Source organism: Talpa occidentalis, unplaced genomic scaffold (assembly GCF_014898055.3).
Source record: "Talpa occidentalis isolate TD23 unplaced genomic scaffold, MPIMG_talOcc4v2.1 talOcc4.84, whole genome shotgun sequence".
In the NCBI taxonomy this organism is placed as follows: Eukaryota; Metazoa; Chordata; class Mammalia; order Eulipotyphla; family Talpidae; genus Talpa; species Talpa occidentalis.
Window position 1 is genome coordinate 1 of NW_023605239.1, and position 51,436 is coordinate 51,436.

The 51,436-nt window shown below is 45.8% G+C and overlaps 2 protein-coding genes and 1 long non-coding RNA gene across 8 annotated transcripts; 2 read left to right on the forward strand and 1 right to left on the reverse strand.

Moving 5' to 3' along the window:
• The first annotated feature begins 5,256 nt into the window (after window positions 1-5,256).
• Window positions 5,257-16,536, forward strand: LOC119235045 (adenosylhomocysteinase-like). Its single transcript, XM_037498083.2, has 9 exons — window positions 5,257-5,466; window positions 6,808-6,883; window positions 8,199-8,348; window positions 9,211-9,323; window positions 9,772-9,979; window positions 10,070-10,157; window positions 10,258-10,375; window positions 12,802-12,996; window positions 15,458-16,536. The coding sequence occupies exons 1-9, from the start codon at window positions 5,332-5,334 to the stop codon at window positions 15,587-15,589; spliced, it is 1,215 nt and encodes a 404-aa protein (XP_037353980.1). The 5' UTR covers window positions 5,257-5,331; the 3' UTR covers window positions 15,590-16,536.
• A 2,799-nt stretch (window positions 16,537-19,335) lies between these two features.
• On the forward strand, window positions 19,336-34,639 carry LOC119235047 (uncharacterized). 2 transcript variants are annotated; one of them, XR_008550136.1, is made up of 4 exons: window positions 19,336-19,399; window positions 22,579-22,707; window positions 28,124-28,227; window positions 34,425-34,639. It is a non-coding gene; the product is annotated as an uncharacterized LOC119235047 (long non-coding RNA). The 2 variants fall into 2 exon arrangements; XR_005122776.1 differs by lacking the exon at window positions 28,124-28,227.
• LOC119235046 (agouti-signaling protein-like) lies at window positions 23,020-47,538 on the reverse strand. Of its 5 annotated transcripts, XM_037498086.2 has the most exons (8): window positions 47,491-47,538; window positions 38,427-38,499; window positions 35,192-35,301; window positions 34,336-34,636; window positions 33,552-33,620; window positions 28,049-28,200; window positions 26,638-26,696; window positions 23,020-23,196 (listed from the first exon to the last, which is right to left on the reverse strand). In XM_037498086.2, the coding sequence occupies exons 6-8, from the start codon at window positions 28,197-28,199 to the stop codon at window positions 23,020-23,022; spliced, it is 387 nt and encodes a 128-aa protein (XP_037353983.1). In that variant the 5' UTR covers window position 28,200; window positions 33,552-33,620; window positions 34,336-34,636; window positions 35,192-35,301; window positions 38,427-38,499; window positions 47,491-47,538. The 5 variants fall into 5 exon arrangements, with proteins under 5 accessions (XP_037353983.1, XP_054546765.1, XP_037353982.1 ...); XM_054690790.1 differs by lacking the exon at window positions 33,552-33,620; XM_037498085.2 differs by lacking the exons at window positions 33,552-33,620; window positions 35,192-35,301; window positions 38,427-38,499; window positions 47,491-47,538 and having other exon boundaries at window positions 34,336-34,651.
• Window positions 47,539-51,436: the final 3,898 nt, after the last annotated feature.

A 51,436-nucleotide genomic window follows, 5' to 3' on the forward strand; every position in this document is an offset into this window, starting at 1 on the left:
GGTAAGGTTGGAGAAAGGAAGGCCCTATCCAAGAGGCCATACTGTGTGCCAGACCTTCCATATGGCATCTTTCTTTAAATCTTTCAGGGCTCATAGGAAGGTTAAGGATGATTATGCCCATTATTCAGATGAAAAAACTAAGGCTCAGGCTATTCCTAGGACAGGTGTTCAGTAATAGCTGCAAGTCCTCAGTTTCCCTTGGCACCAAAGCTCCAGAGCTCTGAACACTGAACTCTCTTTTGCCCTTGGAGTTGAGGAACCCATGGAAAACTCTGGGGCTGACACAGCTGTCATGAGGGCAGTGTAGGAGTTATTTTTAGCTAGAAGGACAAGTAGTGGTGGAGGGAGTGAAGTTTAGCAGGATAGGACAGAGCCTATTGTCCACTACTGCTGGGTCCCTCCTAGGAGCACTGGAAGAGACTCTGATTCTAGCCCCATCTTCTATCAGCCCCACCTCTGCCATTGACTCTGGCACCTGGGGCAGATCCTTCTATGGATCCTTCTTTGTTGGCAAATTCAGGAAACTGGACTAAGTTCAGATTGGTTTAGCATCTTTATCACTACTGCCCCACACCAGCCTTTTCATTCAGTCCTAACAGCAGATATGGACGGTAAACATTTGCTGACTCTTTCTCTGTGCCAAGCCTTGGTGAGCACTGGAGATACAAATATGGCTCAAGGATTAGTGTGGAACAGGCATACATGCAGGTAATGTAAAATGTCTCCATTTTATGAATGAGCTCTACTCCTCTTGTACCCTGGCCACCAACTCAGCAACTCAGTTCTGACTCTCCCCACAGATCTCCTTGGATTTCTTGCTCTACGAATACATACAGCAGCCAAAGGGGTCTTTTGGAAACACAAATGTGGTCATGATACTCCTCTTAAAACTCTGTAGGTTTCTCAACTCACTGGCAATAAAATAATGACGCATCTCACTCCCTCTAGTTGGGGTACTCTGGTACATTCTGTTTCTTCAGGAAGTTAAGTTTTTTTCTGTGTCTGGGTTTTTGTTGAGCACCTCCTGTGTGCCAGATACTGTGTCAGGTGCTTGGAGAGGAGCCTTTCAGGCTCAGAACTGCTTGGGTTAAACTGAGGTAGGCATGAGCTTAGTTTACAGTCTGAAGATAGTAAGATCCTTGCGGTGGCAGAGCTAGCAGGTAGGAGAGGAAGGAGAGGTGAGGGAGTAGTGTGGGCATTCACATTGATAAGGGCCTAGAAGCCAGGTGAGGAGTTAGTATTTTATTCATCAATAAGAGAAGGTTGGTTTGTTTTTACAAGAGTGGAGTGATACAACTTAAATTTTTTTTTTACTTTTTTTTTTTTTTTAAGATTTATTTATTTATTATACAAGCACTGGGTAGAGTCAGAAGCGCAGGAGGGTGAGAGAATTCACCAGAGCCAGAGCGGGGAGCAGAGCAGGCAGAAGGACTGAAGTACACTGCTGAGGGGAGCAGCAGGTTGCAGGAGAGGTGTGCGCGCCATGTGGGACCCTCCTCTGGTGGCCGGGGAGCAGCCGAAGATCAAACCGGCGCTGCAGAGGCAGCAGGCAGCTTCGCAACCAGCGTTCAACTGCTGCGCCACTGGGGAGGCCCTAAATTTTTTTAAAAAGCTCTTTCCTCTGACATCTGTGGGAAACATAGTATGTGTGAGTGGGAGATGAGTGAGGTATGGCTGCTTCAATAATCCAGCTGAGTAGTGGTGGCTTAGATTAGGTGGTATGATGCATTTGGAGTGTTGAACCAACAACATGCTGAACTTACCTGGTGGCACAAGGGGTTAAGACGCAACCTATGAAGCTATCCGCAGCCACTGCAGCATGAGTTCGATCCCCAGCCAGGGAGCTACCCACGTGGCGTGGCAGACCTCTCCTGACTTTCCTGCTGCTCCTCTCAGCAGTGGATTTCAGTCGATCTGCCTGTTCTATTCCCCACTCTGTCTCTGGTGAATCCTCTCACCTCCCACTCCTGGCCTCTACCCCAGTTCTTGTATGCATAAATAAATAAATCTTTAAAAAAAAAAACATGTTGATGAGCTGAAAGGAATAAGAAGACTCAAGAACTATTATAAGTTTTTGGTGACAGCTACTGGTTGAATTGTAATTTCATTTCCTAAAATGAAAATACTATTTTTTTAAAGATCTATTTATTTATGCATACAAGAGCTGGGGTACAGGCCAGAGATGCAGGGGGTGAGAGGATTCACCAGAGACAGAGCGGGGAACAGAACAGGCAGATTGACTGAAGTACACTGCTGAGGGGAGCAGTGGGCGAGACAGGAGAGGTCTGCTGTGCCATGTGGGCTGCTCCCTGGCTGGCTGGGTATTGAACTCAGACTGCAGAGGCTGTGGGTTACTTTATAGTGTGGTGCTTAACCCCTTGTGCCACCAGGGAGGCCCCTCCTAAAATGAAATAATATGGGAGTAACAAGTTGGGGTGGGGGAGACAGGGAATCACAAGAGCTCAAATTTACCATATAAAAGATCCAGCTTGGCTTCCAAGTGGAGATGCTGAGTAGACAGTTTATGAGTCTCAAGTTCATGAAAGAAGCTTGGACTGGAGATAATATGTGGAAGTCATTGCTGTAGAGAATGTAGTTAAAGCCAGAAGACAGCTCATCTGGCAAGAGTTGGCTTAGAGGGAGATGATGGAGCCAAATATTAGAGCCTGTTAGAAGAAGAAAGCCAGGAAAGTGGGAGGAAAACCACAGACGTTCAGGCAGAGAAGCCAAGTAAAGAAGAAAGGGAGATTAGTGTTGCTGATCACAAAGAATTGAACATAGATCTGAAGGTCAGGCTGGGGACCTTGAGGAGAGCAGTTTCAGTGGAGTAGTGAAGTTCTCAAAGAGGTGAGAAGACATGGAATTAGCCCCCTTGGAGCAGAAACAGCTAATCTATTATGCCCAGTTCCTGTAGCTACAGTTAAGGACTAGTGGACCCCATGGGAGAAAAGTGGTATAGTTCTGAATTCTTTTTTTTTTTAAGATTTATTTATTTATGCATACAAGAACTGGGGTAGAGGCCAGAGATGGGGGGATGGTGAGAGGATTCACCAGAGACAGAGCGGGGAACAGAACAGGCAGATTGACTGAAATACACTGCTGAGGGGAGCGGAGGGTGAGGCAGGAGAGGTCTGCTGTGCCATGTGGGTAGCTCTCTGGCTAGGGATCGAACTCGTGCTGCAGTGGCTGCGGATAGCTTCACAGGTTGTGTCTTAACCCCTTGCGCCACTAGGGAGGCCCAGTTCTGAATTCTTTTCAGTGAATTTTCAAGTGAGGTTGATAGTTGGTGAGGAAAGATGTTGGAAACTTGGAGAAAGTAGAGAAGAATATGTTTACTAAGAAAATGTAATAAAAGGATTGCTGGAATCCTTTGAGATTTGTGGTCTTAATACATGAGATCTTGTGGTGTGTTTATCCTTCTGCTTGGTTCTATGACCTGGGTACACTGGACAATTTGGTTTAACCAGGGTAGGAGTTTTGCCAAGCGGGACCTTATAGGAAAAGAGGGGACAGTGCAATCTTAAACTGTGGAAGGAAGAAGTTGAGAACATTAAGTGGGTACAAAGTGGGACCCTAGAAACTGGTAGGATTAATGGACAGAGATGCTGACCTGACATGTCTTGGCCTTATGGAGTCAGGATTCTACCGGCAGAGGATTGAAAGGTGGGAACATGCGCAGAGTAAGTTGCTTGAAATCAAGATTTTCAAGAGCCAGTATCGTTGGTGGTGACCTGCTAAGAGGGTGGGGTGGGCTTGATGCAGGAGGAGGGGATATGTGTTTCCGTACAGTGGGCGTAGTTCCTCCCATGGGAGGAGGAATATTTCAGCTCTAAAATTATTTTAATGTAGAATATTAAATTCTCTTAAGTCTCTTTCCCGCCCACCCACCACCTCCTTGGGTGAGTGGCAGGATTTATATTTCCTTAAAGTTGAAAATCACCAGGAGTCCCAGCCTTGTCTTAGACCAATTGAATCTGACTTTCCAGGAAGATTTATAACTAGAGCAGATGACTGATGAGAAGTTTGTCAGTGACCTAAGGGCTGACCTAGTGTGGTGGTGGTGGAATTATTAGAGAGAAGACTTAAATAATAAGAGGGCTGATAAAACTATCATCCTTTCTTGCTTGTGAATTTGGATAGATTTGAGGCATTTGGGGTGGCAGATAGATATAACTTTGTATATAACTATAACTTCTATTACTAATAACATAGTCAAGAGTATGTAGATTAGTGTCCTGCTAACTGAACTCCAAAACAGTTAACAAGTTACATGCAAGGCGGACCTAGGTAGGTCTCTGTGAAAGAGCAGAGAACACCTGATTCCTACAGGCAGACCACTGCTTGCTTGCAAAATAAGGGAGAACTGCACTCGCCAAGTTTACTAATCAGACAAATCACTCCACCTTTCCTGGGGCAGAGAGGCCAAGAGTGTTAGTTATACGAGTAAGCTCCCTGTAAGGAGAAATATCTGGGATGGGGAAGAGAAGTATTTTCTTTTTTTTTTTTTTTTATAGAGGCATGTTTTATTTGGTTTTTTTTGTTGTTGTTTGTTTATACATGCACTGGGTACAGTCAGAAGCGTGGGAGGGTGAAAGAATTCACCAGAGCCAGAGCGGGAGCAGAGCAGGCAGAAGGACCGAAGTACACTGCTGAGGGGAGCAGCGGGCGGCAGGAGAGGTCTGCGCGCCATGTGGGACCCTCCTCCGGTGGCCGGGGAGCAGCCGGGGTTCGAACAGGCGCCGCAGAGGCCGCGGGCAGCTTCGCAACCCAGCGCTCAACCGCTGCGCCACCGGGGAGGCCCGAGAAGTATTTTCTTATCTTCAAGATCAAAGAGCTTATCAAGTCCCAAAATGTGTTAGATTATATCAGTTATGACTGTTGAAGGCACAGAGGGATGACTTGGAAGGTGGAGGGCCAGGTGCTAAAATCTTTGGAGGAAGAGGAGGGAGGGTGGTAGGCGCAGTAGAAGGGTAGTGGGGAGGGGGGTGTCTCAGTAGTTGGATAGCTGTTTTTCAAAGGGGCATTTATCTGTTATAATTCTCGCATACCTGTATGATTCTTTGATTAAACGTGTTCTCCCACGAGGCTGTAAGCTGCAGTTAGGCAGGGACCATGCCTTTTTTGACTGTCCTGCTTCCATAAATCCTTGTCGAATCAGCGAGGGAGTGGAGTGGCCAGGCTGTTGAGTCCACGAGTGGTGAGTGAAGAGCAGCGGTGCTTCGTGGTCGCTGGGCCGCGGTAGCTCACGGAACTCACACCCGTCCTGCCCCCGCAGCTGACATCAGCCTGGCCTCCTGGGGCCGCAAGGCGCTGGACATCGCGGAGAACGAGATGCCCGGCCTGATGCGCATGCGGGAGATGTACTCGGCCTCCAAGCCCCTGAAGGGCGCCCGCATCGCCGGCTGCCTGCACATGACGGTGGAGACCGCGGTCCTCATCGAGACCCTCGTAGCCCTGGGCGCGGAGGTGAGGCGGGCAGGGAAGGCCCACGCGGTGCCCGCACAGGCCCGTGAGGCGGGGACTCTGGACTTGTCAGCCTGCCCTCACCCTTTTTGGTGACTGGCCTCCACATTTTCTCCCTGACTGGGAAAATAGCTCCTGGCTGACTGCGCTCCGTTTGCCTCCTGAGCTATGGGGGGGTGGGGGGTGGGGGGGAATTGAATTCAAAGCCCTGCGGTCTTCCCGCAACTGACTCCCGTTGGCCGCCCAGGGTCATGTGCCTGTGTGAGGCCACGCCTGCTGCGGAAGGATGGCTGCTCTGATTGGCTCAGCCTGGGTCATGTGTGCAATGATTGACAGCTCCTTCAAGCGCTGGGAAACCAGGAGCAAGAGACTTGCACCGGCAGTTCTTTGCCTTGTGGACTTATGTCTAAGCAGGTGTTTCTTTTATTCCCTCTTTTTCTTAATAAACCTGTCTTTTAAAAAATTTTTTTTTAAAGTTTCTCAAAGAGGAGGCAGGGCAGAGCAGCCACAAGCAACAGTATTCTAGGGCCCACTCCTTGGACCTCCTCTTTTTAAGTATTTACACTCTTGGTGACCTTTTCATGACTTTACTGTCTGTATGGTGATGACTCCCAAATAGAGTGCCTGGATTTCTCCCTGGAACTCCTGATTTATATGTCCAGCTGCTGGTGTATTACCTCTGCTTGGTCATCTAATACATATCTCTACCTCAACTCGTCCTATCTCCCTGGTTTTTCCACACACACCCCTCCCACCCCTTCCTGCAGTCTTCCCCACTTAAGCAAATAGAAACTCCAGCCTGTGGGTTCTCTCAGTTCGAGAGCCTGGGGTCATGCCTGACTTACACCAGTAACAACTTATCTTTCAGCAATTCCTGCGAGCTCAGCCTTCAAAAGAGACCCACCATCACCTCCACTGCTGCTGCTGCTGCATTTCTTTTCTTTTTTCTTTTTTTTTTTTTGTGGGACCCTCGCTGGCGGCCAGGGAATGAACCCGCGCTGCAGAGGCTGTGGGCAGCCTCGCAGCCCCGCGCTCAACTGCTGTGCCACAAGGGGAGGCCCGCTGCTGCATTTCTTGTCTGAACTTGTAACCTCTCCTTCACTCTTTTCCCTTTTCCCTCCACATGGCACCAGAGTGATATCTTAAATCACACATCGGCTCTTGTCACTGTCCTGGCTCCTGCCCGTCCATCCACTCGGGTCCCCAGCTTATGTTAGCACAGCCAGCTGGGCACAGATCCCGAGCCTTTCACCCCGACCTCCAGGGCTTTCCCCTGTCCCTGTCCAGTGACCCTGGTGCATTTGAGTTGTCCATGACCAGCAGCTCTGTGGCTGCCTCTTCCAGGTGCAGTGGTCCAGCTGCAACATCTTCTCTACCCAGGACCATGCAGCAGCTGCTATCGCCAAGGCAGGTATTCCAGGTGAGTGCTGCTTGCTGCTGGAGAAGGTGGGAATGCATGAGGAGGCTCTGTTGCTCTCTCTATGAGCTTTACCAGCTCCTGTGGTGACAGATTTCCCCGTGGCAGGTTTGAGGACTTATGGCCACAGAACCCAAACCTAGTGATCCATAGGAAAGAGCTGTTTTGTCCCACTGTCGTCCAATAGATTTTAGTGCTTATTGGCTCAACTCAAATCAGGTGACCAGGGAGGTTGGGATCTTATGATTGGAAATCACATGCTGTAGAGGAGGCGAAGTTTTCCTTAAAGAGTCTGTTTCCAAAAGAACTGGGGAGGGATACTGAGCAGAGAAGGAGCTCCGTGTCTAGGGGACTGGCAGAGGACTGGACCTAATGAAAAGGAACTTTGTCAAGCTGCTGGGAAAATGGACACATTTTGCCTCAAGTTGGTGAGGGGAGTGGTTATTCTGGTGGTGATTAAATAAAACGTTCCTGATTCCTTCTAAATAGCCACAGGTGGAAAGGACAGAGGAGGACCCTTCCAGAAACTGATCAGGCCTGGACAGCCATGTCTCTAACTCCTCAGCATTGGTTGGGCTCCTTGGCCCTTTCTGGGAAAGCCTGGTTTTCCAGACTGTTGTCTGCTCTGGTTGGGGGAGGAGCAGCTGGTTATGTCCTTGCCCCACACTTGTGTCCAGGCATAACGTATGGGATTCTGTGAGGGAAGATGAGTTGGGGCATGAAGCAGAGCAACGTTTGGCACGGAGAAAGTACTTCATACATAGTAGCTGCTATTAGTAATTTTTTGGCCAGACTTTGTCTGGGCCCACTTACCACAAGATTGCTGGGTTCTCAAGTGCTTTCGGAGCAGAAGGAACCTTGAATCTTGCCTTGTGGGCCCACCTGAGTGTAGCTGCTGCCCTGCAGCACCCCCTTGTCAACAGTAGATACTGTGAAGAGGAACTGTGCTCACTGTGGGCTGATGTACTTGGGACAGACAGAGGGGCTGGGAATAGAAATAACTTTTCAGATACCTCTATCTGGGGGGCTGTACATGGCCTTCATCTCATTTAATCTGAACCCCCACTTATAGAAGAAACCGAGGCTTACTGAGGTGAAATGATTTCCCAGTCACATAGCCGTAGAGGACAGAGCGAGGATTTGAACTCAGACCTACCTGGCCCTCGGTTGTGTTCTTAGCACTGTGGAGTCTTCATAGGGGCTGGAGGTGGCTGGGGATGGGAATTAGGAAGGAGATAGTATTGGCTCTGTCCAGGTAGGTCCCTGGAGCAAGTGCCAGTGAAGTGGACAAGGCCCTAATATGCCACTCACCCTCCAGTGTATGCCTGGAAGGGTGAAACAGACGAGGAGTACCTGTGGTGCATTGAACAGACACTGTACTTCAAGGATGGACCCCTCAACATGATTCTGGATGATGGTGGTGACCTTACCAATCTCATTCATACCAAGTATCCACAACTTCTCTCAGGTGAGCAGAGTGTGTGGGTGGACTGGGTGATGGCAGTCTGTGTGAAGGCAGCAGGCCTGGCTTGCCAGGACATATGGTGGCTTAGGCAGAAGGTTCTGTGGAAGATGGGAGGACAACAGGCTGCTGTAGGCATGCTTGGGCCTGGTCTTTTTACTTCTGATGGTGTGGTACTAGGGTGAATGGGGAGGCCCGGCTTTAGTGGTCCAAGGGCAAGCATAAGGTAACAGCTGGGAATAGCAGAGTGGTGGGGAAGAATGTTATGAGGATAATAAGTGCAAAGGCCCTGAGGCAGGAAAGCCTGGACTACTTAGGAAACAGAAGAAACCAGGGCACTTTCCACTATAGGACAGTATTATGGGATAATGGCTGGAACTTTAGTGAAGGCCAGATGTATGAGGACATGGTAAGTCAAATAAAAAGAGTTTAACTTGATCCTGGAAGTAAAGGGAATTAATTAATTGGAGCATTTTGAAAAGATTTCTCTGAAAATATGTATGTTAAAAATGGCTGCTGGAACATGGGTTGTGGCTGAGATGTCAGGTAAGAGAGGATGGTGGCCGGCACTGGGAGTGGTGGTAGAAATGGAGAGGTCAGGAGTTGTGGGCAGATGGAACCATTAGACCTGGTAATGGCAGTGATTCCCTCATTTTGGCCTGGTGATCGGGTGGACTTTGTTATCAGACACAGAGATGGGAACCTGGGAGAAGTAGCTTTAGGGGGCAAAAGTGAAGAATTTGGCCAATGGGTGTGGGTCCTTGGAGGCTCCTGGGGCCTAATCCCAGGTCCCCCAGCCCCTACCTCATCCTACATCCATTGTGCAGCTCCTTCCTGGCCTGAGCTTCATCCCCTCCCTCTTGTTCAGGTATCCGAGGCATCTCTGAGGAGACCACGACTGGGGTCCACAACCTGTACAAGATGATGGCCAATGGGATCCTGAAGGTGCCTGCCATCAACGTCAATGACTCCGTCACCAAGGTGAGCCCATGGGCAGAGACCGCTCTAGCTGTTGGCTCCCAGCGCAGCTCAGGGTAGGCCCCTGGAAAAGGCCTGAAGGAAGGCTCCAGGCTAGGGACACCTGCAAGGGGGAGGGAGGATATAGATTGAGGATAATGAGGGCGTTAAAGGGGGGAAGAGTTACACAGTGAGGCTCAGAGCTGGGCATCAAGAGCTTTAAAGTGAAGCAGGTTTTTGACCAGGTAATTTCTCCTAGTAATTGATCCTTGAAAAGCCTGGACTGGCAGAGGAAGGCGAGAGAGAAGGGCTGAGGGCTGATCAGGGCAACGGCCATATGAGTACACTGGCTGGTGGGGAGAAGTCACAGGAGGTGATCATCCCAATGCCCACCAGGCCAAGATGCTGAGAGTGGGTCCAAGGCCCCAGGACTTTGCCTGTACATGTCACCCCTTGTTGCCTCTCCTTTCAGAGCAAATTTGATAACCTCTATGGCTGCCGGGAATCCCTCATAGATGGCATCAAGCGAGCCACAGACGTGATGATTGCAGGCAAGGTGGCAGTGGTAGCAGGCTACGGAGATGTGGGCAAAGGCTGTGCGCAGGCCCTGAGGGGTTTTGGGGCTCGTGTTATCATCACTGAGATCGACCCTATCAACGCACTGCAGGCTGCCATGGAGGGTAAGATAGGGTGAGGGTTGGCTCTCTGCCACTGGGACCAGGGAAAGGCAAGCCCACCCCGGATGACCCATGATTCCTGTCTCTGCACAGGCTATGAGGTGACGACCATGGATGAGGCTTGTAAGGAGGGCAACATCTTTGTCACCACGACCGGCTGCGTTGACATCATCCTTGGCCGGTAAGTGCCAGCTTGGGGGTCTTGGGAAGTCAGGGGTGAGGCAGGCTTGGGTGGCTGTCTTTTGTCCTAACAGTCTCCCATGGGCTCTGGCTCCCTGCAGACACTTTGAGCAGATGAAGGATGATGCCATCGTGTGCAACATCGGACACTTTGACGTGGAGATTGATGTCAAATGGCTCAATGAGAACGCTGTGGAGAAAGTGAACATCAAGCCCCAGGTGAGTAGCCTCAGCCCTGTCAGCTGGGTGGCACGTGGAGGGTGGAGGCACCATGCTTTGGACTGGCCACCAAGGCAGGCAGGTGAGAAGGCTGTTGCAGCCTGGTCACTGGGATGGATATGGAGAGGGTCTGGTTTCAGCGCCAGGTTGATCCTGAGTGCGGCTGGAGTTGGGAAAGGTGTGAAGCAAGTGAGATGAATGTGGTGAGGTCGCTGCTGTAGAATGAACACTCTTGTTGCTGTGTGGGGAAGAAAAACAACGGAGTTGGGGTTGGGTGGGCAGAGGCTTCCGGAGGATGCTGTTAAGGTCCCTGCAAGGGACTTGTAGGTTGTGGGGACCGGATGGATTGGATGTGGAGTCAGATGGGGGAAGAATCGAAACATGCTAGATTTTTGGCATGAATAAAAAGGGGGACCATTTACTGAGCTGAGGAGACATGGAGCTGGAGAAAGAGTAGGCAGTGGGGAGTTAAAAGATGAGTTCCTTTGGGATATGTGCCATTTTGGGGGGGGGATTATGTTTACTGGGGCAGTTTTTTCCTCTGCTTATAAAAATAATGCATTTCTGGGAGACCCTTTAATTTCAAGTAGCAAGAGCTTTAAGCAAACTTTTCGGAGTTTCTCCAGTAAGTAATATTCAGGAGTTAATTAGGTTTGTACATATGGATATTTGTCACATTTTCCACATTTGTGGAATACACCACAATAAAGGGAGCACTCGGGTTGGTGCCAATGCTGTCTTCGAGACGTATAGAAAGTGTAGGCACAGACACCCGAGCAGCAACGCCACAGGCCCAGGCAGGAGCACAGAAACTCCCAGGGGCATTAGCAAGCACCCCTCCCAATATCCACCACATGTCTATCTACCCTCCTGGTGCTTCTGCGCTTGGGCCCTCTGCCCCAGTGTGGGAGTTCCAGCACTAGCCTAGGGGTACCAGTTCCTGCCCCGGGGAGGGCACTCCATCTCTCTGCCTAGGAGGCCTGGCACTCACCACAGCATGGGGGCGGGCAAGGCATGCATCCCTGGCAGCCAGCCAGACTGCCTTCCAAAGAGGCCACACAGAACTCTGTTGGAATGATGGGCATCTCTCCCCTAAGCTGCCCTCTAAAGCCTGACTCTCGATCCCCCTGAGATCCTCAACAGTCTTGCCAGCCTTCTTCCCAACTTTATCTCCTATCCAGCCTCTCAAGGACCTGCACACTTGGGTCACCCTGGATCACTCCCTGAATACACCACATTTCTGCTTCTGTTCCTCCATCTGGAGACTCCTTTTGTTTGGAACAGTGACTAGCCTTTTCTTTGCTCGAGATCCCCTGCCAAGCCAGTTCCCTGCTTGTGCAGATCTGTAGTACAGCACCCGTCCTATTGTAGTTGGAGTCACTGATTTTGGTCTTTGGCTCTGTTGTCCTACATGAGGGCAGAGTCCAGTTTGATACACTGCCTATGGGGGCTTGGTTCAGAGAGGTGCCAGTGAGTTTTCCTGAAGAAGGGATGCTCGGTAGACCTCAAAGACCTTTCCTTGAACTATAATAGGCCTCTTGGAGTAACCTGGAGACCTAGGCTTTCGGAAAGCTGTTTGAGAGGCACTGTGAGGGATGACAGGTGGCAGGAAGAGGAGGGAAATAGGTAGAAAAGCGAATTTACATGCGTGTTTGTGTAGTAGAGAGATGGAAGACTTTTGGGGGATTGAGGCTGATGATTCCATTTCTTGTTTATTCACTAAACCAGGGCCTCAGCCTGGTGGAATCACTGAGTAGCCACACCACAGACAACTGATATTAAAATCTCAGTGAAGCAAAAGCATCACCATTTTAAAAACTCCTACTGTGATTCACATTTGCAGTTGAGGTTGAGCACCACTGCATTCAATTGTTAGTGAGGAAGGTGGTTGAGATTCTGGCCAAAAAGAAGTCTCAAATCTGTCCTCGGACTGCAGGCTCAAGTTGCAACCACTCAAATTGCAGTTCATGGCTGTGGATGAAAGACTAAACCTTTTAAACTTCAGTATCATTATCTGTGAAATGAGAATAATAGTAGATTATAGGTCTATTAGGATTTAATGTGATCTATGTATATATACATATACATAGTTTATGTATGCTCTTAGCCCAGGACCAGTGGATATAATAACAATGACAGCATTAGCTACTACATATTAAATACTCAGTAGATGCCAAGCTTGGCGCCGAGTGCTTTACATGTGCCAACTCAGAATTCTCATAGCAGACATGTGAGATCTACAGCTCAGAGTTGCTTAAATATTCACTATTGTTAATTGTGTGTGCCAGACCCTGAGCTGGAGGTCATTCAGGGTCTTCATGGGTACTGTTGGAAGCAGGGAGGCCTGTTGGACAAGAAGGGTGGGTAGGGGTGGATAGTGGGAGCACTGCCCTTCCAGCCCTCATCAATGTGCTGCCAACTTGCAGGTGGACCGCTACCGGCTGAAGAATGGGCGCCGCATCATTATACTGGCCGAGGGCCGGCTGGTCAACTTGGGCTGTGCCATGGGTCACCCCAGCTTTGTGATGAGCAACTCCTTCACCAACCAGGTGCTGGCGCAAATTGAGCTGTGGACCCACTCAGACAAGTACCCTGTCGGGGTGCACTTCCTACCCAAAAAGGTGGGTTCCCTTCTCCACCCTAGCCCAAGTGTCCACGGAGTTTATAAAGTGCATACTTTTCTACCGTCTTATGGGTCCTCATAGGGTCCTTTATAGGACAGAAATCATTTTTTCCATTTAACAGGAGAAAATTGAGGCCCAAAGTAGGGAATGATGCCCATGGTGGCAGGGCTGGGTAGTGAGAAAAACAAGTATTTAGGAGTGTACACACCCAGGTTTAAATCTCAGCCTCACCACTTATAGGCTCTATAACTGGGGTAAGTTACTTAACTTCTGTGTCTCATTTCCTCATCTATAAAATGAAAGTAATACTGCCTTCTTTAAGGATTATGAGGATTTCCTTAGATCAGGGATCACAAACACACATGCCCACAGGTATTGGGCAGGTAAACAGATAAAGTGGTTTGGGTGGAGACTGACTGAATAGCCCATGTCCCAGCTGAAGGGGGTGGCTGCCTGTCATCAACCTGGAACCCAGGCCCATTGGTCCAGGACTCCTGACATTTTAAGAGAGTTCAGACATAAAGATCTTTGTATGAAATACTCAATTTTAAAATAGGCAATTAACAAAAAAATAACCAGGCACTTCAGCTTGGACATTGTCTTTCAGGCCAGTGCAGCTTACAGACTGCAAGATTGGGGCCTTGGAATGAGATGATGCCACTAGCACTTGTGTGTGAGCATGACACACAAACTATGGGTGTGTGGTCACACTTCCGTAACAGTGAGGTTCTCTGATCTAAAATCCAGAGCTTATTCTAACACTCTGTACATCCTGCCCATCCCAGGGGTCAGAACTGTTTTAGTCCTGGCTTTTTTTTTTTTTTTTTTTTTTTGCCAGTATAATAGGTGAACTTAGCTTTGCCACTGTACCCTGTCTGGGCCTCAGTTCCCTATCAGCTCAATGGTTAGAGTTGTTCTTGCTCTCCCAGCTTGTGGCTACTGGAGAAGTCTCTTTACCTCTTTACCTCTATTCCTACCATCCCTTGAAAGATTAAACCTCGTAACAGCTGTGAGAGATCTATCCTCAAATGGGGAAATTGAGGTTCAGAAATTGACTTGTTCCCAAAACTGTCAAGTATTGGACCAGGAATAAAACCCATCTCTGTCCAGGTTGCTAACTGTATGATGCACTGCCTTCTGGGTACAGGGTGAGGGAGAAAGAAGGGTGTTCTAAGGTAGACCAGGCCAAGTGAAGGGTAGATGCAATGTGTACTTGGGAGTTGGAGACCTTCATTCTGCCTCCAGAACTGACACAGACTTGGGGCTGGGTTCTGCTCCTGCCTTTGCTTGCCTCCTGCAGTTTTGTCATCTGTTAAATACAACAATAAATCCTGCCCTCCTTCTGAGTGGTGTTTGTGAGGCTTTAATGAGACAGTGGGTGTGAAACCTCTTGGGAATTAACGCCCTGGCTGGTCTGTCGTTAAAGGCTGTCATGTGGTTATGGCATGGAACTTGGGCTCCTGGGGGCAGAGAGAGAGACCCCATCTAGAACTAGAAGCTGAGATGCTCAAGCGTTCATTCTTCTCTAAGGGCAACCACTTAGTCTTCTTTTCAGGTCCCTTTTATGCATTTCTGTGCTGGTCAGAGTTAAAAACCAGCCTTCTCTAACCCCAGCTTCTGCTCTCCTTGGTTCTCTTTCTTCAGAACTGCCTTGGAGGCCATAAGTTGACAGGCTTAAGATCAGTTTTGGGGCTTTGGAGCCAGAAGTACCTGGGTTCAGATCCTAGATCTGTCATTAGCTGTGTGACCTTGGGCAAGTCAGTCTACCTTTCTTGAGCCTTGATTGCCACAGTGTAGCCAGGATCCTTTTGGGTTACAAGTGGTAGAAACCCTGTTCAAATTGATACATTAGTTATGTGTTGCTCTATTATAACCCCAACTCAAGGACAGAGGATTTAAGGATATATTTTGAAACAACTACAACCAGTTTAACCAAAAATGAAACACTACTGGCTATATATAGTAGAGGAGTTAAAGGTTTAGACACTGGATCAAGGATTCACTGTCATCAGAGCTCTGTCTTGGGTTCTTTCCTTTACATTCACTTCACTTGTTAATTAGACGTACCATTGGCGAGCTGAGGCTAATTCCCTCCCTTTTAGGAATTCAGTAGACTGGGTTGCCCCTGTTTCTCCTGTCATGGAAAATATGTCCTGACCATAGATCAATTCAGAGAAACATTTCGGTTAGCTACTTGGGTTGGTGGAGGGTGAGGAAGGAGATGTAATTGATGGTCTCACCAGGACTGCTTAGAGAAGAGGATGTAGCATGGTTCCCTCTGAGGAAGGGGAGCTAGGCAGCCCAAAACAACACATGCACTGAGGCAGACTGTGAGGACAGAATGAGGTAACACACAAATACCACAACAGTACAGCTTTTTACCTCTACTGGCAGTTGAATGCAGATAAAGGTCCTAGAAAATGGCACTGATTCCAGGTCTTTCTTTGTTTTTTCCCAGCTGGATGAAGCCGTGGCTGCAGCCCACCTGGGCAAATTGAATGTGAAACTGACCAAGCTGACAGAGAAGCAGTCCCAGTATCTGGGCTTGCCCCGTGATGGCCCCTTCAAGCCTGATCACTACCGCTACTGAGAACCAGGCCTGCCCTTTGTCTTCCAGCTGCTGTCCTTGCCCAGTCTCACCTCTCTTGTCCAAGAGCAAATGGCACCAACTTTGAGATTGGTTTGTTATTGTCTCCTATTGACTCCCAGGAGCTGGTTGCTCAGTCTTTTGCCTCTGCTGCATCACTCATACTGTTCTAAGAATGTTGGGGAATTAAGACGCCCCTCAAACCCTGGTCATGACAGAGGGTGTAAAGGAGACACCCACAGGAAACCATGAGCTTGGGGGTCTTGGAACTGCTCACTCATTCCTTTCTTAGACTGGAAGTTGGCAGTGGTGGTTACAAAGCCCATGCACTTTACTCTGGAGGTCCTCATCTGGCCTGTGGACTCTACTCATGTTTCTGGTTTGCAAGTTCACTGGCTCCTCAGCCCATACAGATGAGAAGGAGCAGGGAGGAACTGTTAAGAGTTGTAATGTTCCTGAGAGCCTGACCCAGGGCCGGGCATTCTTTTAGACCTCAGAAAAATGAGGTTGGTATTTTTCAGTTCCTGTTTTACAGTGGTTAGAATATACTGCTGGAGGACAAGGACAAGAGAAGTGACAGCCAGAGGTTGAGCAGGGCCAGGAAACATAAAAGCAGGCATACATCTGCCACCACGTTGGAACATGATGGATCCACAACTCTGGATCAAAAAGAGACTAATTTGGTTTTATAATGTTAAAGGAGAGCAGGAAAGTTTGTAAATAAAAATTTTGGTGCCGAAAAGAATTTTGAGCCTTTATTATATAAATATACTGCTAGTAGTGTATGGCATGAACAAGGGGTTACAGTTGTGTGCTGATGAAGCAGTGCAAAGATGAAGTCTGCAGTGTGGGGTGATAAGGGCTTCAGGCAGGCAATCCTGTGGTGTGAAGATGGAGCTCATCTCTTCAGGTGTAGCTCTTGTAAATAAGCCTGCTTTTTTTTTTTTTTTAACCCAATCTAAGACTGTCATTTAATAGGTGAATTTAACTTGTTTATTGTAACCTGCTTGTTTTTATTTCCTCCACCTTATTTTTGGTGATCCAGTTCATATTTTCTTTTTCTCCATTTTCACTTTGGGTTGACTCTATTGAGCACCAACTATGTGCTAGATGTTTTATAGTTGAGGTTTTTTTTTTCCTTCTCACAACAAGATTGCATTAATTTTACAGAAAACAATGGAAAAGTTTAGATATTTAAGTGGCTTTTCTAAAGTCACAGTTTAGAAAAGGCTTTATCATGACCAAATCACAGGAAATTGAGCTCCCTATTTGCCTAAATGGTGATTTACTGAATCCCTGTTCTGCTCTTGGAAATCAAAGAGAAATAAAAGCCCTCCTGGGAATGGTAACTGGAGGCTATTCTAAGGATCAACCATTGAATGAAAGACCTCATGGGGCTGCTGGGATATCTGAGACCTGACCCCAGCCAGCTAGGATCTCAAGCTAGAAACAGGCACACCAACTGTTACACCATCTTCTGGCATTTCACTTTCTCTGTCCAGCTTTAGAGTTCTGTACCAGGCAGCAGTAGGAGAAAAGCAGTGGGGAAGAGATGGTACTTGAAGGTTTCTAACAGGAGGGATTAAAGGCAAGGGCATTCCAGGCAGAACAGCTTAAGCAAGAATGACTAAGGCGGGGTGGGAGGCAGTAAGCCCTAACCTGCCAGCTTTCTGTGGGGAAAGAAGTTCTTTAAAATGGTTCTTCCCCACATTTAAAGGAACTCAAGATTCTTGTCACTTTCTTATGAAGTCTATGTTTTGCTTCTCTTCCCAGTAAACATACATGCAAATAAAATGTGAGAACAAAAAGGAAAAAGCAAATTAGGGAGACTGGGTTTTACCTTGGCTTGAAGTAGCTGCTCAGACATTAGTCAGTGTAGGATAGCCTCAGATCACAAGGATCTCAGGCTGTCAGTAGCAGCCCTGGGTTCTTAGCCAAAGCCAGTATACAAGCTTACAGGCATCTGAGAGAGGTTGTGGGAGCACATCTCGGCCTTTCAGAGGGTAAAGGAGTCAGGGGGCTCCATGATTTGGGCCTGAGTGAAATTACTGAGAATTATTTGGTGTATAATAGTACTGACTGACCTTCAAGATCAACTGGTTCCCAGATCACTTAAGACTGGGAAACCAGAGCCTCCCCAGTGGCGCCCACAGCCTCTGTAGCACCAGTTCGATCCCCGGCCACCGGCGAGGGTCCCACATGGCACGACAGACCTCTCCTGCCCTCCTGCTGCTCCCCTCAGCAGTGTATTTCGTCAGTCTGCCTGTTCTGTTGCCCGCTCTGGCTCTGGTGAATCCTCTCACCCTTCGAGGCTTCTGACTGTACCCAGTGTTACATAAATAAATAAATCTTTAAAAAAAAAAAAGACTGGGAAACCAAGACTACCTTGGAATCCAACATCAATGAATGCATTGTCTCCTTCCTCTCCTCAAGTTTCCCTCTATTTCCCAGTTCCCCAGGGGCTGCACTCCCTGCCTTCGCTTCCTAGGGCCCATCTCTATTTTTCTTTCACAGCCTCTTACATGTATACACAATGCAGAGTTCCAGATATTGTTAGACATTGGGATAAATAATGAGAAAAAGAACAAAAACTAAACTTTCCCCCTACGTGTAGTAGCCCAAAGACACAAAATTGTACTTTTTGATTTGGGGAGGAATCAGCTGCTCCAATAGCTTGTAAATGCAATCTCACCAACTAGTCAGGTTAATTAACTTTCTAGTAGTCGTGCTTTTATTACTGCTCTGTAGTCTATACAACCATTGTTCCAGATTCTAAAGTGGAACTCTAGAAGGTGTGAAAACCTTCAGGAGCCAAAGGAATGAAGGTATTTGCTGGGCTCCCCAAACAATAAGACATAATGGCATTCATTGTCATCATCACCACTATAAATATACTTCATGCATGGAAAATGAAGGGGAGGAACAAGTTTATTCCAGGGCCTCCCTTGGTGGTGCAGGCGGTTGAACACCATGCTGTGAAGCTGTCCACAGCCTCTGCAACACTGGTTGGATCCTGGCCGGCCGGTGAGGGTCCCACATGGCACTGCAGACCTCTCCTGTCTTGCCCGCTGCTCCCCTCAGCAGTGTATTTTGTCAGTCTGCCTGTTCTGTTCCCCGCTCTGTCTCTGGTGAATCCTCCCACCCTCTCGCACATCTGGCCTGAACCCCGGTTCTTGTATAAATAAATAAATAAATCTTAAAAAAAAAGTTTATTCCAGACTAATCTGAAATTTACTACAGCTGGTTAGGCTAATTCAGTTAAAATCAAATTCTTTTCTTGATTTATCCTATTCCTTTCACACATGGGAATTTGCTCTTGGCATTAAATTCCTTTATAAAGTTCCTATTGTTATGACTGGGGGTAATTTCCTGATGGTGGAGGTGCTAGATGTTTGGTTGTTCAAACAAATGGACATACTTAGAATAAGCACCCAGAGATTGCTAATTAGGTTGGTCTGTTGTCCAGAGTTCAGGAAGGGGGTTTAAGGCTCTTCTATGGCCCTGCTACTCCCGCAGGGCAGTGTTTTGAAGTATACTACTCCTGTAGAAGCGTAACTTTCAATGTCTACTTTTAAGAACACTGAAGTTTTTTAAAAGTAAAAGCATGCATGTATTTAAAAGTACTATGCACCTAATTTTAACACATTAGAGACCACCTGGGCCAGATTTTGAAATAAACCTCTTGTTTCTGTTCAATGGAACACTATTCTGAGGTCACGGCTGTTAAAACCTCTTAGCAACAACTTTTCTGTGTGAATTAGACCTTTCTTAGTATCATGCAACCAAAATGATGGAAACACGCTGGTTATGGAGGTGGGTTAAGGAGGACAAGTATTAATCTCTAATCCCTGATTTCAAATTTCTGAGGACATTGTAGTGTAAAACCAATTAAAACTGCTTTAATGTATTATGTGTTAGATATAATTTTATGTAATAAGATTTCAACTGAGGAAATGAACCTCTTTTTTTTTTTTTAAGATTTATTTATACAAGAACCAGGGTATAGGCCAGATGCGCGGGAGGGTGAGAGGATTTACCAGAGACAGAGCGGGGAACATATAACAGGCAGACTGACGAAATACACTGCTGAGAGGAGCAGCAGGCAAGACAGGAGAGGTCTGCCGCGCCATGTGGGATTCTCGCAAGTCGGCCGGGATCAAACCTGCGCTGCAGCGGCCGCGGGCAGCTTCACATTGCGGCGGGCGGTGTTCAACTGCCTGCAACCACCAGGGAGGTCCGCCCTCTCTTTAAAATTTTAATATGTAGCAGAATTTCTGGGGCTAGAAGTATCCTAAGAACAACCATAGTGGCAGGTGATTTGGGGCCCTAGAACTATGTCTTTAGGACCCTGAAGTTTGAAGGGAATTCTGAAAAGATGGAGAGTCTAAGGATCTGAAAGGGAACTTGGGCAGATAAATACCTACCAGATAGTTGAATTTTTAACAAAAGCAAAAATAGACCTGTAGGGTAAATGAAAAAATATCAGGCTTTTCTGCCCTCCCACCGTTAGGATTAATGATGGATCATTGGGGTCCTGAATGCATGCCTGATGGCGGGCACCTGGAATAGGGTGTGGGCATAGGTAGATGGGATTCACCTGGGCTAAGACTGGGCTTATAAGGGGGTGGTGGGGGTGGAGTCACGGGGACGCCATCAGAAGCAGAAGAACAAAAGCAAAAGTGTGAAAGAGAAGCAGAGACCTCAAGAGAACACCGAGAGCCCAGAAAGAGTGAAGATATATCGGGGATAGGAGGTGTACCAGCCTCCTGGCCCCCCGGCACCCCTCCCTGCCATGTACCTGGTAAATTCCAATAAAAGTCTGCAAAAGCCACCGAGGGCTCCTAGGACTCCTCCTTTACCCTGTCTGCTCTGTCATAGAGAACCTGCCCTGTGCTTCCTGCCGCTACAGACCACTATGTTAATAATGGTTTTAGCCTCTACAAGGTCACTGGGCCACAAGCTCTGTAATCAGGGTATCCATATTGGACCTGTTAACCATAGTATTCACAGTACCTGACACAATGCCTGGCACACAGTAGGTGCTCAGTACATCTTTGCTGAATGTATGGGTTGTTTTTTTCATGTAGTTGTCTCTACCTGGCAGCCAACTGGTTCTTTCTCTAATGAACTGGGGCTTTGATTTTGCATCCCTGCCTCACTCACCCCTGAGAGTCAAATGGTGCCTAGTTGGCCAGCAATGTCTGGCAAACACAGATACAGTGGTTGCAATATGTTTCCAATATTGCCATTACCAATGACATTTACTCAGTAGCAACTGTGGTACAAGGAACAAAAGGTTCTTGCCCTGTGGGCTTGCAACCTAAATGACGGAAACAAAACAAGTAGCTGGCAATCTGTGTTTCCTGTTGAGGAATAAGAAGCAACAACTATTTGAAATAACAGAAGAGGATTTTTTCACATTTTATAGATAAGTAAACGGAAGCCAAGAGAAATGCAGAGACTTGCCTAGTTTGCAGAACTGTCTCCAGCCTGGCCTGGAGTGTCCATCTTTTTTCTCGTGCTCTGTCCAGGTTGTTCCCACTCTATCTGATGTTTGCCTCCTTGATTCTATGTTGACCATTCAGGTTACACCTGGGTCTCTGGTTGGTAAAAGGTCTGTGGAAGGGAGGCAGCTTTAAGAATTGGAAAGAGAGAAGATTGCAAGTGGACAAGTGGACCAGGAGAAGTGGTCCCACCTGTACTGGCCTGTGAGCGCCACTGTCCTCGCCTCCAAGGATAGATACATGGTAGTTATTAGGGCCGAGGCAACTTCTTATAGCCTCTCTAGCATTTTCTTGTGCATAGGCTTTTAAAATATTACCTTCTTATAATAACGTTTTAGCTTCCTCTTTCTTGCTTAAAGTGATTCCTTGGGGGAGAGGCAGATCCCAGCTGCTAAGGGTAGTGGGGGGCACTGACAGGTGGCATCTCATCCTTTCTCCTGACTGGCATATTGCTCCACAGCCAAGCATTGTAAATAGATGGTGTCATTTGAAGTTCTTGCACTGGAAATTTCCACGTGACTCCCCCATCCTGGTTGGTCCTTCCTCACAGACCCTGCTCTCACCGCTACTTCCTCTCCATAGCAATATACTAGGTGGCCCTCTCTCAAGGGCCCTTCCAGAGAGTACCGCACCCAGTTTCTCATAGACTCAGAGATGCTCTCAGGATGAAATTTTGGTCAACAAGGGGCCTCCCCTGGTGGCGCAGGCGGTTGAGCCCAGCACTGTGAAGCTCTCCGCAGCCTCTGCAGCCTTGTTTGCAGCCTCGGTTTGATCCCCGTCGGCCTGCAAGAATCCCACAAGGCGCGGCAGACCTTTCCTGCCTTGCCCGGGCTCCCCTCAGCAGTGTATTTCAGTCAGTCTGCCTGTTCGTTCCCCGCTGTCTCTGGTGAATCTGCTCACCCTCCCACGCATCTGGCCTGTACCCCGGTTCTTGTATGCATAAATAAATAAATCTTAAAAAAAAAAAATTTTGGTCAACAGGCCCCTGATAATCCAGGGCCTACTCACCAAGCCCAGGTACACTGCCTCCTTACTGGCTGACAGAGCTAGAGGATAATGAAGGATTCCCGAACCCCCTGCTTCCTATTTGCGAACCCAAATGTTAGGTTGTCCCAACGAAAAAAACGCCAGGGGACGAAGAGTGTTTATTTAGTCTGGGAGTTGGAGAAACTCCCCTAGGTCCCAGCACCTCTGGGAGAAAGGGAAGGGGCTGCACAGGTGGCACCCATTTTTTGGAGTTTTCTGAGGCCCTAGGTTACTCAGGCCAGAGTCTGGTTATAGGGACCTACTGCAACAGCCAGTCACAACCAGCCAGCCCAGTTTTTAAACTGGCACCCCACTCCCCCCAGGATTGATAGCCATGTGAGATTGTGTATGCAATTGTAATCTTGTTTTTCCAGGGGTGAAGGGAGTTCTCTAGGAGGGGAGGAGGGGTGAAGGTTGAATGGCAATTCCTTAGAAGCTTCTTTCTGCCTGACTCATCTGCAGTGCCTGGTTTTGGAAGCAGCGCTGGGTGTCCCAGGTGTAAAGGAATAGAGCATCATGAAAGTGCTTACCAGGAGTGCAGAGATAACCGGGTTACCTGGCACAGAGGTAACTGGGTTTCCCCAGGACCAGGTGAGTAGCTTGTGTGCCAAGGGACTTCCGCGGTGAAGGGGACTGGGCCAAGTGAAAAGAACCTTTCCAGTTCTTTAAAGAAACAGCCACAACATACCTTCAAGCAGCCTTCATATATTTAGATCTTAGCCTAGCCCAAGCCTTCTCCGTGAAGCCCCGCCTCCCGGGAGCCCCGCCCACGCAGGCCCGAGGAAGCCACACCTACTAGAGGTCACCCACCCACTGGGGCCTCCAGGGTCCCCTGGGAGCCCCGCCCCAGGAAGTCCCGCCTCCTGGGGCCCGCCCAGCCCCGCAGCCGGGAGGCGGGCGCGCTCAGCAGCGGGGGCTGAGCACCCGGCAGGAGCACGCGCTGCGGAAGAGGCGGCACTGGCAGTAGGCGCAGGGGTCGCAGCAGGCGGGCGCCGGCGGCTTGCAGCTGTCGCGGGTGGCCACGCAAGCGGCGGGCGACTGGGGCCGGGGTCGCGCCGCTTTCGTCATCGAAGCCTTTTTCTGCGGGAAACGCCGGGGCTGCTTGAGCCATCCCAAGCCGCCATCCGTCCTCACCTCTGCCTGGGAACGAACTCCTGGATTATCGAGGCCCTGACGACACCCCCCCACGCGCTACCCGCTGTTCTCGAGACACCCCCAATGACCCCTCCTGCACTCCCAATCATGCCCCCCACCATGCCCATCAAAACGTATCTGGCTCAGGGCCTGGCCCCCTCCTCTCCCTAGGGGAATCTCACTCAGCTCACGGTTGTTTTGTATTTTTAATTATTTTCAGGAAACCATTTCAAAGAAATAGTGGGATAGCTAGTAGAGGTAGGCACAGGGTAATAATTTTGATAAACACAGACTGAGTTCTACAGTATTTCCCATCATGTAAGAAAGTGTCAGTTTCAAACCCCAGTTTTAACTCTGCCGTATCTGTGTCTTCCCCTTTCCAGTGTATCTGCAATCCCTGTCAGATCCTGGCCCACATCACATACTTCACTGCCACTGCCACCGCCACCCTGGGACCTAATCTGTCTTTGCTCTGGTACCCTTTCAGTACATCCTTTAAGTGCACCTGGGACCTCTGAAAATGATGGCATCTCAACTGGGCTTAAAGTGCCTTCCATCACCAAAGCTCTTTGCCCTTAAAAATGAAACATAAACTTTAAACTTTATTTTTGCCCATTATTCCACTATGGTTTGGCCCTGCCCACCTCTGACTAATCAATGACACATTCTCCCACCTGCCTTCCATTGTTTGCCCAACACAGCAAATGAGTCCCTGCTGAAGGGTCTGTGAGTTGGCTTCTCCCTTTCCTGGGGACATTCCTTGCTGTGCTGTCCAACACAGGTAGCCATTAGCCATATATGGCTACTGAGTACCTGAAATGTGGTTAGCACAAGGGAAGACCTGAATATTCAAATCTTTTTGGGTGTAGAACTGGCGTGTAGACCAGAGGTGTGGAGGTTGAGAGGATTCACCAGAGACAGGGTGGGGAAGAGACCACATGGATCTACTGAAATACACCGCTGAGAGGAGCAGCAGGGTGAGACAGGAGAGATCTGCTGTGCCATGTGGGTCAGCTGGGTGGGGGGAGGAGGATCCAACTCCTGCTGCCGTGGCTGGTGATAGTTTGATAGTGCTGAGACTTTAACCCCTGCAACACCAGGGAGGCCCTAGAAAAATTTAATTATATGTGTGGCTCACATCACATGGTATTTCCAGTGGGTATTCCTGCTGAGATTACTGAGTTTTTCAGTCTTTAAGTTGTTTTCCTTGATCACTTTTGCCTTCATTCTGTCTCATTTCCATGCTTAAATCCCATCAGAATTTATCCTTATTTGAACATATCCATTTATTGGTTTACTTACTATATATCTATTTTCCCTACAAGAATGTAAATTCCAGAGAGCAGGGATATGTCACTCTTGTTCCCTACTATATTCCCAGGACCTAATGTGTAAAAAAAGGTGTCAGTTTTGTCTATCATATTGTAACAGGGTGGTCCCAGGAAAGGGGGAGGTTCCCTGCCCCACCCAAGGGAGGGTGGAGCTGAGCAGGAAGAGGAGAAGCTGAAGAAGAGACTGAGGAAGGAAGCAGGATGGAGCCAGGAGACCTGGAGGAGGCACATGGAGCTTAGAGACACGTGAAGAAACTGCGCTTGTCTTTTGGTCGTAGACTGGGTGACACAGATGTGGGTGAGACCCATGGGGAGGTGACAATGGCAGCTTTTATCTTGATGTTGATTTTGCTCTTTTCCTTCCGGCTTGTCCGGTTGTTTGTGACCCTTTTCTGTGGGTCCCCACTGGAAGATGCTTTAGACTTGTGGCAGGCCTTGGGGCCTTGCTCTGGGCCAATCCATTTGGATGGACTTTTACCCATGAGGGGACGGGTAACTTTGGGTGCTTCATTTAGAAACTAGACTCTTGCCTTACCTGTATTGTTTCCTAGTTTTATTAAAGTTCCTTCCCATTAAAGTCTCATATGTTTTGTGTTGATGCGGCGGATGGCAGAACCCATTCAGAATAGGCAGGTTTGCGGGGGTTTGGGCTGCCCCTCTCCCTGTCCTATAACAGATTTGGCGCCCAAAAGTTACCCATCCCCTCGTGGGTAAAAGTCCATCCAAATGGGATTGGCCCAGAGCAAGGCCCCAAGGCCTGCCACAAGTCTAAAGCATCTTCCAGTGGGGACCCACAGAAAAGGGTCACAAACAACTGGACAAGCCCGGAAGGAAAAGAGCAAAATCAACATCAAGATAAAAGCTGCCATTGTCACCTCCCCATGGGTCTCACCCACATCTGTGTCACCCAGTCCACGACCAAAAGACAAGCGCAGTTTCTTCACGTGTCTCTAGGCTCCATGCGCCTCCTCCAGGTCTCCTGGCTCCATCCTGCTTCCTTCCTCAGTCTCTTCTTCAGCTTCTCCTCTTCCTGCTCAGCTCCACCCTCCCTTGGGTGGGGCAGGGAACCTCCCCCTTTCCTGGGGACCACCCTGTTACAATCTGATCTGCTTATTCATTTCACAGAAGGCCCTGAGAGGAGCAAGGGCTTTTTCAAGGTCATGCACTGTCAGGTTTTACTTCCCAATGCCTAGTCTAGGACTCCTTGAATTGGTTATAGTTGATCTGATAAACTGAGGGACACTAAATTGGAAGTAAATACATTTCAGCAAGGCCGTAGCTACTATTTCCTAAAGTGTGGGAAATTCCAGCATATGTGCAATCCAATGATGAGAAAGCATTCTTTTTCAATCTCTTTCAACTTGAAAGCTCAGTTTGGCATCCATATGCCATTAATGCCTCCCCAACATATTCTAATCTGCCTTTTAAAGCACAGTTTAGATAAACCTCAGATTTAGAACCTTTGGCAGGCAACATCAGCTAGAATTCACTTACTGTTTTTCATTTTATTCTTTTTTTTTTTTTTTGGTGGGACTCTCACCAGCGGCCGGGAATGAACCAGCGCTGCAGAGGCTGCGAGCAGCCTCACAGCCCAGCGCTCAACCGCTGCGCCACCAGGGGAGGCCCCATTTTATTTATTCTTAAGGTTACATACTATTTACAGCATTGATCCTCATTTTTTATTCAGTTATATATATTTTGAAAGTTTTAATTTATTCACTAATAAGTGAAACTTAGAGATGGCAAAATATAACAATGGTTCAAAATTACTGAGGTTTAGGAATCATTGTATTCATCCAAAAGAATGAGTGCTGGTGAGATTTCAGGCAGGGGGCTAGTTAGTAGAAGAAATTACTTTTCAGCAGGTAAGCTGTTTTGCTCAGTGAACCTCATCACCTTGGGGGTCTGGTTCAGGGATCTAGGCCAGGATGCCTTTAGATAACTTTCAGTTTCTTTTGTTGACCTGGAAAATCTTTCATTTAGTTGTGAGCCAGAGCTTGGGGTCTTCCCATTTTCTGTCTATTTTTACCCAAATAATGAGAACTCCCAGGCCTACCTTGGAAGATTTCTTTTCTGCTTCTTTTCTGCTGATCTTTTCAGACTTCTTGTTCAGAGCTTCAAAGAGAGACAAAAGGTCCAATGCCAGATGTTTCTGAGGGCCTGAGCTGCAGTAAAGTGGGAGGAGCAGAAGGGCTCTGGGAAGGCCCAGGGTAGGGGAGAGTAGTGGGGGTTGGCTAGATGAATCACAGCTTGGGATTTAGACCAGCAGGTTCTTGTTAGCCTGACTGCTGACCTGAAATCAGAGACTAAAGGCAAAATTGCCCTCTGAGGAAAGGCAAAAGGAAAATCAAAGGAGACCCTGGGATCTGCCTGTGGCACTCATGAGGGGCCTGGTTCCTTGACCTAATTGACCCTGTGTCACTCAAATTCACCCCAGATGTCCCTTCTTTAGTTTCTAGTCTGGCAGGTCAAGAATACTGTGATACTTTGAACATGGACTCTGTGTCTCCTACATGGATGGATCTGTGTTTTCTGTATTCCGTTTTCCATTTCTTAAGTGCTCTGGAGCCAGGCACACCTGATTTGATTTGAATGTTGATCCTGCCATATAACAGCTATGTGGTCTTGGGTAACATAACTGCCGTAAGACTCATCTGCGAATAGGGGTACTGTAATACCTATATTGCAGTGTTGTTTTGAGGATAAATGAAGTATGTTTATAAAGTGGAAATCTGGCACATCAGAGGTGGTCAATATTGATGTATCCGATCTCCTTCCCTGCCCTTACTTCCCTGATATAGCTAGAATATTTTCCTAGGCAAAGCAGTAAATGATATTAGTTTTGAACTTGGGTTCTGGGGCCTAAACACCTGGGTTTCAGTTCTGGTTCTGCCAATTAAGAACTGTGTGGTATTATGTTAATTATTACCTTTCATAAGTCTCAATTTCCTCAGTTGTGAAATGTGAATAAAAATATTATTCATTTCATAATGCCTAGCACATGATAAGTATTATCTGGAATTACTATTATAAAAAGGCTTTAAATGCCTTGATATTTTTCTGTGTAATCATTCTCAACCCTGGCATGACAGGACTGGTTCATCAGCCCACACTTGTTTATATTCTGCAGCATTACCCAAAGTTTGATACCATGGAGAGGAGTTCTGTGAGTCAGGAAGTTTTAGGAAATGCTAAGTTAAACCAAGTTCACCAGGGTCTTCATTTCGGGCTTTCTCAGAGCTTCTAAAATGCTAGCCATGTATTAGATTGGGGGCATGCAGTGCTTTCCCAATCAAATGAGTCAAGAGACACTGTATTCCTCTAGTATTATTTTGCAGAATGAGTAAGAAGGAGCCCATAACTATGGCAATGAATCCTGGTATCAGCCTGGGGAGCAGATTTGACTTCCTGCAGCCTCTTATCATAAGATAGAATCCAGAAGCTAGGCCCCAAGCCAGGCTACTTACCCACGATAGAGACAGAAGGGAAATCCAACAAGTTCATGGAGGACTTACTCCTGTCATCTCTGGGCTTCTCCTCAGGTGCCAGGTGGCTGCAGGCAGTGAGGAAGCACAGACAGACCAGCAGAGTGGCCAGGAGCAGACGGGTGATGTCCATCCTAGGAGGCATGAGTGGGACAGGGAAGGTAATCAGGCTGGTGGGCCAGGGGTCTTAGCAAGAGATGTGCCCTCCTGTTTTCTTTGTGTTTCTATGGGTTAGTGCTCTGACCCCATTCCACAAGTGTCCCAGTGGAACCTGAAGACTAGCATGGCTTAGAACAACGAAAGGGAATTGATGAAGAAAAAAAAAAAAAGAGAGAGATGGCCTCCCGGTGGCGCAGCGGGTTGAGCGCAGCACTGTGAGGCTGTCCACAGCCTCTGCAGCGCAGGTTCAATTCCCAGCCAGCCAGGGAGATTCCCACATGGTGCAGCAGACCTCTCCTGTCTCGCCTGCTGCTCCCTCAGCACTGTATTTTGGTCCTTCTGCCTGTTCTTCTCCCTGCTCTGTCTCTGGTGAATTCTCTCACCCTCCCAGGGCTCTGGCCTGTAACCAAGTGCTTAAAAGTGTATAAATAAATAAATCTAAAAAGAGAGAGAGAGAGAGAGAGAGAGAGAGATGGGGAGAGAAAGAGAGAAAGACATGTAAGGGAGGGCAATTGAAGCAAAGAGAAAAGGACTGCACTACAATTGGTCTCTCTCATCCAGAGGGTGAGTTGCTGTTTTGTTTTGTTTTAAAGTTAGTGGCCTCAGAAGGCCTATATCTGGGAGAGTAGTTGAAAGGTCTTAGTAGTGCCTCACAGGGCTGAGGTTTTACTAAGGTCCAGGTACAAGGCTAATAAGTTAGGATTCAGTGAGAAAAAATCAGGGGGAATGGTTCCTTTGGACAACTGTGTATGTTGTAAATGCTTTATTTCCACACCCAGAGAATATAAATACAGGTATGGTTTGTGTCAGGAGGATGGACCTGTAGATTTACTACTAGGTAGATTTTGACAGATCTCAGAATGGACTTCTTTCATAATGCATGAGTTTGGTTTAATTGGGGCTCATAGCTTCAGGAGCATCTTCATCTTCTCTGAGTGTAGACTCCCCGCCATGCCCCACCTTCCTTTTCCCTGTGCATATTCTCTCTGGTGTCTGGGCAAAAGTAGAGGCTGCTTTTCTGAGGTCTTTCCGCCCTGCCATAAGGCACTGTGGGCAAGAACAGAAAAAACGGTTTTCTTATGCTGGTGGTGTCCACTTCTGGGCATCCCTTACACTAGTCTGGTAATTTCTAACCTACTCCTCCTGGCCCTCAGCCTGGATGGAATAAAATTTCTGTATGTCTGTTATATATGTTCTAGGAGGAGGGGACACAAAAAGACATTCCCCACTCATAAACTTCCTGAAGTCTACCTCTACCCATCTCGGTCCTAATGCCAATTCTTATTCCTTTAGATCAGTGGGCTTTTACCTATGTGGGGTTGCCCTCTGCAGATCTCTTAGCACTCTACTACTAACCTGATTCTTCTCTCTACCAGCTCAGTTTTTAATGTTAAACTTCCAGGTCAGAAGAAGCTGCCACATGATGTGCTGAAGTGACATAATATTTTGAATTAAAGAAATAAATAATGAATGAATGATTCCCTAAACTTCCCGTTCTTCTAAAAGCAGCAATTTTCACTGATCCTCATCCTGTCTGTCCCTGAAAGCAGGAAATAAATCTCCATGCAAAGACATAGAGATTTATCACAGAGACCAGAGCAGGAAGCTATGTAAACAAATGCTGCTTAGCTCACTAAATAAGATGTCCAAAACAAAATTTTAAGAATTTCTTTATCCTGTCTGTTCTTCAAAAATGTATAACTTCTTTATCTAAAAACTATATAAATTGGCTGTTTCAGTTATTCAGGAAGTCCTATTTTCATAATGGTACTTCCATGCACATGAAATTAAATGTGGTCTTTTTTTTTTTCCTTCTGTTAATTTGTCTTCTGTCACTTTACATATTTTCCAGCTGTGAGGGCCTAGAAAGCTAGAGGAAGATTAGCTTCCCCAACACTTATCACGAACTGGCCAGCAATTTTCTACCAAAGCTTGGTAGTGAATCAAAAAATGAATTCTGGGCTGGGAGTCAAGAGCTCTGAGTTCTTGTTTTGACTCAGCATTAGTTAAATGTGTGTTTTGCAAATATCCATTTTCTCTCTCTCTCTCCCTCTCTTAATGGTAAAATGAAGGGAATGTGTTATGTCAGTGGTTTACATTCATTTATCAGGGGAACTCTTTCTTCAAGTAAACAGTGATTTGTACAATCCCAGTAGGTAATACAGTGTCAATAAAGAGTTTTCTCAAGCAGCTCAGATCATTTCCTCAAGCCCTAAGGCCCAGAACATTTTTTGAGGCCCTAAGGATTCCTGGCTCATGCAGTTTGATCTCTGAGGTTCCTAGCTCTTGTCAGCAATAGTTAAACCAAACAACCCTATGTCAGAAAACTCATGGGGTTGAGGTGCAGTTATTTGCTCCATTATTTGCTTCTCAGAATTTTGTACTGTCCTGCTCTTGTCACACTGTTTATGTGTTTGTCCCTCCCACTTGATTTAAAAAAAAAAAAAAAAAAAAGGCCATCTCTTACTCATTTTTATGACCCTGAACCTGCCATAGTGATTAGCCCAGAGCAGGAGTCCAGCAAATGTTGACTGGATAAATGCTAATGTCTTAAGCTAAGCTCCTCATCTTTCTTGCTTGGTGGGTTTCTGAAAATAACAGTTAGTTGCCTCTTCAACATCAACTATGATCTTCTGCTTTTTCTAAGAGGATCCTGAATTCCACCCTCCCTGTAGTGATTCAGGCATGGTTATGTGACTGAAGAAGAGATAACCCGAGGAAACCCAGACCTTTTCTGACTGTTTAGGGAAGCTAAATATCTCACAGTGGAGCCCACAGACCTGATTAGTGCTGGCAGCCATTTTATAAACAGAAGCCAGATTTAGGATGAAGGTGACACAGTGAAAAGCAGACTGGACAGAGAGTTAGAAAGGACATTGGTAATATAACTATTCCACTAGGTTACAACTTGCCTGAAACCCATCTTTTATTTGGACTTATAAGTTAGAGAAGATAATCCATTCCCTTTATTGTTTTTAAACTTGCATGAGTTGAGTTTTCTATTATTCTTAACCCATGGCATTCTAAAGGGCATTTCTCCCATGTCAATTGTTCTGAGTTGCATATTTAGGTCTAACATCAGACTCAAGGGTAAAAATTATATAGAGTACTGACTTTTTTCCAACACGGCAAATGATAACTGTTGGGCCTTTTTTGTTTTGTTTTTCCCATTTCACACCAGAATAAGTCATTGGATTATATGTATAAAAAAATCCTTTTCTTTGAACACCAGGATCATAATTAACATATTGAAAGGTTCACACTGTAAGAGCTCAGTTGAAGGAAAAGCAAATCTCTAGCTCCCAATTCTAAGGCAAACATCTTTTTCACCAAGCAGGTGCTCTCTGTATGAGCCCCTCCAGTTTCTCACTCAATCACTAAGCACATACATTGACTCTGCACAAGTCAAATATGTGCATGATCTGGCTCCACCATACTCTCTACCTTTGTCCAAAGACCATCCTCCCCAGTCAAGAACCTTGGTCTTAATTTTCAAACTCTTTCTTCCCTGATTTTTATCTCCTATCCCTTACCAAACTTTACCTTCTATTCCTTTCAAATTACTTCATATTTTCCAATTCCTCTTCACTCCAGCATTTTCCTTGCTGTCAACAAAACAAGTCACACTGGCCCAATCTCCTTGCTTTTGCTCTTACTTCTTCAAATTTGTCCACTCTCTTAGGGCCTCCCCGGTGGCGCAGCGGTTGAGCACTGGGCTGCGAAGCTGCCCGCAGCCTCTTCAGCATTCATTCGATCCTGGCCACCAGCGAGGGTCCCACATGGCGCGCAGACCTCTCCTGCTGTGCCCGCTGCTTCCCTCAGCAGTGTATTTCGTCAGTCTGCCTGTTCTGCTCTCCGCTCTGGCTCTGGTGAATTCTCTCACCCTCCCACGCCTCTGACTGTACCCAGTGCTTGTATAAATAAATAAATCTTTAAAAAACAAAATTGTCCACTCTCTTGGTCTAAAACTTTCCTTTGTTATATAAACAAGTCTGCAGTAATGAACTTAAAATACAATGTCTTAGAACCTAAGTAACTTGGTGGAACTACAAAACTGAATTGAATCTAGAAAAGACGAAGACCCAGAATTAATTTTAATTGGGTATTAGGAGAGGGTTAAAGACCAGGATTCCTTCCACCAATCCTGGGAGGATATGTATATCCTAACTACAATGTAGGTTTGTAATACCTAGTTGTATTATGATCCTTGGGTCAGATTTTTTTGTTTAGAACTAGGGATTTTGAGAAAAACAAGACCATCTCTATACTATATTAAGTTCCATAGAAGTGATCTGGGCATACCTCAGATTAATTAATAAAAATATTATTCTATAACAAAGAGGTATAAATATTCATAACAAACCCATTAAACAGAGACTATGAATTGATTAGCATGAATTTAGGATAGGTTTTGTTGCCTAATGACATCAGGTAAGGTCAGATTTTGCTGCAAATGAATTACAAAAAGAAAAAAAAATGACAGTTCTCATTTCAGAGTTTTGGGATTTGGAAATTTCAAATAGAGGCTTACGTACTTGGTTAAATGCTCATTTGCTATTACTACCCAGTGTGCGCATAACACACATTCCCTGCTGTTAATGAAGGATAGCAATGCTGACAGTGTTAGTATCTTTATGTTTAATGAGATCCCGGTGGCTTAAGCAGGAGACTCAGACACATTCTCCATCTTTAACGGGAGTCAGGAGCTTTTCCTTTACTTTCGCAGCACTGTTTGACCAAATGAACTATCTCATTCGCAGAGCTCAGCTTGGTTGTAAGACTTCTAAGTTCACCCTTCCAGGGAATGGTTCCATTACTTCCTGGACTGGCTCTTCACATTGTCCATGTTGCCGGCTCACTGCAACATGGCTGCTCCCTCCGTGAGGGTTCTTCTCTTTTCCTACACATATCTCAATAGAGCTCTGCATTCTGGTACAGCCCTTCAGCCTTCTCTGGTACATCTCAGCTACCTATCTATAAGGCAAGGACAATAGCCAGCTCCTTTTACAATTCAGGTTCTTAAATATTTAGGAAAATCCTGCACCCAAATAAGAAAATGTCATTCGGAATCTCCAGTTAGCAAAATGCACCAGGCAAAAATCATCTATGCTCTGCAGGCTTGGGGAAATATTTTACCACAGAAGAAACAAATAAACTAACTAACTAACTAACTAACTAACTAACTAACTAAAAGATGATAAGGAAGAAGAAGAAATTAAGACCAATATTAAGATATTTTACTTTGGCATAGATAGATTGCTGCACCGAAACACCCGCCGAGAAAGAGAAAGAGAGAGAGATTTTGTTTTCCCATGCTGGGGCTCACCTCTCACTCTACAGGGCCCTGTCCCAGGGATCGTCAATAACAGCTCTCTGTGGTCAATAACAGGTAATTCTAGATCAAAAGAAGGGTTCTGAAATCAAGATGCTGTTTTTGAGATCAATGGTTCTCTAGTGGAATCCCGGGATTCTCTGGTGGGTCTGCAAAGATTCTTCTAATCATTTTGTGGGCTGGGTCAAAATACAAGGGTAGTTTTTTTCTTCCCTTTGAAACATATTTTCCACTGCTGATTTTAATCAAAACTTAAAAGCAACAAAACAAAAACAAAATGTTTAAAGGGAGCTACAAGTAAACACAGAGGCTCAGCAAAAACACCTCACTGGCTTGTTTATTTAATCTAATAAATAGGTGAGACTCTTTTGCTCTGTTCAAGTAGACTAAGGACTAAAAATTTTTTTTTTTTTTTTTTTTTTAGAGGCATGTTTTTCTTTATTTGTTTGTTTGCTTGTTTGTTTGTTTTGTTTATACATGCACTGGGTACAGTCAGAAGTGCGGGAGGGTGAGAGAATTCACCAGAGCCAGAGCGGGGAGCAGAGCAGGCAGAAGGACCGAAGTACACTGCTGAGGGAGCAGCGGGCGGCAGGAGAGGTCTGCGCGCCATGTGGGACCCTCCTCCGGTGGCCGGGGCGCAGCCGGGGATCGAACGGCGCTGCAGAGGCCGCGGGCAGCTTCGCAACCCAGCGCTCTACCGCTGCGCCACCGGGGAGGCCAGGACTAAAAATTTTAAGACTCACCAGTCCCATGAAAAGATGAACTTTGTGAAACTTACCTTTTTGAAGGGAGAAAACGTAGGTTCTTTCTTTTCAGTTTCCCATTGTCATTTAAATGCTGTTCCTTTCTTTTTGCACCGCTTTCTAGTTCAGTGCCCACAGCTCTGAAGTTAGAAGTAGCCACTGTCAAGAAGAATCCGTCTCTGCTGCCATGGCTGACTTTACTCAGGTTTTTCTTCCCGGAAGCAGGGACTCAGGTGTGAGGTGAAGCGGATGTCAAGTGCTGCTGCAGCTTGGGAAGGTCTGATATTCCACTTTCTAGTCCCACAGCAGGAATTAACCCCAAAAAAGCCAGAGCTGCTGGAGAGGAGTTTTTATGAGTTATCTAAGGATATTATTGTTATCTATATAGCACAATAAAGTTGCCAAACCATCCAGGCTGCTCAGATGTCATGAGACAAATTTAGTTCTTATGGCTAGGTCTCTCTGTAATAAAGTAAAATGTACACTCAGCTATTTGCTGGATGAATTTCTTAGGATTTCAAAACATAATCGGCTGCCTCCACCAAAAGTAAATGGTGTGGACCGTGTAAATCAGAATGAATTTGGAAGCCTCTAATTGTTTGCTGAAGTGCTTGCAACACCAGTTACCTATCTGGATAATTCTGTCAAGTGTACAAAGTGTTCTCTGATAATTTGAATGCCACCCTGAATCACCCAGATGCTGTTAGCTCTCTTAATCCTTTGGTACAGACCTTCCCAGAGGATACAGGAAGCAATATTCTTCCCACCTTGCTTGATAAGGTAGAAACAACATGTTTGCTCTTTGAATGTGATTGAAAAGAAGAGAGAAAAAGAAAAAAAGGGAGAAAAAGAAAGACGAACCTTAACATCTGCATGGAATTTATTACATACCTCTCTGGACTCTCCGGTTGTTGAAAGTTTCGGCTAATGATTCTCTCTTCCAAAGTCTGCAGAGGCTCAATGGCTCAGCCCACAAGAGAATGAAGTTTTGCTGCCAGTTGCTGCAAGTTGGTTTAAATAGGTTGTCAAGATGCTGTAGCTGTGACCAAACCCCTAGCAGGAGAAGGTGGGGCAGCACAGGGCACGTAAGCATGCTCATGTGCTTCCAGGTGGATACCTCGTGGGAAGGCTATTTGCCACTTCTGGAGACAATGGAGGCTCTCTACTGTACTGCACAACATCGCAGTCCTAGAATCTGCCTCATGCAAGTAAAATCCACAAAACCATTCGTATTTTGAGGCTATATATATATTTGATTCTTATTATGACTCATATTTCTGGACACCTAAGGTACAGCAGGAAGATCTGAGTATCAAAATTTGGGTTCAGCTGTGACTGACACTTACAAGGTCTGAGCTAATTTATCTCCTTCTCTGAGCTTCAAGTTCTTTATCAGTAATGTGGATAAATAATATCCTCAGTGGAGATACTGGGGAATGAACTGAGATAATTATATGTAAAGGGCCTGGTGGAGATGCATGCACAGAACTGCGTATGCATATGGGGAGCACATTGTGGCAAAGGAGGACTCCATTTGAGGGGCCTCCCTGGTGGTGCAAGGGGTTAAACACAGCACTGTGAAGCAATCCACAGCCTCTGCAGCATGAGTTCAATCCCAGGCCAGGGAGCAACCCAATTGGTGCAGCTGACCTCTCCTGTCTCACCTGCTGCTCCCCTCAGCAGTGTATTTCAGTCAGTCTGCCTGTTCTGTACCTCACCTGTCTCTGGTGAATGCTCTCACCACCCCCACCCCCTGCACCTCTGGCCTGTGCCCCAGTTCTTATATGCATAAATAAATAAATCTTTTTTTTTTTAAAAAAGGAGGACTCCATTTGAAAGAATACCTCACAATTATAAGGGGACCCCAAGGAAGGGGCTCAGTGATTTCCAAGTATTTTTGTGTTACTGAAACCTTCTAGAGCATATTTGTCTTAAGTGAAATAAGTCAGACGGAAAAAGATAAATGCCACATGATTTCCCTTCTGTGGAAGATAAAGAAACAAAACAAATGAACAAACAAAGCAAAACTGAAAACAAACCCTTAGATTCTGACAACAGAATAGTGGTTACCATAGCAGAAGGAGGGTTAGGAGGAAAGAAGGGGAAGGAGGGAAGGAGGGTAAAACAGGTAATGGAGGTCAATTATAAGTGTAGGATGAAAACTAAATATTTGGGGCCTCCCCTGGTGGCGCAGCAGTTGAACGCTGGGCTGCAAAGCTGCCTGCAGCCTCTGCAGCGCTGGTTCGATCTGGCGGCGAGGGTCCCACATGGCGCGCAGACCTCCCCTGCCGTGCCCGCTGCTCCCCTCAGCAGTGTATTTCTTCAGTCTGTCTGTTCTGTTCCCCGCTCTGGCTCTGGTGAATTCTCTCACCCTCCCGCGCTTCTGACTGTACCCAGTGCTTGTGTAAATAAATAAATAAATTTAAGAAAAAAAAAAAAGAAAACTAAATATTTGGTGATCACAATGCAGTATATACAGATGCTGAAATATAAAGCTGCACACCTGAAGCTTAAAAAAAGAAACAAAATAAATGAACAAACAACACAAAAACAAAAACAAACATTATGAGAGAAAAATGGTGTTACCGGAGAGGAAGGAGGTTGGTGGGTGGGTAATATGGTAAAGAGGGTGAATCATACATGATGGATGGAAACTAGCTTTTTGGTGGGGATCATAATGTAGCATACAGAGAGGCTGAATCACAGTGCTGTGTACCTGAAACCTGTGTGATGCTATAAATCAATGTCACTTCAGTAACTTTTTTAAAAAGATGGAATGGTGGAAAGGACACAGCTGGAAGTTAGAAAATCAGTGTTCTAATCCTGATTCTGGTAACAACAGATCTAGATAAGTTTGGGCAATCATTTAATCTCTTTGTGTTTGTTTCCTCACCCACATAAAAAACAACATTCATACTTTCCCTTTCCAAAGCACAGTATTTTTTTTTTTTTTTTTTATTTTTTATTTATTTTTTTTTAATTTTATAGAGGCATGTTTATTTATTTATTTATTGTTTGTTTGTTTTGTTTATACATGCACTGGGTACAGTCAGAAGCACGGGAGGGTGAGAGAATTCACCAGAGCCAGAGCGGGGAGCAGAGCAGGCAGAAGGACCAAAGTACACTGCTGAGGGGAGCAGCGGGCGGCAAGAGTTCTGCGCGCCATGCGGGACCCTCCTCCGGTGGCCCAGGAGCAGCCGGGGATGGAACCGGCGCTGCAGAAGCTGCTGGCAGCTTCGCAGCCCAGCGCTCAACCGCTGCGCCACCGGGGAGGCCCAGCACAGTATTTTTAAAAAGATTTATTTTTATTTATTTATGCCTACAAGAACTGGGATGTAGGCCAGAGGTGCCAGGGGAGGGGGAGGGGATTCACCAGAGCAGGGAGCAGAACAGGCAGATTGACTGAAATACATTGCAAAGGGAGCAGCAGGTGAGACAGGCGAGGTCTGCTATGCCATGTGGATTAGCTCCCAGGCTGGGGATCAAACTGATGCTGCAGTGGCTGGTAATTGCTTGATAGTGCTGGGACTTTAACCCCTGAGCCACCAAGGAGGCCCCCAAAGCACAGTATTATTGTGAAGCATAAATAAGATGGGGAGCTATAAAAATACAAAGATAGGTAGATATAAAGCATGGTCAAAACCTTCAAAAACAATCCTGTCAACCTAGCAGTGCCTAACATGCTTTGGGAAGCTTATCTAAAAGTTTAATCCTTTTTTGCAGTTGACAAGATTGAATCATAACTGGCAATGCAGCTGCTGGACTTAACCAAATTAGTCAGTTCCTTGAGTTCTGTGCATGATCATTGAAAGGCAATGAGAAATAACATCAGGAGATAAGCAAAACTTACCTCTGGGTTTTCTGAATTTCCTGTGAGTTCACAGTTGAAGTTTCTAGAACCAGGGCCATGTCTTTGATAGCTACAATTGAGGGGCCTGTTTGGAGTCAAAGGCATGGAGGCCTAGCTCCCTGCTCTGACCTTAGCATACAGTAGAACACAGGTCAGAGAGCTTGGAAGTAAGGGAAGGGGTCACACTGGCAACTTTGGGAACCGTAAGACAAAGCCCCACCCTCAAAGCACTTATTACCCATACTTCAAGAGCAGCCCAGCAAGAAATACACTCACTTCAAGAGCAGTCCAGCAAGAAAGCCATTTTCTTTATCAGAATTTTGAATTCCCTTCCCATCCAAGAAAATACCTGTAGAAGAAAGTAAGGAAGATCCTTGTTTATATGTTTAATTTTTTTCTCTTTGCTTTTTTCTTCCATGACCCAGAATCTTGCAGACCTGCCCTGAGTGAACAGGGAGAAGCTTATGGAGCTTATGGAGCAAGCTTTTTGCTCTGAGAACCAAAGTTCTACCTCCTTTTATAGCAAAGGGCTACCTGGAATTTTCCTCCCACTTCTGAGTTGGCCTGAGCCTGAAAGCAAAAGCATCTGCCCGAAACTCTTCTATATGGACATGGGGACATGTGAACATAGATCTTTCCCCACAAATGCTATCTTTTGTATGGAGTCACTTCCTATGGGAGAAGCAGGGAGGCAGCAGGTGGATGGTAAAAATTAAGTTCTTCAAGTGCCTGGGACTTGGTCTGCCGAGCAGAAGGCACTATTGGCTATCCCAGTTCCAGGAACACAGCACCTTTTCCCCAACTTGCCCATGAACAATCTCATGCATCAGGAAGGATAGGAATCCACTGGAACTAACACAGACCTAGCATTTAAAGTTCCCAGGCAGATCCAAATCTAGGCTTTCCATACTGAGTCCATGTAGTCTATCCTTCTAGTAGTCTTTAGAATGAATTTCTTTCTTTTTTTTTCTTTTTTAAAGATTTATTTATTTATGCATACAAGAACTGGGGCACAGACCAGGTGTGTGTGTGTGGGGGGGTGAGAGGATTCACCAGAGACAGAGTGAGGAACAGAACAGGCAGATTGACTGAAATACACTGCTGAGGGAGCAGTGGGCGAGCCAGGAGAGGTCTGCTGTGCCACGTGGGTAGCTCCCTGGTCGGGAATCGAACTCGTGCCACAGAGGCTGTGGACAGCTTCATGGGTTGCGTCTCAACCTCTTGTGCCACCAGGGAGGCCCCAAGAATGGATTTCTTTTTAATGCTTGTGGATTCTACCTCAGAATCTTAGATTCCCTTTAAGAGAAACTTTAGATATACAGTAAACAAGTAGATAAAGGATTGCTTGTTTAATATTTTCAAGACACGAGTTATATCAGTTCATTAGAGAAAAAAACCAAACAGGGATGGTTTTCATTTGGGGGACATCTGGTCAGGAGACTGTAGGGGATCCCGATGTTCCAGGGAGTAGGTACTACTATTCTTCTAGCATTTATTCAAACTTTGACCAGTGTGGCCAGAGGAGAGTACAGGTGGGCCAGTAGCCCAAGGACAGGAGGCTCCTTACGCAGGAGGGCTGCCTCACTTGTGAGTATAGGGCTGTCAGTATTGGGGTGGACACACACTCCTCATCCCCAAAAGTTTGTCCCTTGGCTGGCCCTCCTTCCTCTAATTGTTCTGTCCCTGTGATCTTTACTGCAAAGCAAACCATATGGTTTTGATTTTGGCTCCTTTGCTTATGAGCGTGTTTCATGTCTCTAGCAACAGGAAGCCCTCCAGCCTCTTTAAGCAGCTGTTTTGCTATCTACGAGGAGGCCAGCTTTTTTGGACTGTCTTACCAGCTAGACACAGCAGCCCAGTGGAGGCAATGTGCAATGTGGAGGAGGGACAGAACCTAGTCCTTCTGGAAGAGAAAGGGAAGGGAATTACTATGCAATAGAAGGGACTATACTAATCTCACAGATTGGTGCTATAGTCATATAGACTTAGATGAGTGTCAATGGGATTTGTTGGAAGAAATTCATTGTGGTAGTAGGGAAGGTGAAGGCAGTCACTTCTCAGTGATCAAAGCTACTTCTGTGTGAAAAGGGTGAAGGATGGTTACAGTTCTAAGGAAAACCTTAGTGATTTTGTTTATGTAATGCAGAAAGCATTGAGTCATTTGGGCTTATTTCGGGGTCTGGGCACATCCTGAGCTTTCCACCTGAAATGTATATTCAGCAGATCACTATATGGCCATTTCCTTCTTGTCCTCCAGATTTCAGCACCTTCTTTTCAGAGAAAGCTTACTTGACCAACCTCTAAGGTGCTCCTACTTCACTCCTTATCACATCACTATTCCCTTCCTAGAACACATCATTTTCTGAAAGTGCCTTAATTCATTATTTTTCTTTAGTCTAGTTAACCAACCATAACATAAGCTCCATGAAGGTATTTCATCCATCGTGCTCAATACTGTTATCCTCAGAGTCTAAAATAGTTCCCGTAGAAGAGCATGTATTCAATAAACATGTTCTGTATGAGGGAATAAATGAGTTAAGTGTTAGGGGTGGGACAGCGAGCCAAGGCAAGTCAGGTGAAAATCAGAATGGGATACATTCGGCCAGAAAGAATAGAAATGATGAGAAGAGGAAACTGGCACCGGTAACCAAATCTCCTGAGAAGTAGAAATAGAAAGTGAAAACTAAAACCAAAGTTTGTCTGATGCCTTCCAGCTTTCATTACATTCAACAAACATTTGTTAAATACATCTATGTACCCACACTATACTAACTCCTGCAAATGCAAAGATGAATGAAGTCGTAGGTTGAAGAGGATGGGAGGGTAAGTAAAGCTAGGAGTTGCTCTTCCCTGAGTCCTCAAGCCATTCACTGAATTCACCATCTAATATGAAATATCCAGCTACATGAAAGTAGGATGGGTCTATGAGGAATGTTAGTGACCTGCAGTAAGGGGAACATGTCAGAGGAAATTATAGAGGACATGACATTTGATAGGTCTGGAAAATAAATGAAGAGTTCATCAGGTAGAGAAGGAAAAGGGGATTCCAGGCAAGGAAATAGCACTAGCAAAGGTATAGAGGTATGGAAGTACTTATTTTTTTTGAAGATTTATTTTATTTATGCATACAATAACTGGGGTGTAGGCCATAGGTGCGGGGGTGAGAGGATTCACCAGAGACAGAGGGGAACAGAACAGGTAGATCTACTGAAGTACACGGCTGAGGGGAGCAGCAGGCGACACAGGAGAGGTCTGCTGTGCCATGTGGGTAGCTCCCTGGCTGGGGATGGAACTCTGGCCATCGCGGTCATAGCGCTGAGACCTAAAACCTAGGCCACCAGGGAGGCCCACATTTACGTTTTTTAAGGAGATTTGTTGAATCAAGTGAAATGGTCCTGTGACTTCCTGGCTCTTTACCACGTCTCATCTTCGACTTCATGTCAATCATGTCACATACACACACACACACACACACACAAAAGAAGAAAAAAGGAAATCAACAGATTTTTGCTTTAAAAATCAGCCCAGGGTCACACAGGTGAGACTGCAAGACTGTTTTATCTAAAAAAGGTCAAAGAAAGAATTTCCTGAGACTGCCTCTGAACAAGATGTTGCCAAGGAGCACTGCTGTCTCTGAAGGCAACCAGGTTCTGCTTCCCCTCTTCCACAGACCTCTGGATGTTAAGAACCTCGAATGGGGATGACTATGTGCTTAAGGAGGTGAGCAAAGGCACTAAAATTTGGGAGCCTCATGCCCCATCTAGGCCTTAGAGAAAGGGTCCTAGGATAGACCACTGTCATGGACAAATGAACACCAAGTGTGGCAGAAACTAGAGATGTCTTCTCTCAAATACCTGTAAGCTCCTAAAAAGGATCACGATTGGATTCCCCCCACCCCCCACTGGTGAATGGGAGCCAAGGATATTTAATTTAGAAAACTAAATGAATATAACATTGTCACTACCTGTGTGTCCTGATTATAGTACCTATTTAATGTGTTTAACAATAGCCTTTCACACTTTCAAAAATGTATTTTTTCCTGATTCAAAGCCCCACCCCCCACCTTGATTTATTTAAGCTTATCTCTCAGGAGTTGGAGGCTAGATGTGTTTCACGATGTATGTGTGTGTGTGTGTGTGTGTGTGCACGCAGATGTGCCTCACACCCGAGCACAATTCAATCAAACTGAATTGGAGCCTTCATCAAAGGCAGTCATTCCCTGCAAGTAGGAGGAATGGGGGTTAGGCAGACTGGCACACAGAACCCGTACTGCTCAATTCTGGTGCTGTGAAACCGCAATGTGAAACTCATTCACAAATCTGCACTGCCCCCACGTGGCCACACAGACTCTGCTCTGCGCTTGGTTTGAGGAGCAGCTTATCTGGGTTGTATTGTCTCTTCCAGAGGGAGTTCTTTTTCTTTTTTTTTTTTTAATAGAGGCATGTTTTATTTATTTATTTGTTTGTTTGTTTGTTTTTGTTTATACAAGCACTGGGTACAGTCAGAGGCGCAGGAGGGTGAGAGAATTCACCAGAGCCAGAGCGGGGAGCAGAGCAGGCAGAAGGACCGAAGTACACTGCTGAGGGGAGCAGCGGGCGGCAGGAGAGGTCTGCGCGCCATGCGGGACCCTCGCCGGTGGCCAGGGATCGAACCGGCGCCGCAGAGGCCGCGGGCAGCTTCGCAACCCAGCGCTCAACCGCTGCGCCACGGGGAGGCCCCCCTTTTTTTTTTTAAGATTTATTTATTTATGCATACAAGAGCTGGGGTACAGGCCAGAGATGCGGGGGCGGGTGTGGGTGAGAGTATCCACCACAGATAGAGTGGGGAACAGAATAGGCAGACTGACTGAAATACACTGCTGAGGGGAGCAGCGGGCTAGACAGGAGAGGTGTGCCTTGCCATGTGGGCTGTGGATTGCTTCATAGTGAGGCGCTTAACCCCATGTGCCACCAGGGAGGCCCTCTTCCAGAGGGAGTTCTTTGGAGACCTAGTAGAAGAAAGACAAGTGGAGAAGCCAAGACCCACAATCACCAATTTGGATACTAGAATATTTAAGGGGTGTCTTTTTACAATTTCACTACATAATTGTGGTCACTACATAATTGTTGGCATAAATTTAAAATTGAAATATTCCTCAGTGGCACCTCTGGGAAGGAAGTGAGGTAAATACTCTGAGAAGTCACAAGAATTTCTTTCTTCAATCCTAGGTTACACTAGTAATACCAAAAGAACCTGTGCCTGAATCCAGACCCACTTCAGAGAATATTTACAATGTTCAGGCCATCAGTGAACTCCTAACTAACAGAGCCCAGCCTAGAAACTTTGGAGATGGCAGTGGATTTAATCTTACAGTGGAAAGAAGAATATGCTAAGTCATATGTCTGGGGGCCTCCCCGGTGGCGCAGTGGTTGAGCGCTGGGTTGCGAAGCTGCCCGCGGCCTCTGCGGTGCCGGTTCGATCCCCGGCTGCTCCCCGGCCACCAGAGGAGGGTCCCACATGGCGCGCAGACCTCTCCTGCCGCCCGCTGCTCCCTCAGCAGTGTACTTCGGTCCTTCTGCCTGCTCTGCTCTCTGCTCTGGCTCTGGTGAATTCTCTCACTATCCCGCGTTTCTGACTGTACCCAGTGCTTGTATAAACAAAACAAACAAACAAACAAACAAATAAATAAATAAAACATGCCTCTATTAAAAAAAATTATAAAAAAAAATAAATAAATAAAAAATAAAAAACTAAGTCATATGTCTGGCTTTTCTAGATGGCTGTTAAGAAACTAAGTACCTGTACCAGGAACATGACAATACCAGGCCCATATTATACTTATTTATTTATTTAAAGATTTATTTATTTATACAAGCACTGGGGTATAGGCCAGAAGTGCGGGAGGGTGAGAGAATTCACCAGAGACAGAGCAGGGAGCAGAACAGGCAGAAGGACCAAAGTACACTGCTGAGGGGGCCAGTGGGGGAGACGGGAGAGGTCTGCCTCACTATGTGGGAATCTCCCTGGCTGGGCAGGAATTGAACCGACACTGCAGAGGCTGCGGAGAGCTTCACAGCTGTGCTCAACCCACTGCGCCACCGGGAAGGCCCTACATAATTATTTATATGACTAACTCTTTGAAGTAGGAATCCTCTCTTATTCCTATGTATTTCCCATAGGTACCTACCAGGTTGTTTGATGCATTAAAGGTGCCATTAAATTGGTGTGAATTGACTCGATATACCAGAAAAAGAAACTGAAACCAGAAAAATGAAACTTAACATCACTAGAGAACAAGACTAGTCTGATAAAAGAAATAAAAGAAATAAAGTTGTGCAGATTTCTGTGCACCATACTTTGTTCACCTAGCTTTTTATCTGTGGGCTTTCACCATCTGTTAGAAAGTTATCATTGTATTCAAGAAGACTATGTGGGCCTCCCTGGTGGCACAGCGGTTGAGCGCTGGGTTGCGAAGCTGCCCGCGGCCTCTGTGGTGCCGGTTCGATCCCCGGCTGCTCCCCGGCCACCGGAGGAGGGTCCCACATGGCGCGCAGACCTCTCCTGCCGCCCGCTGCTCCCCTCAGCAGTGTACTTCGGTCCTTCTGTCTGCTCTGCTCCCCGCTCTGGCTCTGGTGAATTCTTTCACCCTCCCATGCTTCTGACTGTACCCAGGGCATGTATAAACAAAACAAACAAACAAACAAATAAATAAATAAAAAACATGGCTCTAACCAAAAAAAAAAAAAAAAAAAAGAGGGGAGCAGCAGGCTCCCAGATAGAAGACTATCTGGGAATATATTATTGGTAGCATAACTTCTAAGGTGCTGACAGGAATAGTCTTGTTCCTGAAGCCACGGCTAGTTACCAGGAAGTGATAAGACTTCTTTCCCACCCTGTAGGATGGGTATAGGCAACATCATGCCACTTTCCATTCGGTACCACCAAATGGCTGGAAATTTATCTCAAATTTCCTCTGCCTAGGAAGAGTGTTATTGCTTCGGTAGGTTTGTTTCCCACTCAATTGTTAAGCCCTCTGTGTTTTGTTCCCTTTCTTTGTCACCTGAAATATGCCCATTTTTTTCTCTTTTTTTCATATATAGATTCCTTTTCTCACCATAGAATGGGGGTTGTTCGCATGTGTGTGATCTAACTCTTGGGGTCCCTGAGAACCTATCAGTAGGTACATGAGGTCAAAATGATTTTCAAAATAATGCTAAAACATTATTTGTCTTTTTCACTCTGATTCTCTTACAAGTGGAATTTTCCATATACTATATAACATGTGCTATCACAACAGGCTAAATAGAGAAGCAGACATGAGAATCCAGTTGTCTTCTTTTTTTTTTTTAAGATTTATTTTACTTATACAAGAACTGGGGTACAGGCCAGATGTGCGGGAGGGTGAGAGGATTCACCAGAGACAGAGCGGGGAACAGAACAGCCAGAATGACCGAAATACACTGCTGAGGGGAGCAGAAGATGAGACACGAGAGGTCTGCTGCGCCATGTGGGATTCTCGCCAGCCTGCCGGGATCGAATCTGCACTGCAGAGGCTGCGGACAGCTTCACAGCGCTGCGCTCAACCACCTGCGCTCAACTATAGGAGGCCCCAGTAGTTATATTAAAGAGCAGGTTTATTAGAAAAGGGATAGGACAGTAAAAGACACTTGCATAGATACAAGCATGCAGAAAGAGCTGCTCCAAAAGGGACAGGTTTGCTAAGAGAGGCCTGCAAGGTTGCAGGTGGGCAGCATTGAGGAGAGCTGCCTTCACTGAGGGAGGTCAGTGAGAAGTCCCGGCATGGTACAGGTCATGGACAGGGGCAGGAAGGCTGCTGCCCTGCAGAGGGAGAGGGTTGGTGAAAAGAAGCACCTGCATGGTCACAGGTGGGCAGACAGAGTGCTGCTCCAGTTGTCTTTCATTAAGTCAAACATTAAAGCGATTCACAGAAAAGTACAACAATGCCAATCTTTTCATTACTATTTTGGGTTTTTTAAATCTTGGTTGCTTCCAAGATTATGCAATCATGAATAAAACTGCTATAGGGCCTCCCTGGTGGCACAAGGGATTAAGATGCAACTTATGAAGCTATCCACAGCCACTGCGGCACGAGTTCGATCCCTGGCAAGGGAGCTACCCATATGGCGCAGCAGACCTCTGGGGTATAGGACAGAGATTCAGGGGATGAGAGGCTTCACCAGAAACAGAGTGGGTAACGGACCAGGCAGACTGATTGAAATACACTGCTGAGAGGGCCTCCCCGGTGGCGCAGCGGTTGAGCGCTGGGTTGCGAAGCTGCCTGCAGCCTCTGTAGCGCTGGTTCGATTCCCAGCTGCTCCCCGGCCACCGGAGGAGGGTCCCACAGGCGCGCAGACCTCTCCTGCCACCCACTGCTCCCCTCAGCAGTGTACTTCAGTCCTTCTGCCTGCTCTGCTCCCTGCTCTGGCTCTGGTGAATTCTCTCACCCTCCTGCGCGCTTCTGACTGTACCCAGTGCTTGTATAAATAAATAAATAAATAAATCTTAAAAAAAAAAAAAAAAAAGAAATACATACACTGCTGGGAGCAGTGGGCAAGACAGGAGAGGTCTGCTGCACCATGTGGGTAGCTCCCTGGCATTGAACTTATGCCACAGAGACTGTGGATAGCTTCACAGTGCTGTCTTAACCCCTTGTGCCATGAGGGAGGCCCCGTAATTACTTTTGAAGCACCTATACAATATAGAGTAGTAGTTTGCGCAGGTGGCCCCATTAAAATAGAACGCTTATCTCATTTGGGCACAACTCGTCAATATTTTGCTTCCCAAAACCATCTAACTCTTATCTCCTACACCCGAGAGAAAGGCAATCAAAAGAAGAATCCAGTATTATGGTGTATGTGTGTGCGTGGGCGGGTGGGCGCACACGCGGGCACTGAAAGTGGTGAGGTAAGGGGTGAAGGTGAAGAAAAGACTGAAAATTATTATTTAAGGATGAGGGTATGAGAAAAGGTAAGCTGTCCCTAGAATATGAGTATACCTTTCAAATCAACATACTCTTTTCAGAGACTAGACTTTTTTTTCTTTCATAAAAGAGCAGCTAGTCAATCCTTGTACATTAAAAAAAATTATTTAATAGTAAAAACTCCACGTTATCCTGTGTTCCATCCATTCACCACACTTAACCCCAAAGGATTCTGATTTCTGCAAGCCTGAGGAGGTAGGACAAGCCCAGACAGCTTAGAAAGCAAGAAAAACCCTTCTTTTTGGGGACTGTGTTTTTCCTTTAGTTCCTGTCTGACTCAGCTACAGGAAGGAGAAGGAAATTGTCAATAGCTCAGTTACTCTACAGGAGGCACAAGACATTTGACAAATGTTTTCCTACCTTGAAGACAATCTGCTCACTCCTCAAATGTTTTCCAGTCAAAGTGAATTTCCACATCCCTTTAAAAACTTGCAGCTTTTCTACAAGGGAGACAATTCGTACCAAGTTACATTGAAGAAAATGTTTAAATCATATATAATCAAATGTATCCGGAGAAAGGAATATAGCCTGTACTTTGAAGTGTTCTTTCTAGGCTTTCTTTCACTTGCAAAGAAATTTGACTCCATCCAAGTCTCCCCTCCAGATGTCTATGAGAAAGAAAGGGACGGCACAAAGACATTTTTCCAATGGTAATTCCCAGATGTGAGCTATATGAAATGATTAAATGCAGCCCTCCTGTCAAATTCCAGAACAATCCACACTCTGAGTTCTCTTGACACATGATTTTTTGCAGTTTGAGCAAAAGTAGTCCAAATTTAGGAGTATGTGACAAAATTCCATCCTTTCTACCATTGTCTCTTCTTGTCCTAAAATGACTTTATTCCACCAAGTCATACATGAATTCTGTATGGGTTGTGACTAATTCTGATCTATCTAAGACTAGAATATATAACTATGCTTTCGAGTTTCATGATAATTAATATTTATCCTAATATTTGAATGTAGGTGACAATAAGAACAATAAAACCTATATAATTCTATGCTTCCTCAGTGAATGAGAAAGCATTTTTAGAAAAAGTTGCAAAGATAATATGAAATGGGACTGAGTATGGTGGGAGTGAATAAACCAAGTTGTATGGCAGGGAAGGGAATAGCTAGTTTGGATATTTTTTTCAGGCAGATTTCAAAATGATGCCTTAGTAGTTGGAGTTCAAGAAGCTCTGAAGAGGGCATTTTATTTATTTATTTATTTTTTTAAGATTTATTTATTTATGCATACAAGAGCTAGGGTGGGGCCTCCCATAGTGGTGCAGGCAGTTGAGAGCAGCGCTGTGAAGCTGTCCGCAGCCTCTGCAGTGCCGGTTTGATCCCTGCTGGCCTCGGAACAACCCATATGGCGAGCAGACCACTCCTGTCTTGCCTGCTGCTCCCCTCAGCAGTGCATTTCGTCAGTCTGCCTGTTCTGTTCCCCACTGTGTCTCTGGTGAATCCTCTCACCCTCCACACCTCTGGCCTTAACCCAGTTCTTGCATAAATAAATAAAAATCTTATAAAAAAACAAAACAAAAGCTAGGGTGTAGGCCAGAGGTGTGGGGGTGAGTGGATTCACCAGAGACAGAGTGGGGAATAGAACAGGCAGATCTACTGAAATTCACTGCTGAGGGGAGAAGCAGGCGAGACAGTAAAGGCCTGCTGCACCATATATGGGTTAGCTCCCTGGCTGGGGATCGAACTTGTGCTGCAGATAGCTTCACGGTGCTGAGACTTAACCCCTTGTGCCACAAGGGAGGCCCAGAACCCAGCTCCTCTTTTTTTTTTTTTTAATGAAAGTTTATTTATTTATTTATTTATTTGTTTTTTGGTTAATAGTATATTTTTATTTTAATTTTTTTTATTTTTATAAATTTTATTTTTTTAATAAATTTTATTTTTATATTCCCCATACAATTGCAACCCCCTTATTTTGACCCCAATCCCTCCCCTCCCCACACCCCCCACCCTCCATAGAGTGTCTCTGGTTCATAGTTGTTTGTTGATTTTCATTTTCACTTTCTTATAGTTATTCATTTTCCTGGCCCCTTATTTAAGTTTTCTAGATTCCTGCTATGAGTGAGACCATCCGGTATTTTTCTTTTTCTTTCTGGCTTGTTTCGGTGAGCATGATCCTTCCAGCGCCATCCATGTTGCTGCAAATTGCATGTGTTTATCTTTTTGAATGCTGAGTAATATTCCATGGTGTATGTGTACCACATCTTCTTGATCCAGTCATCTGTTTTTGGGCATTTAGGTTGTTTCAAAGCTTAGCTATTGTAAACAGTGCTGCTATAAACATAGGGGTGCAGGTGCTCTTTGGAATTGATGTTTCTGTGTCCTTTGGGTAAATACGTAGGAGTGGAATTGCTGGATCATATGGAAGCTCTATGTTTAGTAGATCAAGAAATCTCCACACAGCTCTCCATAGTGGTTGGACCAGTTTGCACTCCCACCAGCAGTGCAGGAGAGTTCCTTTTTCTCCACAACCTCGCCAACATTAGTTGTTGCTAGTTTTTTTAATATGTGCCATTCTCACTGGTTAGATGGTATCTCATGGTAAGTTTGATTTGCATTTCCCTGATTACAAGTGATGTTGAACATTTTTCATATGCCTGTTGGCCATTTTCATTCCTCTTCAGAGAAGTTTCTTTTTAGCTCTTCTGCCATTTTTTGACTGGATTATTTTCTTTGTTGTTGTTGAGTCTCATCAGCTCTTTGTAGATTTTTGTGATCAGTCCTTTATCATTAGTGTTGTGTGCAAAATGTTCTCCCAATCAGTGGGGTTTCTCTTTGTTTTTGTTATTGTCTCTTTTGCTGTGCAGAAGCTCTTTAATTTGATGTAGTCCCAGCTGTTGATCTTTGCCTTCACTATCACTGCTTTGGGTGATGTGTCTGTAAAGATGTCTTTGATGTGCATATCATGTAGTGTTTCGCCTATATTCCTTCTATGTATTTTATGGTTTCAGGTCTTATGTCTAGTTCTTTAATCCATTTTGAGTTTGTTTTTGTATATGTGTTGAAATAGTAATCAAGCTTCATTCTTTTGCATGTAAAACCCAGTTTCCCAGCACCATTTATTGAACAAACTTTCTTTGCTCCAATGCAATATTCTTTGCTCCTTTGTCAAAGTTTTAGTTGACCATAAATCTGTGGTTTTATTTCTGGATTTCTATTCGATTCCATTGGTCTGTGTGTCTGTTCTTTCCAATACCATGCAGTTTTGATTGATTGGCTTTGTAGTAGATTTTGAAGTCTGGGAGTGTGTGATGCCTCTATTCCCTTCTTTTTTTTTCAGGAGAGCTTTGGCTATTCGGGTTTTTGGTCATTCCATATGAATTTCATCAATAATTGTTCTATTTCTTTGAAGAATGACATTGAAATTTTTATTGGAATAGCATTGAATCTTGTATATTGCTTTTGTCAGGATGGCCATTTTAATAATGTTTATTCTTCCAATCATGAGCAGGGATGTCTTCCCATTTCTTTGTGTCTTCTTCTATTTCTTTTAACAGTGTTTTATAGTTTTCTTTGTACAGGTCCTTTACCTCTTTTGTAGATTTATTCCAAGTATTTGATTTTGTTTTTTGTTTTGATAATTAAAGGGATGGTTTTTTTGATTTCTTCTCTTCAGATTTATCGTTTGTGTTATAGGAGGCTACTTAACGTTTGCGTGTTGATTTTGTATCCTGCCACTTTACTGAAACTGATTGATGAGTTGAATTAGTTTTTCTGTGGAGTTTTGGGGTTCTCTATGTATATTATCATATCATCTGCAAATAGTGAGTTTGACTTCTTCTTTTCCTATTTGATTCCTTGTATAGTCTTTCTCTTGTCTTATTGCTCTGGCTAGGACTTCCAGTATTATATTGAAAAGCATTGGTGAGAGCGCGACATCCTTGTCTTGTTCCAGATCTTAATGGAAATGCTTTCAGCTTTTCACCATTGAATGATACTGGCGGGCCTCCCAGTGGCGCGCGGGTTTGAGCGCTGGGTTGCGAGGCTGCCCGCGGCCTCTGCAGCGCCGTTAGATCCCCGGCTGCTCCCCGGCCACCCGAGGAGGGTCCCACATGGCGCGCAGACCTCTCCTGCCGCCTGCTGCTCCCCTCAGCAGTGTACTTCGGTCCTTCTGCCTGCTCTGCTCCCCGCTCTGCTCTGGTGAATTCTCTACACCCTCCCACACCTTCTGACTTACCCAGTGCATGTATAAACAAAACAAACAAACAAACCAGCAAACAAATAAATAAAGCATGCCTCTAATAAAAAAAAAAAAAAAAGAGAATGATACTGGCTGTTGGCTTGTCATACGATGTTG

Coding starts and splice junctions, on each gene's coding strand:
- LOC119235045 (XM_037498083.2), top strand. CDS start 5,332: ATGCCCGGCCTGATGCGCATGCGGGAGATGTACTCGGCCTCCAAGCCC. Junction 9,324..9,771: donor TCAATGACTCCGTCACCAAG/GTGAGCCCATGG, acceptor CTCTCCTTTCAG/AGCAAATTTGATAACCTCTA. Junction 10,376..12,801: donor AAGTGAACATCAAGCCCCAG/GTGAGTAGCCTC, acceptor GCCAACTTGCAG/GTGGACCGCTACCGGCTGAA.
- LOC119235046 (XM_037498084.2), bottom strand. CDS start 28,211: ATGCCTCCTAGGATGGACATCACCCGTCTGCTCCTGGCCACTCTGCTG. Junction 26,697..28,048: donor CCCTTCTGTCTCTATCGTGG/GTAAGTAGCCTG, acceptor CTCTCTTTGAAG/CTCTGAACAAGAAGTCTGAA. Junction 23,197..26,637: donor CAGAAAAGAAATCTTCCAAG/GTAGGCCTGGGA, acceptor CGTTTCCCGCAG/AAAAAGGCTTCGATGACGAA.